The 72,089-nt window shown below is 36.7% G+C and overlaps 3 protein-coding genes and 5 pseudogenes across 3 annotated transcripts; 6 read left to right on the forward strand and 2 right to left on the reverse strand.

The window, feature by feature from the left end:
* Window positions 1–7,089: 7,089 nt before the first annotated feature.
* On the reverse strand, window positions 7,090–8,046 carry LOC120858031 (annotated as a pseudogene).
* Window positions 8,047–21,820: 13,774 nt separating this feature from the next.
* LOC120857362 (olfactory receptor 6C3-like) lies at window positions 21,821–22,759 on the forward strand. Its single transcript, XM_040232809.1, has one exon. The coding sequence runs from the start codon at window positions 21,821–21,823 to the stop codon at window positions 22,757–22,759; it is 939 nt and encodes a 312-aa protein (XP_040088743.1).
* Window positions 22,760–30,674: 7,915 nt separating this feature from the next.
* On the forward strand, window positions 30,675–31,633 carry LOC120857363 (olfactory receptor 6C1). Its single transcript, XM_040232810.1, has one exon. It carries the CDS (start codon window positions 30,692–30,694, stop codon window positions 31,631–31,633), a length of 942 nt encoding a protein of 313 aa, XP_040088744.1. The 5' UTR covers window positions 30,675–30,691.
* A 4,146-nt stretch (window positions 31,634–35,779) lies between these two features.
* LOC120858032 lies at window positions 35,780–40,102 on the forward strand (annotated as a pseudogene).
* Window positions 40,103–54,993: 14,891 nt separating this feature from the next.
* LOC120857364 lies at window positions 54,994–55,923 on the forward strand (annotated as a pseudogene).
* Window positions 55,924–60,458: 4,535 nt separating this feature from the next.
* Window positions 60,459–60,624, forward strand: LOC120858993 (annotated as a pseudogene).
* Window positions 60,625–66,594: 5,970 nt separating this feature from the next.
* On the forward strand, window positions 66,595–67,550 carry LOC120857365 (olfactory receptor 6C1-like). The gene has a single exon (XM_040232811.1). It carries the CDS (start codon window positions 66,612–66,614, stop codon window positions 67,548–67,550), a length of 939 nt encoding a protein of 312 aa, XP_040088745.1. The 5' UTR covers window positions 66,595–66,611.
* Window positions 67,551–71,431: 3,881 nt separating this feature from the next.
* The window catches only part of LOC120857366, a 911-nt pseudogene continuing 253 nt past the window's right edge, over window positions 71,432–72,089 (reverse strand).

Here is a 72,089-nt window from a genome sequence, read left to right on the forward strand (position 1 = left end):
AGGGACTCTCAAGAGTCTTCTCCAACACCACAGTTCAGAAGCATCATTCTTCTGTGCTCAGCTTTCCTTATAGTGCAACTCACACATCTGTATATGACCACTGGAAAAACCATAGCCTTGACTAGACAGACCTTTGTTGGCAAACTAATGTCTCTACTGTTAAATATGCTATCTAGGTTGGTCATAACTTTCCTTCCAAGGAGTAAGCATCTTTTAATCCATGGCTGCAATCACCATCTGTAGTGATTTTGGAGCCCAGAAAAATAAAGTTAGCCACTGTTTCCACTGTTTCCCCATCTATTTGCCATGATGTGATGGGGCCAGATGCCACGATCTTCGTTTTCTGAATGTTGAGCTTTAAGCCAACTTTTTCACTCTCCTGTTTCACTTTCTTCAAGAGGCTCTTTAGTTCCTCTTCACTTTCTGCCATAAGGGTGATATCATCTGCATATCTGAGGTTATTGGTGTTTCTCCTGGCAATCTTGATTGCAGCTTGTGCTTCTTCCATCCCAGCGTTTCTCACGATGCACTCTGCATAGAAGTTAAGTAAGCAGGGTGACAGTATACAGGCTTGATGTACTCCTTTTCCTATTTGGAACCAGTCTGTTGTTCCACGTCCAGTTCTAACTGTTGCTTCCTGACCTGCATACAGATTTCTCAAGAGCCAGGTCAGGTGGTCTGGTATTCCCATCTCTTTCAGAATTTTCCACAGTTTATTGTGATCCACACAGTCAAAGGCTTTGGCATAGTCAATAAAGGAAAAATAGATGTTTTCCTGGAACTCTCTTGCTTTTTTGATGATCCAGCAGATGTTGGCAATTTGATCTCTGATTCCTCTGTCTTTTCTAAAACCAGCTTGAGCATGTGGAAGTTCATGGTTTATGTATTGCTTCACCCTGGCTTGGAGAATTTTAAGCATTACTTTACTAGCGTGTGAGATGAATGCAATTATGCATGAACATTCTCTGGCATTGCCTTTGGGATTTTAATGAAAACTGACCTTTTCCAGTCCTGTGGCCACTGCTGAGTTTTCCAAATGTGCTGGCGTATTGAGTGCAGCAGTTTCACAGCATCATCTTTCACGATTTGAAATAGCTCAGTTGGAATTCCATCACCTCCATTAGCTTTGCTCATAGTGATGCTTTCTAAGGCCCACTTGACTTCACATTCCAGGATGTCTGGCTCTAGATGAGTGATCACACCATCATGATTATTTGTGTCGTGAACATCTTTTTTTGTAGAGTTCTTCTGTGTATTCTTGCCACCTCTTCTTAATATCTTCTGCTTCTGTTAGGTCCATACCATTTCTGTCCTTTATTGAGCCATCTTTGCATGAAATGTTCCCTTGGTATGTCTAATTTTCTTGAAGAGATCTCTAGTCTTTCCCATTCTGTTGTCTTCCTCTATTTCTTTGCATTGATCACTGAGGAAGGCTCTCTTATCTCCACTTGCTGTTCTTTGGAACTCTGCATTCAAATGGAAATATCTTTCCTTTTCTCCTTTGCTCCTCGCTTCTCTTCTTTTCAGAGCTATTTGTAAGGCCTCCTCAGACAGCCATTTTGCTTTTTTGCATTTCTTTTCCATGTGGTTGGTCTAGATCCCTGTCTCCTGTACAGTGTCATGAACCTCCATCCATAGTTCTTCAGGCACTCTGTCTATCAGATCTAGTCCCTTAAATCTATCTCTCACTTCCACTGTATCATAAGGGATTTGATATAGGCCAGACATGAATGGTCTAGTGGTTTTCCCTACTTTCTTCAATTTAAGTCTGAATTTGGCAATAAGGAGTTCATGATCTGAGCCACAGTCCACTCCTGGTCTTGTTTTTGCCGAGAGGATCTACCCCATGCCTGAGGTCAGGGGCGGCAGCTGAGACAAGCTACCCCAAGTCCAAGGAGCGGTGGCTGCATGGCCACAGGAGGGCCAAGAGGAGCTACTTCACATTCAAGGTCAGAAGGGGCGACTTCGTCCGACGTAAGGAGCAGTGGCTGCACTTTGCTGGAGCAGATGTGAACAGATATCCCATGTCCAAGGTAAGAGAAACCCAAGTAAGAGGTAGGTGTTGTGAGAGGGCATCAGAGGGCAGACACACTGAAACCATAATAACAGAAAACTAGCCAATCTGATCACATGGACCACAGCCTTGTCTAACTCAATGAAACTAAGCTGTGCCATGTGGAGCCACCCAACACAGATGGGTCATGGTGGACAGGTCTGACAGAATGTGGTCCACTGGAGAAGGGAATGGCAAACCACTTCAGTATTCTTGCCTTGAGAACCTCATGAACAGTATGAAAAGGCAAAATGATAGGAAACTGAAAGAGGAACTCCCCAGGTCAGTAGGTGCCCAATATGCTACTGAAGATCAGTGGAGAAATAACTCTAGAAAGAATGAAAGGCTGGGGCCAAAGCAAAAACAATACCCAGTTGTGGATGTGACCGGTGATAGAAGCAAGGTTCGATGCTGTAAAGAGCAATATTGCATAGGAACCTGGAATGGCAGGTCCATGAATCAAGGCAAATTGGAAGTGGTCAAACAGGAGATGGCAAGAATGAATGTTAGCATTCTAGGAATCAGCAAACTAAAATGGACTGGAATGGGTGAATTTAACTCAGATGACCATTATATCTACTACTGTGGGCAGGAATCCCTTAGAAGAAATGGAGTAGCCATCATGGTCAACAAAAGAGTTCAAAATGCAGTACTTGGATGCAGTCTCAAAAACGACAGAATGATCTCTGGAGTAACAGGCAAATTTGGCCTTGGAGTATGGAATGAAGCAGGGCAAGGACTAATAGAATTTTGCCAAGAGAACGCACTGGTCATAGCAAACACCCTCTTCCAACAACACAAGGTTATATATTAGAGCCCCATAATTTTTCATCTTATACCTAGAGTTTTATCTCATCTGGAAAAACCTCATTTCACCACCCATTAGTCACTGGCAGTTTTCAATGGGTATGTTTGATTCTGAATCTTCAAAATAAACTTTTCAGGTATCTATCCTCTGTACCTTATGCAGTATGGTAAAGGAGTTGAATATAAAGTTAGAATATAATGCTGTCTATAACAAAATATTTTTTTATTTTTTAATGATACATTAAAAACTGGAAAAATATATAGACATTTCTGTATGTCAGTAAGAAATTTAAATTTGTTTTATACATACACTTGAATATTTTAGAAATGTGGTAATGTTAATGATGAAGAAGTCGATGATAGTAATAAAAATGAAAGTAAGTTTGTTGTCCTGGTAATGGAAGTCTTATATCACAAATTGTCTACATGGTCTGAGGAAAGTAATCTGAGATCAATGGGGTGACTTTTTCAGAGATAAACCAAATCCATATATATGATAAAATATTTATATAATAAAGAACAAGAGAAGCTTTATTTATACATATAAAGATACATTGAAGGCCTTCAGGAAATGAAATCTGTATAAGGATGAAGCTGATAAAGAAATTCTCAGAAAAATAGAACTTCCTCTGGCTAAAATCTAATCTCTCTCTCCAGTCCAATCTGTCTCTCTTTTTTTTTTTTTTTTTCTGTCTTAATCTCTGTTTCTGCGTGTCTTTTTCACCTCTTCTTTCTCTATGCTCTTTTGCCTCAGGGGCATAATCATCACAGTATAAACAAAAGTAATATTGGAGGGTCAATTTTTCTTCTGTAAAGAAATGAGAGAATTACTGTAACTAAAAACTGAAAATATTTATATTGAAATACAATGGATTTACAATATTATATTACTCCATTGTATACAGAATGATAATTTAGTTTTTACAAATTATACTCCTTTAAAAGATGTTACAAGATAACTATAAAACCCTCTGCTGTACAAAATATCCTTGCTGCCTATGTATTTTATACATACTAGTTTGTATCTCTTAATATCCATAATGTAATCATACTTGCCCCTACCCTCTTCCTGCCCCCTACTGATAACCAGTAGTTTGTTTTCTATATCTGTGTTTTGCTATGTACTTTGTATAATTTAATTTTTAGATTCCCTACATAAGTGATATCATACAAGTTTATCTTTCTCTGACTTATTTCACTAAGTATAATAATCTCTAGTCCATTCAATGTTGCTACAAATGATGTATTATGCAACCATGAAAAAAATAGTGAAATTCTGCCATTTGCAGCAACATGGATGGATCTAGAGAATATGTGGAAAAACTTTTTCTATGTCTATTGAGATGAAAATTAGATTTTTATTCTTCAACTTGTAATGTGGTATATCTCACTTTAATGGTAATCTTAATTATCTATTTCTTTTTATTCTGTCTGAAAAACTAAGTTTAATTCTCAAAACGGCTGTAACTGTAGAGTGATACAATCAGGTCAAAGCTATGATTGATCTGATATCTCACACTTCAACTTTCCTATGTGAAACATACTCGTAAGAGGTCTGGTGGAAAATGTAAAGTAAGGAGTCAACCTCAGGATGAAATGACAATGTAGTTCACTGATATGATTTAACTAAGAAAGACTCTTTGATTGGGTTATTGGGAACATGGGTGGAAGAAGTTCTGGGGCATTAGGTATGAGAATGTCAACTTTCTCGTGTTACATTCTCAACAGCGAAGGTTCTGTCTTTTGGAGAGAAACTTCCAATATCTGGGGATAAGACAGCTCTGATTCTCAGCACAATATTAAGAGGCAATAGAGAATAACAGTTATAATTTAGCTTCTGGTTAAAACTATGGCAGTACTCCCAAACAGATAAAATAAAATATTCTTTTCCTTGCTTTGGCTTTTTGAGAGGAAATTTACTGACAGGTCACACACACACACACACACAAATAAAACCACATAAAACCGTAACTTCTGAGGGGAGTAGTGGCTTGTTAGAAAGAGGAGTTGTGGGTGATGGAAAACATGGTAATATATCATTTCCTTACATTATAATTGGATGACTTAATTAACTATTAACAATATTTTTAACAATTAGACCAAAGGCAAACTCCATCTCTACTTAGGGAGGAATATAGAAAACAGGAATTATTACAGTAAAACATCTAAAATATCTTCCAGTCATTTCATCTTCATTCAATTGGGAAATCTGATCTTTCATGGATAAATATGCCTCTTTTTCATAATTTCTGTGTGATTAAAACTTTATGAGATGATTACAAAATGCTTCCTTAAATTTATTCACTATATATTGTCTGAGTGTGGAAATAGGGAATGAACAAGGAGGAATGAACAACACTGCACCATTACCCCCCAAATATTAAGTTTAATAAAATTTCTCATTGTTTTTTCCTAAGTATCTCTGACTGTGTAGAGGCACTGTCATATTTATATGCTAAACTTCAAAACTTTTCTAGAGTTAAGAGAAATATTTCCCTCACTTGCTCCTTTTATCTTAATATTAGTCATATACAACATCATTTTCAAGAGTAACTTCCCCAAAGCAAGAAATTTCAATATTAAAGTTTACATCTTACATGTAATTTCAATGATTCTTTTTTTGGGGGGGAAGGAGATATCAGTTAATGAAAAGCACCTCAAAATGTCCTGAGTGTATATTAATTGAGGTTGTATTGATGGTTTCCTAGGCATAATGACTTGAACTCATTGGGAATAAAAACTTGAAATTATATTATGAGACTACCTAAGTGGTTCTTATATACAACCATTTAAAATTAAATTTGTGGACTGAGATGACCCAGAGGGATGGTATGGGGAGGGAGGGGGGTTCAGGATGGGGAACACATGTATACCTGTGGCAGATTCATGTTGTAGTATGGCAAAACCAGTACAATATTATAAAGTAATTAACCTCTAATTAAAATAAATTTATATTAAAAAATTAAAAAATGAAATTAATTGTTATATCAACTTTCAGTCCAGAATACTATTCCAGCACACAAGACCCTTCATGTTGTTACTATCATTTTTTAAAACATACATCAAATAATAGCTTAAACAGTTTTATTACATTTATTTTTAATTGGAGGATGATTGCTTTACAATATTTTTTTAATTGTTTAAGAAAAATCCTTTTCTTTTACTGAGTGCTAGATATTTCTAATAGTATATATTTACTGAACCATGAGATGTTGGTTACATTACTACTACATTACATGTAGAGAATTAGAGGCATAAAAATACTCTGTGCAGTGTTCCATGTGGTGTATGTGCTGAAGCCTTTATTGAACAGGGTGAATATCTCAAAATGCTGGTCTAAGCATTGCATGTACTAATTCTCTAAATGCATGTGGTTCTCTAACTCTTCTCTGTTATTTGTATATACTTCTGACTCAGTATACTGTCCTTCTATATATGTTTATGACAGCATAATTAGCATAATTTTCACTGTCTCCTGAAATCCCTTCCTGAACTCCAAGATTACTCAGAAGTCACCCAACATGTCCCTTAATACTTTTATCAATATTTGTTGCAACACTAGTTATATACTGGATAGCAATACAGAGCCATTTTGTTTTGTTTTGTTTTATATAATGCAAGCTTCTTAAAGTAAGGATTGAGCCCCTCACAATATTGGGAATAAGACAGATACATGATAAATATATCTTTAATTAATAAATTACACACAGCAAGATACACTTAAACAGTGAAAAAAAAAAAAAGGTGGGTGGGGCGGTTAGTGTTAGTCGCTCAGTGGTGTCTCTCTGTGACCACAAGGACTATAGCCTGCCAGGCTCCTCTGTCCGTGGGATTTCCCAGGCAAGAAAACCTGAATGGACAGCCTTTCCTTCTCCAGGGGATCTTCCCAACCCAGGGGGCGAACCTGCTTCTCCTGCGTTGCAGGCAGGTTCTTTACCATCCGAGTCACTCTCAGAGCCTCACACTTACACAAAGCATATTTTATCCAGTCATGATTTTTAGACACTGGTAAGCCATAAGGAGATGATATTTAAAACTTGAATTACAGACTTGAGAGAGTAAACTATTATAGCAGGATGGAATATTTTCATTAGAAAGAATAAAGTATAAGGGTGAAGCTGAGCTATAAGTTTCTTGAAGAGAATGTCCTCTATGAAGTAAGTTTTGAAGCAGGAAAATGTGACCAGAACAAATGCATGACACATATTTTTGTTGTTGTTGTGATAATATTATGACTTGTGGCCTTTAAATAACTGTTTTGTTGAGAAACACAGGATCTTTTGTAACCTGTCCCAGAAGACTTCTTTCACCTATTGGTTCCTTAGGGTGTAAATGAAGGGATTTAGTAAAGGGGCAACTGAAATGTACAACAAAGCTACACCTTTGGATATAGTTAGCTGTTCTCTTGTAGATGGTTTAGCATACATAAAGATACAGCTTCCATATGTCAGGGAGACAGCAGTCATGTGGGAAGTGCAGGAGGAAAAAGCTTTGGCTCTTGGCTGTGCTGAAGGGAATTTCAGAATGGTCTTAATTATGTAAGTATAAGAAACAGTCACTGATACCAATGTGACCCCAAATGTTACTATAGCTAAGATAAAAGACATCAATTCCAGAGCACGTGTATCTGTGCAGGATATCTGCAGGATAGGGGAAATTTCACACATAAAGTGATCAATTATTTTGGAAGCACAGAAATCCAGCTCGAGTCCCATGATAAATGGAGGAAAGATAATTAGGAATCCAGTTACCCAAGATCTGAGTACAAACTGATAACAAACTTTGCTGTTCATGATGACTGGGTAATGTAGCAGTTTGCAGATGGCAACATAGCAGTCATAGAACATGGCAGCCAGAAAGTAATACTCTGTAATTCACAATAAAAGGAAGAAGAAAAATTGAGCTGCACAATCATTAAATGAAATGTTTTTTTCTTTAGTCACCATGATGACCAGGTATCTGGGAATACATACTGTTGTGAATATGATTTCTAAAAATGAGAAACTACAAAGAAAGAAATCCATTGGACTTTTGAGGTGAATATCCAGCAAGGTGAGGAGGATAATGATTACATTCCCCATCAGGCTCAATGTGTAACTGAAAAAGAGACAGGAAAATCACAATTTGTAATTGTGGGTCAATCCCAAGATAATGAATTCTGTTTCCCTTGACTGGTTCCTCGTCATTCTTCTGTGAAAAGTGGGAGTTGCTCAGTCGTGTCTGAGGTCACTCCTTGTGACCCTATGGACTATACAGTCCATGGAATTCTCCAGGCCAGAATGCTGGGGTTGGTAGCCTTTCTTTTCTCCAGGGAATCTTCCCAACCCAGCGATCGAAACCAAGTCTCCCTCATTGCTAGCAGATTCTTTACCAGCTGAGCCACTAGGGAAGCCCTTACTCTCTGTGAGCCTTGTCAAATCTACATATGAAACAAAAACAAAATAATTGAACTTAAAACATATGAATATAGCAATATAAATTAACTTACAAGTATTAACCATTGTATGTGTAAATATATAACTTTAATATTTATAAATTAACCTAAATGTATATGTATAAAATGAAAATATATTTTAACTAAATATGCACTAGCATATGGTGGTGGTTGTGGTAGTTTAGTCGCTAAGTCATGTCCGACTCTTGCGACCCCATGGACTATAGCCCTCCAGGCTCCGCCCATGGGATTCTCCAGGCAAGAATACTGGAATGGGTTGCCATTTCCTTCTCCAGGGGATCTTCCCAACCCAGGAATCGAACCCAGGTCTCCTGCATTGCAGGTAGACTCTTTATTGACTGAGCTACAAGGGAAGCATTAGCATATATATGCACACATATATTAACCTAAGACAGAGAAAAGTATATATTCTCTAATCTATTCACAGGTTGTATCTTCAGAAATTGCCAATGACACATAATTACATGCCATAGTCAATTCTAAATTCTTTCTCATACATTAGTTCTCTTCATTCTAATATTCCTCACAATATCCCCCTGGAACTTGATTTTTTTGTGTTAATATGCATCTATAGTCATCTTTCCCAAGTGGGCACTATTCTGGATATAGAATTTAATTAAAAGAATATCAGTTATTTTTTTTTTGGTATTATTTCTCTTTATTCTACATGATTAAATTATAAACATTTTAGCACTAGGAATATATTTTATTTTATTTTATTTTTTTTGTTCAATTTAAATTTTATTATGAGAAAAGATCAGTGACCACATGAGACTTGTACACAACTTTAGTTGAAAAACCAGTGCAGAATTACTTAAAGACAGATTTTTTTTTTCATGTTAACTTCTCAAGTGTCTAATAAACTCTAGATTGCCCAAATTACTAGTTAATGGATACCGATATTACAAGTATTGAGCATAGTTAATTGACTGAAAAAGCTAAACTGATGCCAGTATTGTATTTAAATGCAATAGATATAGACAAAGAGACACATACATACATACATATATACATTTGTATACAATACCTTAATATTTGTAGAATAAATGTTTAGAGCAATAAACAGGTTGATCTTATTTTCTCTAACATGCTGCCACATTGTATTTGAGCTGTATTTGAGAAAATTACCTAACATCTTTTGGACCTCCAATCCCTCTTCCACTCTTGGAGATAATAATGCCTGACTTATTATATACCTGGAAGATGAAATGAGGCCACCTATGTAAACGTCTCAGCATATTATCAAACACGCTGCATGTCTGATATGTGAAGGTAAGTACAATGTTTAGAGGGAGATCCTCTATTCTCTAGGTTTCCTTGTGAAGGGAATTCAGTCAGAAAATCTGAATTTTCTTCTTATCCCTCACCCTACTTGTTAAGAGTGAATGAAGAAACTCAGCTTTGCCTCTGCCTTTTCTAGGCATTCTTTCTTTTGAATTGATCTGCTTAATGTTTGGGGGGTTGCAGGGGAGTATAAGCAGAATATCAGTTATTTTAAATGCATTTTCCTTTCTTATTTATTTAATCTGTGCAAATGCACTGAGTTGGTTTGTCTTTGAAGTATGAGTATTAGGATGATTTTTCAAAACTGGATTTTAGAGTTGCAGTATGATCCCTGTGATGGTCAGTGACTATGGCAGGACTGATTTCTAGTACTTGAAGATCCTGCTTACAGTTCTTTTGCATTTCCTTTGCCCTGAAAGTATACCATTATTGCTATCAATTTTCTTGACTGGCTTTGCTATACTCAAAAGTTGTTATTAGTATATGTGGTAAATAAACAAATGAAAACATGACAAAAACAAACATCTTAAAGAAAAATATTGTGTCACCTTACTTCAATTAATCTTTTCTTTTTCTGGTCACAACACAGCCCATGGGATCTTAGTTTCCTGATAAGGAATGGAAAAGGTGCCAATGGAAGTGGAAGCATGGAGTTCTAACTACTGGACCACCAGGGAATTCCCTCAATCTTTTAAAATGTATTCTTATATATGTTTGTATAAGTTCAGACACAATGTTTTCTTACATCCTCCAATTTCTTTATAAAACTATTGACTACTCCAGATTATATTTTCCTATCTTGGGGTCGCAAAGAGTCGGACACGACTGAGTGACTGAACTGAACTGAACTGAACTACCTATAAGAATTTTACTTACTTCCATGTTGTACTGACCCCTTTATGTTAATCATATGAGTCCTTCAATATATGCATTGCCCAGGGACTTGGTTTTCTTTCTTTTTCTTTTTTTTTTTTTTCCTGAGCATTTAAAAACAAAATTTTTTCCTGGTTGTTATTCTCTCCCTCTCTTTTTTTTTCTTTCTGTATTGAAGTATAGCCAATTAACAAACAATGTTGTGATAGATTCAGGTGAACAGTGAAGGGACTCAGTCAGACATACATGTATCAATTCTCCCCCAAACTCTCATCCATGCTGCCACATAACATTGAATAAAGTTCCATGTAGACTTTTAAGAGAGATGAGTTACTCAAGCATACTTTGCTGACTTTATTCTTTTGCATTTGTCTTGCTAATATTCCTGTCTGATCTGTTTATTACTTTTTTCCTATTTGAAAAAATAAAATAAGATTTTAGTGCTTAAGGTGATTTTCCAAAGCAGATATTAGTAAAGAGCCTTACTGTCTTTAATGGCAATTGAAGACTTATAGTCTTCACCTACTAGGAGGTTGTAAGCTTTTATTACCAAAATGTATAGTTTTGTCCTTACTATGACACCTATAGTTGCTCTACCTCTGATTTGAAAAACTATATTTTAGGATTTAGTCATAAGACTTCTCTTACCATGTGGGTCTAACAGACTGTTCTAGAATTATATTTTCTCAAGTTTCAGAAAAAAAAAATTGCCATAATTTCTTCATGTCTCCTTACCTAGTTTAGTTCAGTTCAGTTCAGTTCAGTCACTCAGTCGTGTCCGACTCTTTGCGACCCCATGAATTGCAGCATGCCAGGCCTCCCTGCCCATCACCAACTCCCCGAGTTCACTCAGATTCACGTCCATTGAGTCAGTGATGCCATCCAGCCATCTCATCCTCGGTCGTCCCCTTCTCCTCCTGCCCCCAATCCCTCCCAGCATCAGAGTCTTTTCCAATGAGTCAACTCTTCGCATGAGGTGGCCAAAGTATTGGAGTTTCAGCTTTAGCATCATTCCTTCCAAAGAAATCCCAGGGCTAATCTCCTTCAGAATGGACTGGTTGGATATCGTTGCAGTCCAAGGGACTCTCAAGAGTCTTTTCCAACACCACAGTTCAAAAGCATCAATTCTTCGGTGCTCAGCTTTCTTCACAGTCCAACTCTCACATCCATACATGACCACTGCAAAAACCACAGCCTTGACTAGACTGACCTTAGTCGGCAAACTAATGTCTCTGCTTTTCAACATGCTATCTAGGTTGGTCATAACTTTTCTTCCAAAGAGTAAGTGTCTTTTAATTTCATGGCTGCAATCACCATCTGCAGTGATTTTGGAGCCCCGCCCCGAAAAAAAAAGTCTGACACTGTTTCCACTGTTTCCCCATCTATTTCCCAAGAAGTGATGGGACCAGATGCCATGATCTTCGTTTTCTGAATGTTGAGCTTTAAGCCAACTTTTTCACTCTCCTCTTTCACTTTCATGAAGAGGCTTTTTAGTTCCTCTTTCACTTGCTGCCATAAGACTGGTGTCATCTGCATATCTGAGGTTATTGCTATTTCTCCCAATATTTAATTCATAAAGAGAATCAAAGAAAGTGAAACTTGCATGTAACTGATTAAAATAGAATACATCAACTATGAATATATAAAACATAAATGACTCTATCATTAAAATCTTTTTAAACATAAAAGTTCTGTAGTCAAGTTTAACTCCCTAAATTTGATTCACTGTATATTTGACTTAATTTCTGATTCTGAAGTTTTTAAAATTATAGTTGACTTCAGTTCATTTCAGTTCATTTCAGTCACTCAGTCGTGTCCAACTCTTTGCGACCCTATGAATTGCAGCACACCAGGCTTCCATGTCTATCACCAACTCCTGGAGTTCACTCTGATTCACGTCCATCGACTTACCTTCTTGCATCTCTTGTATCTATTATTCCCTTCTATAGCATAGAAGAGATTTATGCTAACATAACTAATAATGATTTTAGGCTCTTACAATAATAGTTTATTATCTAAACTGGATGTTGATTATCTAGGTGATTTTTGTGTAAAGGAAAAAATATGTACATATTATGTTTCTGTAAAGATTTGCTACATTCCCTTAAATTCATACCCACTTTACAATTCAGAACTCAGGTATCAATAACTTTAATAGACTTCCATCATCTAATCCAGATAAGCTGCATTATATGAAAGTTTGTTCTTACATTTGCTGTCATTCACAACCTCAAAATAGTTATTCCTCAAAGTAAATTGAACTAAAATAAAAGAGGACAAGTGACAAAAATCTCAGGGCATCATCTAATCAGAGATAAATAACTGTTCCAAGAAAGAGATTCCACATTTCTTTCTGTCCACTTGTAATATTCCACCATTTTATCATTTTTTACTTACCACACTCTCAAAGGATCTGTTGAAGTAAAAGACACAAAAAAATCTCTTCTCTGAGGATCGAAATTCCAAAACAACTAATTACTGACAATGAAACACAACACTGTAATGTACTTTAAACACAAATTGAAGTGAAAGTAACCCAAAGGAGTATCCAAGTGATTTAGGGAAATTAATGAAATATCTAACAAGGTCATGGCAGTTCTCTGTCTTGGCATGACATTCAAAAATCCCAATCTGGCTTACACCAACACAATGTGTCATCTTGCTTCCAATTAGCAACAGAAGCAATTTTACACTTTATTGCAAACTATTTTACAATCCGGCACCTAGTGGTGTATGCATGACTTTTTAAAGTAATAATTAATGAGCATATATTAATATATTTACAATATGAGGAACTTGGGGTGGATTTTGAGGAAATTATTATTTTTTCTTTCAAGTAAACTAAATTTATCTATGAATGCATTTTGTGTTACTGCCCATTCCTGGAAAAATCCAATGTCTGTCAGCTGGTGAAAGGTTCAGAAAAGTGTAGTATACACATCAAAGGAATAGACTAATGATATATTAAAAAGCACAACTGAATATTAGAAAGATTATGCTAGGCATAAGAAGCCAGATACAATATCTACATATGCTGTGATTCCATTATTATAATGCTGTATGCATGTGTGTTCAGTCGTTTCAATTGTGTCTGACTCTTTGTGACCCTATGGACTGTAGCCTGCTAGGTTCCTCTGTCCATGGGATTCTCCAGGCAAGTATAGTGGAGTGGATTGCCATACTCTCATTCAGGGGATCTTCCCAACTGAGGGATGCATCTCTGCATTGCAGGTGTTCCCTGCATTGCAGGTCGATTCTTTATCACTGAGCCATTGGAGAATCTCTTCATAATTCTAGAAAACACTAAAAATTAGAGACCAAAATCTAATGAATACTGTTATAAGCTGAGGGTGAGAAGTATTGACTACAAAAGTGTTTTAAGGGAACTTTTCATAGAGTGATGTGAACATTTGGTATGTTGTTTGTAGTGGTGGTTGCATGACTATAATTTTTCTCAATATTCACTAACTACATCCCCCCAAAAGTTCAAATTATTTTGAAGTTAAATTATTTCTCAATAATCCATCTGGAGGTAGCTTCTTTTTTTTTAGGCTATTGATAAGATTACATAGATCCCCATTATCCAATGATGATAGCCTAAATCAATCCCTTATGATTATAAAAGTGGAAATGAGAAATCAATTTAAGGGACTAGATCTGAAAAACAGAGTGCCTGATGAACTATGGATGGAGGTTCGTGACATTGTACAGGAGACAGGGATCAAGACCATCCCCATGGAAAAGAAATGCAAAAAAGCAAAATGGCTGCCTGAGGAGGCCTTACAAATAGCTGTGAAAAGAAGAGAAGTGAAATAAAAGGAGAAAAGGAAAGATATAAGCATTTGAATGCAGAGTTCCAGAGAACAGCAAGGAGAAATAAGAAAGCCTTCCTCAGCGATCAATGCAAAGAAATAGAGGAAAACAACAGAATGGGAAAGACTAGAGATCTCTTCAAGAAAATTAGACATACCAAGGGAACATTTCATGCAAAGATGGGCTTGATAAAGGACAGAAATGGTATGGACCTAACAGAAGCAGAAGATATTAAGAAGAGGTGGCAAGAATATACAGAAGAACTGTACAAAAAAGATTTTCACGACCCAGATAATCAAACTGGTGTGATCACACACCTAGAGCCAGACAACTTGTAATGTGAAGTCAAGTGGGCCTTAGAAAGCATCACCACAAACAAAGCTAGTGGAGGTGATGGATTTCCAGTTGAGCTATTTCAAAATCCTGAAAGCGATGCTGTGAAAGTGCTGCACTCAATATGCCAGCACATTTGGAAAACTCAGCAGTGGTCATAGGAATGGAAAAGGTCAGTTTTCATTCCAATCCAAAGAAAGGCAATGCCAAAGAATGCTCAAACTACCTCACAATTGCACTCATCTCACATGCTAGTAAAGTAATGCTCAAAATTCTCAAAGCCAGGCTTCAGCAATATGTGAACCATGAACTCCCTGATGTTCAAGCTGGTTTTAGAAAAGGCAGAAGAAGCAGAGATCAAATTGCCAACATCTGGTGGATCATGGAAAAAGCAAGATAGTTCCAGAAACACATCTATTTCTACTGCATGGATCACAATAAACTATGGAAAATTCTGAAAGAGATGGGAATATCAGACCACCTGACCTGCCTCTTGAGAAATCTGTATGCAGGTCAGGAAGCAACAGTTAGAACTGGACATGGAACAACAGACTGGTTCCAAATAGGAAAAGGAGTACATCAAGGCTGTATATTGTCACCCTGCTTATTTAACTTATATGCAGAGTACATCATGAGAAACGCTGGACTGGAAGAAACACAAGCTGGAATTAAGATTGCCAGGAGAAATATCAATAACCTCAGATATGCAGATGACACCACTCTTATGGCACAAAGTGAAGAGGAGCTAAAAAGCCTCTTGATGAAAGTGAAAGAGGAGAGTGAAAAAGTTGGCTTAAAGCTCAGCATTCAGAAAACGAAGACCATGGCATCTGGTCCCATCACTTCATGGGAAATTGATGGGGAAACAGTGGAAACAATGTCAGACTTTATTTTGGGGGGCTCCAAAATCACTGCAGATGGTGATTGCAGCCATGAAATTAAAAGATGCTTACTCCTTGGAAGAAAAGTTATGACCAACCTAGAGAGTATATTCAAAAGCAGAGACATTACTTTGCTGACCAAGGTCCATCTAGTCAAGGCTATGGTTTTTCCTGTGGTCATGTATGGATGTGAGAGTTGGACTGTGAAGAAGGCTGAGCGCTGAAGAATTGATGCTTTTGAACTGTGGTGTTGGAGAAGACTCTTGAGAGTCCCTTGGACTGCAAGGAGATCCAACCAGTCCATTCTGAAGGAGATCAGCCCTGGGATTTCTTTGGAAGGAATGATGCTAAAGCTGAAGCTCCAGTACTTTGGCCACCTCATGTAAAGAGTTGACTCATTGGAGAAGACTCTGAGGCTGGGAGGGATTGGGGGCAGCAGGAGAAGGGGACGACTGAGGATGAGATGGCTTGATGGCATCATGGACTTGATGGACGTGTGTCTGAGTGAACTCTGGGAGATGGTGATGGACAGGGAGGCCTGGCGTGCTGCGATTCATGGGGTCGCAAGGAATTGGACACGACTGAGCGACTGAACTGAACTGAACTGAATTGCAATAGAGTAAAATAAGTGTACAAAATTTTAAGAGAGCAAAGAACAGAGGGCACCTAATCCTGGTTTTGCAAACCAGGGAAGATTTCAAGGAATAAATGACATTCAGGTAAAACTTCAAAGAAAAATACGTGCATGTATTTGTGTATGTCTGTGTGTGTGTGTGTATGTGTGTGTGTGAGAGAGAGAGAATGACTAGGAATTATAAGAAATGATGAGAAATTTGATAAGTTCAGAGCAGAGGTCACACAGCCCTTGGTTCCAGAAAGATGCCATGCCTTACACAATATTTCAAGAGTAATGGAAAGAGAAATAACTGTCCAATAAAACTATTTGCATTAATGGGAATGCTCCGTGTTAGGTAAAAGATGACCAGGTACACCAAAAGAATGTCTAACAGGCTTTAATGGTGAAGCGCTCCCAGGCGGGGTTCCCGGACCTGAACGGGGCAGGTCGAGGAAGTCTGTGCGCCCAGTCCGCGTTAGAAGTTTGTTTATATAAGCATGCTGCAAGGGATGGCTGGGTTTAGTGGATGGGGGTTTGGATAGGTTGCCAGTTTGCTGCATTGCGAGCTGATAGGTTTTTCTATGCGGCTGGGGCGGGGCAGCTTATGCAGCTGGGGTGGGGCAGCTTATGCAGCTGAGGTGGGGCAGCTTTAGCTGGCGGAGTGTGCTGTCATTGGTCCCGGGATCTGGAAGGATCCTTCCATTAGGGACCTTCTTGCCAGCGGGAGGGGGAGGAGGGGTGGCCCGTCATGGCCCCCGGGGTCCGACCTTACATTCTGTAATCTGTGCTGTTCAATATATTAGCCATTAGCCACATTTGGCTTTGGAGTACATGAAATGAAATTAATGTAACTGAGGATTTGAGTTTGTAGGGTTTTTTTAATATAAATTTATTTATTTTAATTGGAGGTTAATTACTTTACAATACTGTATTGGTTTTGCCATACATCAACATGAATCCACCAAATATATACACGTGTTCCCCATCCTGAACACCCCCTCTCTTCTCCCTCCCCTACCATCCCTCTGGGTCGTCTCAGTGCAACTAATTCATATTTTTATTTAAATAGCCGCACATGTGACTTATCACTTATACCGTGAAACTTACAGTCTAGTGAGAATGAGACCATGTTAGCAATTAAAATGTAATCATTACTGCAAAGATGAAGTAAAAGGTATCATAGAAACATGTAAGAGTTTGGGAAAATCAAACATTCAGGGAATACTGCCATAAAGAATAAAGTAGATTTATCGGATGACTAGAAGAGAATTGAAGTTCCAAAGAAACCACTTCCAAGAGGCAGATCATCAGACTGTTGAAACAAACAAAAAACACAAGTATGCTCCAATGAAAAAGTGAAGGTGGATGTAGGTCTGAATGGAAGGAGGGGATCCAATCTTACAGGACTTTGACTCTGTTAAAATTAGACTTTTTATATTGAAGTCAAAGAAACCTCCGTTTTTTGGAATATGAGAATTATGGTTTCTCATAGGCAAGGCAATATTTCAGTTGAGTCAGTTATTTTCTCAGCTGAAAGATGACATACAAATCTTGCTAATGAGAACAATGAGCTAGACAGAATCTGTTAATGGGATAACAGGACATTGATGCTTTTAGTAACTCACTGTCTAAACTCTCATATTGTCTCTAGTTCATTGATGTCAGGGCAAGTAAGTTACGCATTTAAAAAGCAAAAAAAAAAAAAAAATCCATATCTGATATAATAATAAATTCTGGATGGACCAAAGACAAAAATATAGAAAGCAAAGTCATAGAAGTGTTGAATATAAGCAGATATTTATAGAATTTTTAAACACATGGAAGGATGTACCGAGAAGAATAGGTCACCAAGAATTCATGACAGACTGTACAACTTTCATGGAGTTGAACCACTCCATTAAAAGTTAAAAAGGAAGGCTCATCTCTGAAAACATCCTGCCACAGATATGATTGCGGGTTACTATTCATAACAGATATATCCTACTAATAAAAAGACAACAAAGCCAAGGAAAAGTGAACACAAGTTAAAACAGACCATTAATAGATAGGAAATAGAAATAAAAATGTTTGATCTATTAATTGCAGAATATGAAATTTAAAGTAAGATTGACGTTTATACACTACTAGAGCTTCCCTGGCAGCTCAGTTGGTAAAGAATCTGCCTACAAAGCAGAAGAACCTGGTTTGATTCTTGGGTCAGAAAGACCTGCTGGATAATGGATAGGCTACCCTATCATATCCATTGAATACCACTGGAGGCTACCACTTCAGTATTCTTGGGCTTCCCTGATGGCTCAGCTGGTAAAGCTTCTCCCTGCAATGTGGGAGACCTGGGTTCGATCCCTGAGTTGGGACTATTCTGCTAATTTATACATTATCATTTTAATCTTTATAGTACACTATGAATGAGGACTGTTAGGATTCTCATTTTATGGGCAGAGCAATCTCAGAAAGGTTAAATCAAGTTGGAAAGTTTACAGAGAGCGTGGCTCTCTTTAACCTCAAAACCTAGTCACCTAGGCACCATGATGTGGTCTTTATGATATTTTTATTAAATTAATTGTGGCATCATTTTCATCCTTCTATAAAATTTGTGAATGAATCCAGTACTGATTAGCATGCACTGAAAGAGTTCATTCTTGTCTGAAGGAGAGAAATTTTGAAGTATCTATCAAAATTTAGTATATATGTTACATCAATACTACATATGCAAAAAATGCATAAAAATAGACAATATTGTAACCAATGATGTGAAATTGGTAGCAGACTAATTCCCTAAATCTCAATCAACATTGAAATTACCAAATTATATATGTCTCCTCTGGTATTCTATGCAATCATTATAATGAGTTCCATCTAGATAATTTGACAACGAATAATATCCATTACATATTATTAACTGAAAAGAAAGGAAAATTGCCAAATATTTTCTGTAATAAAGTTGCATTAATGTAAGAAGAAAAAAATGTATCTCTGAGTATGAATGTGGCTATGTTTAGAGCTGAATATATAGAAAAATATGTAGCAGAACACAGTACAAAAATGTAATACCATATAATTTTAAGCTTTGAGGGCAAACAAAAATTCATTTGGAAACATAAGGGTCATCCCATAAGTCACAATGTGCTGATTTGATACTGGTTCTCTCATACTTGATTCTCATAACATTAAGTATATGTAACTATTAGAATGAAAAATAGTAATGTTTCAAGTACTCTTCTTATTTTTAAGGATATTAAAATGCTTTCTTTATTCATGCATTCTGCTTTGTGCTGGTGGAGATGTGAAAATGAATGAAACATAGGTACTACCCTTAGTGATGGGTCCACTGTGGTGTAGCTCAGCCCTGTATTCAATTCACCCCAAAGGAACTGAGGATAAATTACCTCCCAAGTGTGGACTGAGTGCAATGTGCTTATTAGAGAAATTTAAGTTCAACCAAAGGAAAACCAACTGGTTGGCACACTTTTGCTTTTATCCTGCTCTATTCATTAGCTTCTGGAAAAGTGTATGTCATGACATCACTACATCTCTTAATTATCTCTTCTTACACCCTTTATATCATCCCTCTGGTTTCAGAGATTTAAGCAGTGACCAAAGAAGGTAAAATCATTTAATCTTTTGGTAATAGTCAATCTTCATCTTATCCAGGGAGCTTGGATATGTTTTACCTTCCAGTCATTAAGCAGTGTTTCTTGAACTTTTCCTCAAGAGCTCTCAGGATTACAAGAGTAATTTCTTAAAGTTTCAGTCAGGACAATGTTTATTTACCTTTATATGGCAAGATGAAAGAAATGAAAAACAAATTTTTGTAGCAGAGTTTATAGAAAATATCCATGAAATCAAGCCTGTGTTTTCTCTATGTAAGATACTTTTATATGATGGAGACAAGGATGAGATAATGACCAAAAAGTCTCCTAAAGTATAATACAAATGCATTACATCTCATATTTTAAGTAAATAAAGAAAATCTGGGATTATATTTCTGACTGGAATCATTAGATGTATCAGAAAGTATGAATGTTCCCAGTTTTTAAATGTGTATTTCACCTTTTTTCCATCCAAAAGTTAATTTTGTCAGAATAAATTGCTTTAATACATTTACTATTACTTGTTTTGTATTTTAATATTTCAATGATTGTTCAAAACACAGCAATAGTTTCTGCCTTTTGATCTGCCAATTTTGCTAATATGTATAACAAAATATGCTTATTCTTAAAGGAAGAAAATGCTGATTGTTAGGAAGGACTTAAAGAGCAAATGAAGACACTATACAAGCTTTGATACTTACCACCTGTTGACTGTTTTAGTTCATGCTATAAAAAGAAAATAAATATTCATAAGAGCTTACACACATACAATTCTGGTAGCTAAGAATAAAGAGCGATCAGGACGAATAAAAATTTTATAATTACTTTTGAACAATTTTGGTTACTAAACAGTAAATCTTAAATAGAACTTTATTTATTCTAATGACTTAGCCTCCTAGAAAGAAGTTAATGGGATATTTTGGCATCAGAAGTCTCCCTCTTGTGTTCTGTCCTGTCCTCAGATACATAAGGGTAAAAAGACAGAGTAAATATAGCAAAATTTAAAAAATGAGATGACTGTAAATTTATTTTTATTTATTTATTTTTAATATAAATTTATTTAATTGGAAGTTAATTACTTTACAATATTGTATTGGTTTTTGCCATACATGGATCAGTATGTCGTAGAAATGCAATATTCATATAGCTCTATGTGGTATTAGTCAATATCTCTAATTTCTTATTTCTTTCTTTTTATTTAGAACTTTGTTCTTATTTATAAGCAAGGCAATTCTGCTGCTGCTGCTGCTAAGTCACTTCAGTCGTGTCCGACTCTGTGCGACCCCATAGACGGCAGCCCACCAGGCTCCCCCATCCCTGGGATTCTCTAGGCAAGAATACTGGAGTGGGTTGCCATTTCCTTCTCCAATGCATGAAAGTGAAAAGTGAAAGTCATGTCACTCAGTCGTGTCCAACTCTTAGCGACCCCATGGACTGCAGCCTACCAGGCTCCTCTATCCATGGGATTTTCCAGGCAAGAGTACTGGAGCAGGGTGCCATTGCCTTCTCCAGGGCAATTCTAGTTCCATGTATATGTGATTGTAAACACATTTATTTATTTTGGGCATATTGAAGAAATATATAGTAAGAAAGAAAAAATCATAGCTATTATTAAGCTCAGGAATTGTCATTGGGTCATCAGTTGCCACTGAAACCTCCTAAGCCAATACAGTTTGTACATAGTATCAGAACCATAACTCAAAATTAGATATTTCAGTCCTATAAGCACAGCATCCTGGAAACTAGAAACTAATGTCTTAATATCTAAACTACAGATTTGGCTAGTAAATATGGCTGTAGAAAATGTAATTAAAAGATATTTGCTCACATAGAAAATTTAGTCCTATGTAGAAGTTTTATGTCAAATCTCTAATGTGGGGACTTTTAACATAGACCTGTAAATACACTTTTTCTCTTTAATAGACAATGTGAAAAGTATTTTGCTTTAGTAGAAATGAGTGGATATTGCAAAAATTCTTACAGGAAAAAAGGTCCAGTGCTTCCTTTAATGAGAACTCATAATTCCAATATCTAAATCTTCAATTCCTTTACTATTCACTTATTCTTTGTTCTGTTTTATACCAACAGATTTGGCTTAAAGACAATAAAATCAGTATGAGAAACCACACAATGCTTACAGAATTCATCCTCTTGGGCATATCAGACAACTCAGAGCTTCGGGTTGTCATTTTTATCTTTTTATTTCTGGCTTATGTATTGAGTGTTGCTGGAAACCTAACCATCATCATCCTCACCTTAACAGACTGTCATCTAAAGACTCCAATGTATTATTTCCTCCGGAATTTCTCCTTCTTAGAGATTACCTTCACCAGTGTCTCTATCCACAGGTTTTTGGGGGCAATCATTACTAAAGTCAAGACTATTTCCTATAACAATTGCTTGGCTCAGTTATTTTTCTTCATCTTCATGGGTGTGTCTGAGTTTTTCCTTCTCACTGCCATGTCTTATGATCGGTATGTTGCCATCTGCAAGCCTCTCCACTACACCACCATCATGAACAAGAAAATCTGCACTTTGCTGGTCTTTAGTTCATGGCTAGGGGGGTTTCTTACCATTTTCCCACCACTCATGCTTATCCTTCGGCTAGATTTCTGTGCTTCCAACATAATTGATCACTTCTCCTGTGATTACTTCCCCATTTTGCAACTCTCGTGCTCAGATACGTGGCTTTTAGAGATGATTGGCTTTTACTTTGCTTTTGTGACTCTGCTCTTCACATTGGCATTAGTGATTCTATCCTACATGTGCATTATTAGCACCATTTTGAGAATACCATCGGCTACTCAGAGGAAAAAGGCTTTCTCCACATGTTCCTCTCACATGATTGTCATTTCCATTTCTTATGGAAGCTGTATATTCATGTATGTGAAGGCTTCAGCAAAAGAAAGAGCTTCATTGACCAAAGGAGTAGCTATTCTCAACACTTCAATTGCCCCCATGTTAAATCCTTTTATTTATACCTTGAGGAATGAGCAAGTAAAACAAGCTTTGAAAAACTTGGTTCATAAAGTGATATTTTCTAGAAATGAATGAAAGTGTGTATTAACATGAATGAATGCAATTTAACTTCTACAGTGTCCACCTAGCTCCATCTCACAGATATCACCTGCACGGCTGAGCTCATTAGCTCACACTTCCTTTTCAATGAAACTGACTATGCTGTGTCTTCCTTTCAAACTATCTATAGCTTCCATATAATCACTGACTTACAATTCCAAATAGAAAACCAGTAGCTTTAGAACATAAATTATTTTATCCTTTATTCTGAATAATAAATAATCTCATATTGAATAAAAATATTTAATATGGTAATTTCTAAAGGGGTAAACATTTTAATATTTTAATAAGCTTACTCTTAAATATTATCTTTTGGTACTAATATAGCAATTTCTTAAAGTTGTGGAATATGAAATAAATAATCAACAACTATATTTTTTGCACACTAACTGCTGTATCTGTCCAGTTCTTTCCACTCATCTGATGGACTTGGATATTTATTTTCCTACTTTCAGATAACTAGAAGTTCATAATATCTCATAATTCTTAGGCTGAAGGCATGTGTTATGTTTATTTCATATACTCTCCTTATGTATCTACATTATTTTTATAAATACATAAAAAGGAATAGTTAGCTACCATGACTCTAATGCCACCTGAAAATTTAACAGGAATTTCTTGAATAATATTTCTTCTACAGAGAGCGTTTATTGCATTATGTATGCTGAATTAAGTATGTTCTGTTTCATATCTTATGTCATCTTACAGGTATATGGCAAATTGCACGTGTGCTCAGTGTCTGACTTTTTTCAACCCATGGACTGTAGCCCACCAGGCTCCTCTGTCCCTGGGATTTCCCAGGCAAGAATACAGGAGTGGGTTGCCATTTCCTCCTCCAGGGGACCTTCCTGACCCAGGGATCGAGCTCGAGTCTCCTGCATCTCCTTACTGGCAGGCGGATTCTTTACCACTGAGCCATCTGATAGGCTGTATAACAAATTAGGCATGATTATCTCATACACAAATGTGTAAATAGATGCTCAGAAAATTTGAGTGATTTGTCTGAGTGATTTGCCTAATTAGTCAATGCTGCTGCAGCTCTTTAGTCATGTCTGACTCTTTGTAACCCCATAGACTATAGCCCCCCCCAGGCTCTTCTATCAATGAGGTTTCCCAGACAAGAATACTGGAGTGAGTTGCCCTCGCCTTCTCCAATATAACCAATATGAGAGCTCAATTTGAAAAAGCAAACAAAAACTGTTTATATGTTTGACGGTATATTTATTTGAAACTCTGTAAGGACCTGCAAATTTCTCACAGTGTTTACTAAGGACCTGAATGATTCTATTGCCTTTCATCCCCATCATTTCACTTGTGTGTATTTATATTAATATAATTATAGTCTATTTACCAAGGTACTAACTCCTAAAGTTATGCTTGGCATACAGATTAATGCATTAATCAAAACAAGATACCTCTTCAATTTCTGTTGTGCTGAGCAACAGAAGGAATAGGGGAAAAGTATAAACTATTATACTTTTAATGTATATCAGTATAATGGTAACAAAATTTTTACTGGAAGACAGATTAAAAATAAAAGAGTTAATGAATGTAGTTAGTTAAATGTGGTAGATTACCAGTTTTAAAAAAAAATGACATGGAATATTGGGTAGAAATCTGTACTAGGAATTAAGATAATTGGTTGCTAATATCTGTCTAAAAATGATGTGAAGGGAAAAGGCTTCACACTTAGTGTTGTTTTTTTTTGTTTGTTTGTTTTGGTCTCATTGGATACTGTTCTCAAGCTTTCTTTTCTAATTCCCATACTAATGTGTTTTATGTTTTATATTCCTTTGTGTTTTGTGCACATTTCTGTTCTGGCAACTTTGATTCGCTGAATTAGTTCCCTTGAGCCTGTATGAGAGAGAATAGATAAAACATTAAGTAGCTTGCTACTTAAAATCTATACAAAACGATTCCAGAGGGTTTTTAAACACCTGATATTTTTTATCTTGCATATATTTACTTTTTCACATTCTCTGTTGTCAAATAAACATATCCTCTCTCAATAAAAGAGAAATTTAAGACAAAAACATTGACAATAGGAAGCAAATTTGTGCAATGAGAATTGTTTTTTGCAGAAATGGATTACAACCATGGTAGTTGCTAATATATTTATATTGCAGCCACTCGAATGTTAGCGAACTTGTACAAAAATCAGAGGTAAGTTTGGCAAATAGATAGGAGTGAAAGTCTCTCAAATTTTATCAGTGATTTGCTACTTATCAACTCAACAAATTAAATAGGATAAGAGCTTGTTATACAGTGCAGGCGACTGTACTCTGTAATACCTGTATGAAAAAAGAATCTAAAAAAGAGTGGATGTATGCATATGTATAACTGATACACTGTGCTGTGGAAGTGGTAGTGTTAGTCACTCAGTTATGTCCAACTCTTTGTGACCCTGAGGACTATATAGCCCACTCTGTCCATAGAATTCCCAGGTAAGAATATTGGGGTGGGTTTCCATTTCTTTCTCCAGGGATTCTTCCCAACCCGGGGATCGAACCAGTGTCTCCTGAATTGGCAGGCAGATACTTTACCACTGAGCCACCAGGGAAGCCCTAGCTATTAAATAAAGGCAGGTAATTATTATTTCTGTTGTTTATTTCTAACTGAATATAGGCTTTGCAGTAATTTGTTTAAGAGAATAGACTTTAATTTCTGGTATATTCTTTGCTAGCTATATAAAACATCTAAGGTACAGAACCTAACTTAGCCTAATTATTTATTTGGGAATAAAGATTAAAAGTTCATAGGTATGTTATAAGAGTTAAATGAAATAAAAATACAAAAGTTATTATTTCATTGAAATAAGTAATAAATTTTCTAAAACACAATTGTTATCCAGATTTGAGAATTAATTATAATCAAAAGAAAATTAAAGTAAATAAAAATAAAGAAAATTAGTCTTCTTAACATATATTAAGTGCCACATGATTTTAGAATAATTTCCTTTATGATATTGCAATTATTTCTAAGAAATACTTTTGAAATTTCAACTCCATTTTAAATACATAAAACTGAAGCTTAAAAAATTAAATAGCTCATCCAGAATCATAGATCCATAAATGGCCCATTTGTATTTTAATTTATTTTTTAAATATAAATTTATTTATTTTAATTGGAGGCTAATTACTTTACAATATTTTTAATTACAATATTTTTAATTTCTTACCTCAATGCCCATGTATTTTGTGTGATAATAATTTACCCTAGAATGCTGTAACAAAGGAATTAATAGCATGTTAATAATTTTAACATAATAATAATAATTTTTGTTGATTTACTTTCCCTTCATGTTTAAATTATAGATCACTAACAAATGAACTGAAAGTGTGGGGTTATGAATTGATATTCACCACAAACTTCCAAAGATATAAATGTTACTATTTCTGGACTTCTTATTAAATGTGAATTATTATCTTTTTCTCCTTGTGTTGTCTCTAAGAACACTGGTATATATATTGAGAATTGAACCTGCCTATCCCTATTGAAATAAAGAAATATAAGTTAATCACATTTCCTCAAAGAAATAGTCCTCTATAATAATTGTGGGGAAAAAAGTATCTAATGAAACAATCCTTCCAACCATTTGACTGGTTCTCCTGAGGAGTTTTTGCTTCATTCAAGATGAGAAAAATTCTTACAGGATCCCAGTGTCATGGCCCAAAGTTCAGAATGATTGAGCAGTGTCCAAGATAATATGAAGCCAAACTAAATACACACGACATGTAATTAAACAACTTCCCTTTACTTAGTGCATTAACCTAAACCCTAAAACACCCTTTAAACTCACAAAGTACAAAGAAATAATGATGCAATGAATGAAGCACATTGCTTTTCTGGTATGATTTGTCAAAGTTTCCTAACGACCTGTAATGAAGTTTAACTGCAGAAGAGAGAAGTAGTAGATACAGTAAAAGTTGTACCAACTATACCTTCAAAGTCATTGCATTACTAAGAGGATTTTCCTCCCAGTGTACAAAAACATTTTTAGAAACAACAATAGCAAAACACACCAGAAATAAAATGGAACCAATCAAAGATGCCTATCTCAGTCTCTCAAAGGAATATATTTTATTCCTTTAAAAAGAATGTATTTGTTAATATGAAGTCTCTTTTCCAACTTGGGTATCAAATCATAAATTTATCTACAGTTTCATTGTCAATGTTAACATGATAATAGGGGTTTAGGAAGGGCAGGACATAGGAATATTTTCAGAATGACGTTTTGAAGATGATTTGCAGTCATCTTATTAACAAATTAGAAATAATATTGCTAATTTTAATTTTGAATAGCTCAAAGAATCTGTCTCAAGGATTCTCAGAAAGAAAAGTAAGAATTGATTTTTATGAAATGAGTGGAAGGAAATACAAAGCTTAGTAACCTAAACCACATTCTTCCAGGGGGAAATATGGACTTGCATTCAGAAATAAACGTCAAAAGCATGAGTTAAATGCTTGGAGATATTCTTCATATTCTGCGTGAATACATCCTTGGGGTGGTTTAAATCTCTTGGAATCTTATATACCCTGTTAAACACTGAAATATGTTTCTTTCAAAGTGCTGATGAATGAAGGAATGAATGCTGATGATTTTTTATCGTGCTTACTTGATGTTAGATGAATAAAATCCATTGCATTTTCATAATTTTTTACATACAAAGTCTCATATACCACTCCCAATTTCATGATACTAAATCGTCTCTTGCTGGAATTTGCTTCAGCCTGTTTTCTCTGGCCCTAGAAGCCTGGCTATGTTAGTGTCCATTACCAGTAATGCTCATATGAATTCTTCTAATGTCTGTTAATATCTTTCTTCACAGCTCTTCATACATTCTGTCACAAGTTTAGTCAGCAGCAAAAAGTGTAAATCCTGATATTATAATTCATCAAATAATTAAAATTATGAGGAAACTGAAGAGGAAATGAATATGTAATGAGGTTGAAATAGGCTTAAAAATACAGTGCAGTGACACATAGTTCATCATATAATAATAACATAATTAAAAAGAAACCTGACTCCCCAATGCCTGTAGGTTATTGCAGAAATTTCAATCTTGAGATTGAAACCAAAGTTTGTCAGTTTATGAGAATGTATTTTGTGAGTGCAAAGTGTTATGAAAAACTAGTGCTTTCAATGAAAGGCAAATCCTGATGAAGGAAGAGTGATGTTACTGAGCAGGAGTAGAGTTCATTAAAAGAATGAATTGGCTATTTGTTCGATGCATGATACTGGATGCTTGGGGCTGGTGCACTGAGATGACCCAGAGGGATGCTATGGGGAAGGAGGAGGGAGGGGGGTTCAGGATGGGGAACACGTGTATACCTGTGGTGGATTCATGTTGATGTATGGCAAAACCAATACAATATTGTTAAGTAATTAATCTCCAATTAAAATAAATAAATTTATATTTTAAAAAAGAATGAATTGTAAAGAAATTAAGGATGTTAATTTTGAAATAATATTTTACAATTTTTTAAGTTATATATCAAAAATTTAGCTTTCTTTACATGTTCTTTGTGATATATGTACTCAATGCAGGGTATTTAACTTAAGCAGATAATGCATCCTGAAAAGTAGGTAAAGTAGGAAAATACATCTTATAAATCAAGATAGAACTGACATGAAATATAGTCTAGAATTTGGCTTAAAATGAAGAGTTGCACTTAGTGGCAGTATGAAATACAACAACAAACTCAGAATTAATTACTTACATAGATAAGTGTTTATCTTAAATCTACTCTCACTATACTAGGCTCTGGATCATGTTGCCATAGCTTTGAAGGTAAGACTTTGTGCTACACCGACTAGAGAGGAGTTCACAGGAGATTCTGTAGTATGTAAGGTGGGTTTGAAAGGAGGAATATAAATTCCTACAGAACTCGTACCATGAGTATTACATCTGTTCGGGAATAAGGAAGAAGGTGATTTGAAAATCATTCAAATATTCTACCCTCTATGCTAGTTACATACATATATTTTGTTAATACAAGCTTCACAGTCTTTCTCAGAAAGGTTACTAATATTAATGAGGAGAAGAGAAATGAAGCGGCTATTGGTAGCAATGTTGAAGTCCTGGCAAATATCTAACATGCCTCAAATGTGGTGATCAAATCCTAGCTGAAGATGAGAGAAGTGGATTGTTTGTGGAAAGTAGGGGGGCAATGATGGGTAGAGAAGGCAGATACACTGTGTTGGGAGAAGTGATCATGTACCCAAAGTGGAAGAGTGAGGATAAGATTCACTTTCCCAGAATGCCTGTTAGGTACTCTAGAGTCACGTGGTTCTACTCTATTTCATTGCATGTTGTTATTGTTCTTATGTGACTCTCTTGGTGCTAAATTTATGCACTATTGCTTATCTTAGATATAAGTTTTTACATAGCACAACATCTAAATCCCAAATGTTTTCAGCTCAGTGGTTAGGGAATGTTTTCTCCATTGAACAAAGCCTTTTAGGGGTTTTATTAAATGATAAACATTTTTCAAAATGCTTCACATGTATTTGCTCATTTAATGATCAAAATAATTTTATGAGAGAGACTTGTATTAGTGTGTATTTATAGATGGGGTATGAAGGGACTGAGTGACTTTCAGACCTAGTAAGTGAATTGAATTAAAACCTACATATCCTCGGTCTTCTGTAATATCATTTAAATTTTACACCCCAAGAAAGAAAAATTAAAACTCATTATTTCCAAAACATATACACATAAACATATTAACATTTGCTTTCTTGAAGGACAATTATCTTATTTATTAACCATCATCATAATCATAATATATAAGTAATATTTTAAATATAAAGGGAAATAGGTTGTATGAGAATAAAGTCCATAATGATGACACATAGTTATGCTGTAATATTATAAATTGTCTCCAGGGATTAAGATGATATTGACCTTAAGCTTACATGATTGTCTATCTCATTTTCCCCTGTGTCTCTAAAACCTGCATGTGCCAGTGGCAGTGGCTTGAGCATTTCTGACTTCCAGTGAGGTAGTAAGAGCTGAAAAACCTGAAACTTCCCTGGTGGTCCAGTGGTTAAGACTTTGCCTTCCAATGAAGGGGGTGCTGGTTGGATTCCTGATAGGGAAACTAGGATCCCACATGCATCATGGACAAAAAAACCAACAGAAAAAAAAAATTCTAACAAATTGAATAAAGGTTTTAAAAATGGATCACATATAAAAATCTTAAGGAAAAAACTGGATGTTAACAAAACTTGATTTGCTGTTTTGTTGTTGTTTAGTCACTAAGTTGTGTTCAACTCTTTTGCAACCCTGTGGACTGAGCATTCTGGGCTCCCCTGTCCTTTCCCAGGCAAGAATCCTGAAGTGGGTTGCCATTTCCTTCTGCAGGGATCTTTCCAACCCTGGGATCAAACCTGCTTCTCCTGCATCACAGGCAGATACTTTACCTCTGAGCCACCACAGAAGTCAAGGACAAAATAGTCATTTTTTAATTTAAAAATTGCAATATCTTTTCCATTTTAAAGATTTTCAATATAATTAAGCTTTTAAGTTACAAAGGAGGAAAACTGTAGGCACTGAAATATTAGCACAAAGATAATTCTCATGAAACCTGGTGGGTATGTTTCTGAAAGGTAGTATTTGGTGTCAGAAAAAGTGTAGGAACATATTCTTGCTCTACAAGATTTGTGATATTTACAATTTAAACTTCCCTTAGTCAAAGGGTGTTTTACTTATTAAACAGAAGAAACTTAAGGATCAATGTCATGATCAATTCGCTTTAAATTTCCCCTGAAGGTGAAATGACATACTAATTTCATCAAATTCTAGGTCTACACTAGGGTATTTGGTAATCCTCTCTTCTAGTGTATTCCTTGTGCTTTCTGTTGTAGGTCTCCTGGAAGGAGAAAAACAAACAAGCAACTGAAGAATGAGAAACCATACAGAAACAATAGAGTTTATCCTCCTGGGACTGTCAGATGACCCACAAATTCAGGTTGTGATCTTTGTCTTTCTGCTCATCACCTACATGCTCAGCATCACTGGGAACCTGACCATTATCACCCTGACCCTGCTGGATGCCCACCTCCAAACCCCCATGTATTTCTTCCTCAGAAATTTCTCCATCTTAGAAGTATCATTCACAACTGTCAGTATACCCAAGTTCCTGGCCACCATTATTACAGGAGATAAAACCATTTCTTTTAATGACTGCATTGCTCAGTTATTTTTTTTCATTCTCTTGGGAGTCACGGAGTTTTACCTTCTGGCTGCCATGTCCTATGACCGTTACATTGCCATCTGCAAACCGCTGCATTATATGACCATCATGAATCACAGAGTCTGCACGCTGCTTGTCTTCTCTTCCTGGCTAGTTTCATTCTTAATCATATTCCCTGCACTCATGTTGCTCTTAAACCTTGATTATTGTAGGTCTAATATTATTGACCATTTTACCTGTGATTATTTTCCTTTGCTTCAACTGTCTTGTTCAGACACAAACTTTCTCGAAATGATGGGCTTTTCCTGTGCTGTGTTTACTCTAATGTTCACTTTGGCATTAATAATTCTGTCCTATACATACATCATCAGAACAATTTTAAGAATTCCTTCTACTAGTCAGAGGACAAAGGCCTTTTCCACATGTTCTTCCCATATGATTGTCATCTCCATCTCTTATGGCAGCTGCATTTTTATGTACATTAAACCCTCAGCACAGGATAGGGTGTCTTTGAGCAAGGGGGTGGCTGTGCTAAACACCTCAGTAGCCCCCATGCTGAACCCCTTCATTTACAGCCTACGGAATGAGCAAGTCAAACAAGCCTTCATGGACATGGCAAGAAAGACTATTTTTCAGAAGCAAATGAAATGATGTGCTATAATAAATTAGAGACATTTTGCAGGGCAACTTTAAAAAATATATAATCAAGAATTTTAATAACTTATTCAAATCACAATGGCTTCCCTGTCAACCTTGTTTATTCTTTTTATTCCTAGGAGTTGAAAATCATATTTGTTTATACATTTCTCATTCAATTTGAATAACTTTTCTTATGTCTTTCTGACTCCCATTCTTCTGAACATTTTGTTAGTTGCAACTTCTTAAATTAAAAATTATTTGATATAAATTCCTGTTTTGAGTTTGGATGTGATATTTAGTTTACTCAACTCAGGAAATATAATCTTGTGAATTTCATTTACAGTATATTTGACAGAAACTCCTTTTTACCACTTTATAATTTTTAAAAAATTTATCTGTTTATTATTTATTTTTTGACTGAATCTTCATTGCTTCTCGTGGGCTTTCCCTCGTTGAGGCAAGATGGAGCTACTCTTTGTTGCAGTGCATGGGTTTCTTATTGCAGTGGCTTCTCTTGTTGTGGAGCAAGGGCTCTAGGCATGCAGACTTCCATAATTGTGGTGCATGGCATCAGTAGTTGTAGCTGGTAGCTCTAGAGTACTGGCTCAGTAGTTGTGGCAGAGGGACCTAGCTGCTCCATGGTATATGGGATTTTCCTGTCCCAGGGATTGTACTTGTGTCTCCTGATTGGCAGATGGATTCTTAGCCACTAGAGCCTCAGGGAAGTCCCTTCACTATTTATCTGGGGAAATGATTTTAAATGCTGTATAGTTTATTAAAAAATGTAAATATTTTCATTTAAAAACAGAAAGATTATTTATGGCACACTTTATAAGGTATGTCCTAATAATTTCTTCACCACCCTTATGGCAGAAAGCGAAGAGGAACTAAAGAGCCTCTTGATGCAAGTGAAAGAAGAGAGTGAAAAAGTTGGCTTAAAGCTCAACATTCAGAAAGCTAAGATCATGGCATCTAGTCCTATCACTTCATGGCAAATAGACGGGGAAACAGTGGAAACAGTGAGAAACTTTATTTTTCTGGGCTCCAAAATCACTGCAGATAGTGACTGCAGCCATGAAATTAAAAGACGCTTACTCCTTGGAAGAAAAGTTATGACCAACCTAGATGGCATATTCAAAAGCAGAGACATTACTTTGCCAACAGAGGTCCATCTAGTCAAGCTGATGGTTTTTCCAGCTGTCATGTATGGATGTGAAAGTTGAACCAAAAAGAAAGCTAAGCCCCGAAGAATTGATGCTTTTGAACTGTGGTGTTGGAGAAGACTCTTGAGAGTCCCTTGGACTACAAGGAGATCCAGCCAGTCCATCCTAAAGGAAATCAGTCCTGAATGTTCATTGGAAGGAGTGATGCTGAAGCTGAAACTCCAATACTTTGGCCACCTGATGCAAGGAGCTGACTCATTTGAAAAGACCCTGATCCTGGGAAAGATTGAAGGAGAGAGGAGAAGGGGATGACAGAGGATGAGATGGTTGGATGGCATCACTGACTCAGTGGACATGAGTTTGAGTAATCTCTGCAAGCTGGTGATGGACAGAGAGGCCTGGGGTGCTGTGGTTCATGGGGTCTCAAAGAGTCGGACACAACTGAGTGATTGAACTGAAATGAAATGAATTGAATAATCTCTTCATTAATTAAAAACATAGACTTTTAACAATATGTACTTTTGTAAATATAGTGGTAGATAGATCACTGCTGCTGCAGCTAAGTTACTTCAGTCGTGTCCGACTCTGTGCGACCCCATAGATGGCAGCCCACCAGGCTCATCCATCCTAGATAGAAGTCAGTACACATACATATGTACTAGAATACGGTGAAGAAATAACCATTTTAGATATGTAGGATTAAGTTCACTTTCTCCAATTCCACAAAAAGTAAGCTCTATTGTCTGATCTAGCTGAAATATATACACAGCTCCTTCCCAAATTCAGGACTAGTTTGAAACAGAGTGTATATCTAAATCATTTATTCCCTAAAATATTTATTTGTTTATTTATACCTTAAACTATTTTATAACAAAATCACTTAAGTTTTGTAGAGGCTAAAATCTTGATAACAAAGCAAAATCTCCACTTTTTATAGAAAAGTAGGATTTCATGTGCTAAATTTCTCTTCCACTTGTTAAGGCCTTAATAGATGCCTAAAGTATTTGGAAAGGTGGGTATATGTGTGTAGATGAAGTGATTACAGATACCAATATAATCCTCATTTATGTAAACCACATTTTAGTAATAGAAAATACAAATCTAATTAGTGGTGCAACATTCTGAATAATCATTAAGAGATAAACACACTTGAGAGATATAAGTTTTCTTTTTTAAAAAAAGGGAGGGGTGAGGATGGGAGTGATGGAAAATTGAAGGGGATTCAAATGTTAAAGGGAAGTTAAGAGTGGGTTCTCCATTTCTTTCTATCCTATCTCAAATACAATTTGTATATTAAATAAGGTGAATATCTGACAAACTTAAGGTTTCTATAACCTCTAAGTAAATATTTTCCCATCAGTAAGTCAGGTGTAAGTTCAGGTAAGCCAGGTATATATAACTTACTATAGAAATGAAAATGAATTAGTAAAGCATATAACATAGTTCAGTTCAGTTCATTTCAGTCGATCAGTCGTGTCCGACTCTTTGCAACCCCATGAATCGCAGCACGCCAGGCCTCCCTGTCCATCACCAATTCCCAGAGTTCACTCAGACTCACGTCCATCGAGTCAGGGATGCCATCCAGCCATCTCATCCTCTGTCATCCCCTTCTCCTTCTGCCCCCAATCCCTCCCAGCATCAGAGTCTTCTCCAATGAGTCAACTCTTAGCATGAGGTGGCCAAAGTACTGGACTTTCAGCTTTAGCATCATTCCTTCCAAAGAAATCCCAGGGCTGATCTCCGTCAGAATGGACTGGTTGGATCTCCTTGCAGTCCAAGGGACTCTCAAGAGTCTTTTCCAACACCACAGTTCAAAAGCATCAATTCTTCGGTGCTCAGCCTTCTTCACAGTCCAACTCTCACATCCATACATGACCACTGGAAAAACCATAGCCTTGACTAGACGGACCTTAGCCGGCAAAGTAATGTCTCTGCTTTTGAATATGCTATCTAGGTTGGTCATAACTTTTCTTCCAAAAAGTAAGTGTCTTTTAATTTCATGGCTGCAATCACAATCTGCAGTGATTTTGGAGCCCCCCAAAATAAAGTCTGACACTGTTTCTACTGTTTCCCCATCGATTTGCCATGAAGTGTTGGGACCGGATGCCATGATCTTCGTTTTCTGAATGTTGAGCTTTAAGCCAACTTTTTTCGCTCTCCTCTTTCACTTTCATCAAGAGGCTTTTTAGTTCCTCTTCACTTTCTGCCATAAGGGTGGTGTCATCTGCATATCTGAAGTTATTGATATTTCTCCTGGCAATCTTGTTTCTAGCTTGTGTTTCTTCCAGCCCAGCATTTCTCATGATGTACTCTGCATATAAGTTAAATAAGCAGGGTGACAATATACAGCCTTAGCTATCAATAAATTATAATAATGATTATTAACATTATCTTGCATATCTAACCATTAGAGATATATACACACTATACTTTTGAGGTGATAAGAACTTTTAATGTGAGATTTATCCACTTAAAAATTTAAAGACACAATACAGTGCTGTTGACTAAAAAAACTTTATGTCAATTGATTAGCAATATCCACATTTCCCTCTCCCTCTACCCCTGGCAACCATCATTCCACTATCTGAATCTATGAGTTTGAGAATTTTAGGTTTATCATCTAAGTGAATTCGTGCAGTTTTTAACATTTTATGGCTGGCTTATTATACTTAGCATAAGGCCCTCACGCTTCATTCATGCTGTTCTATATATTGAGATATTTTTCCTTTTTTAAGGCTGAATAATAGTCCAGTACTATCCCATTAAATGCATTTACTGTATTTTCTGTATCCATTCATCCTTCTCTAGACATTTGGGTTCCTTTCCATATCTTAACAATTGTGAATACTGCTGCAGTGAAGATGACAATGCTATCACTTAGATACCCTGATTTCAATTATTTTAGATACATATCTGGAAATGGGTTTGCTAGATAACATGGAAGTTCTATGTTTAATTTTTGAAGGAAATCTGTACAGCTTCTCATAGCTGGACAATGTGCATTCCCACCGACAATGTATTAGGATTCTAAATTCTCCACACTGTCTTCAACACTTGTCTTTTATCATCTTGATAACAGCCATCCTGACAGGTGTAAGGTGACTTAATATTGTCCTTTTGATCTTCTTTTCTCCGAACATTAGTGGCATTAAGCATCTAGCATATATCTGTTAGCCATTTATCTGCTTATATTTGTGTGTCTTCTTTGGGAAAATGTATACATGAGTCTTCAGTCCTTTTATTAATTAAGTTATTAGGCTTGGGGGTTTGTCCTGGTTTTGTTCTATTGAGTTGTAACAGTTTCGTACATATTTTAGACATTAATCCCTTATTGGATACAGTGTTTGTAATATTCTCTTCTGTTCTACAGGTTGTCTCTTCACTCTGCTGTTTGTCCACTCTTTCTTTGGTGGTGAAAGTGCTTTCTATTTTGATGTAATCCCACTGTTCTATCTACTTTTGTTGCCTATGCTTCTGGGGTCATATCCATTATATCATTGTCCAGTCCAATATCATGCAGCTTTTCCCCTACTATTTCTTCTGGTGGTTGAGTCACTAAGTTGTGTCTGACTCTTGCAAACCCATAGACTGTAGTCCACCAGGCGTCTCTGTCCATGGGATTCTCCAGGCAGGAATACTGGAGTGGGTTGCCATGCTCTTCACCAGGGTATCTTCCCCACCCAAGAATCGAACCCGGGTCTCCTGCATTGCAGGCAGTTTCTTAACCGACTGAGCTATAAGCTGCTGATGCGCATGATTTCTTCTAAAGAGTTTTAAAACTTTATGTCTTTAGTTTAAGCTTTAATCTGTTTTGAGTTGATTTTGTGTACAGTGTAAAGTAAGGGTAGAATTTCCTTCTTTTACATGTAGATGCTCAGTTTTCCCATAACCGCTCTTTGTTTTCAATAATTAGCTTAACATTGAGCTTCTTTATGTACATTCACACTTTTATATAAAGCAGTCATATTTTCAATACTTTTCTGCAAGTCTTTTCATATTTGAAAAACTTTTCTCTTTTCTGCAAATACTACTGTGAAATGTTTACTTGTAATTTCTTTAAAAGTTGCTTTTGTTTGAAACTATTAGTCTTTGGTTTTCAGTGTCCCTCTTTGAAAAGACTGTCTTTTCCCCTCCATGGGTTTTTGGCATCATTTTCAAAGATCATTTGACTGTATGTACCTGAGTGTTTTCTGGGCTCCTCATGATGTGTAATTGGTTAAGATGGCTATTGTTATGCTAGTACTCTATAAATTTAATTATCATAGCTTTCAATATATTTTGAAATCTGGAAGCCAGCTTTAGTTTTTATTTTCAAGATTTATTTGGCTAGTCATGGTCTTTTGTGATTCCTTATAAATTTTAGGATTTTTTTCTGTTTCTGTAAAAAAATAATGCCACTGGTATTTGACAGGACTGCACTGAATCTGTTGATTTTGTTGGGGAGCAGGACATATACATAAGTTTCCTCATCCATGAGCACTGAATGTTTTCCCATGTGTTTATGTCTTTAGTTTCATCAAAGTTTTGCATTTTTCAGTGTATGTATCTTCTACCTCTTTAGTTGTTTATTCCAAAGTATCTTATACCTTTTGGTACTATTGCAACTTTCATTTTTTACTTAATTTCTTTTTTAGAAAGCTTATTAATAGTATAAAAATGCAACTTACATTTATAATGTTGATTCTATGTTCTGCAACTTTAAAACATTTTTACAAAGTGTGTTCAGTTCAGTTCAGTCGCTGAGTCGTGTCAGACTCTGCAACCCCATGAATCCAGCATGCCAGGCCTCCCTGTCCATCACCAACTCCCAGAGTCCACTCAGACTCACGTCCATTGAGTCAGTGATGCCATCCAGCCATCTCATCCTCTGTTGTCCCCTTCTCCTCCTGCCCCCAATCCCTCCCAGCATCAGAGTCTTTTCCAATGAGTCAACTCTTCGCATGAGGTGGCCAAAGTACTGGAGTTTCAGCCTTAGCATCATTCCTTCCAAAGAAATCCCAAGGCTGATCTCCTTCAAAATGGACTGGTTGGATCTCCTTGCAGTCCAAGGGACTCTCAAGAGTCTTCTCCACACCACAGTTCAAAAGCATCAATTCTTCAGTGTTTAGCCTTCTTCACAGTCCAACTCTCACATCCATACATAACCACTGGGAAAACCATAGCCTTGACTAGACGGACCTTAGTTGACAAAGTAATGCCTCTGCTTTTGAATATGCTATCTAGGTTGGTCATAACTTTTGTAGAGTTTTCTATTATAAATCATGTCACCTGCAATAGAGATGACTGGTTTATTGATTGATCAATTTTGTCCAATTATTCTGACTAGTACTTTTTGAACTATATTGAATATAATGGCCTCCTTGCTTGTTTCTAATTTTAGAAAAAAAAAGTTTTTGGTTCTTAATTTGAGTATAATGTTTCATGTACTGGCAATTGTCTAACCCGTTTCATCTCTGCCCAGGTCAATAAGCTACAACATACAGTGCCAGTTCAACAAAGATATAAAACTACAGCTGACCACGGAAAATATCACACACCCTTAGATGGACACCGCTATAAGGACTCTGAGGCTTGAGACTAACAAGAGGGGGAGGCCCAATACCCTTTGCTGTCCCAGTTCAGCAGGAAGTAGCCAGAAAGACCTCGACACCCCTATTCCCAAAGAACTGGGCCTCCCATCTCTTGAGGGGGGAATGTTAGGTAGGTAGAATAGGGAAAAGGAGTCCAAAATGGCGGTGGCTAAAACACAACGAAGGGAAAAGCCCGTGAAAATAGAACAAAAGAAGGTCCAAGGACCGGAGTGAGGACCTCATGTAAAACAATACTCCTGAGGAAGTTTACATATAGGACAGGCCCAGGGAGAGATAAACATATAAAAGGAGGAGCCAAAGCGCTTTCTCTCTCTCTTTCTCTCCTGCATGCATGCACTCTTTCTCTCTCTCTCCCTCTCTCACTCACTCTCTCTCACCCGCACTCTGGGACGCTCTCCTCCTTGTGTCTTTGGATTGACATGCCCTCATGCCTCGAAGATGGATTTTCTTACTGTCTTCTAAACAAAATAGAGCTGTAACACTGATTTGTCTAAGAGCTATAACATGGTCCATTCGAGACCTGAGAGCTAATACACGGTCTGTCCAAGACTTGAGAGCTGTGACATGCCAAGGGGGCTTTAATGTCCGTCACTCCAAATCTTTGTTGTGACGAGACAAAGAACCAAAGAACATACACTCGCGTGACATATGTAAAAGAAGAAGAAGAAAATAATAATAATAAACAGAAAAAAATAAACCATACAGTGATCACAGATTTTGTCCTCCTAGGCCTTTGTGATGATCATGACCTTCAGATTGTGATTTTCCTTTTTTTTATTTATCACATATGTAAAAGTGTCACTGGAAACCTGACTACACCACCCTAACCTGGATGGACTCCCATCTCCAGATGCCCATGTATTTCTTCCTCCAAAATTTCTCTTTCTCAGAAATCTCCTTTACTGCTGTGTGCATTCCTAGATTTCTGGGGGCAATTATCACCAGGGACAAGACTATTTCTTACAATTGTGCGGCCCAACTATTTCTCTCTATTTTCATGGTGGGGGGAGGGGTCGGGGGTGACTGAATTTTACATTCTAACTGCCATTGTCCTATGTTGCCATCTGCAACCTGCAGCCTGCTTGTGCTGTGTGCATGGCTGGGCGGGTTTCTGACCATTTTCTCGCCCCTTTTGCTTCTCCTCCAGCTGGATTAGTGTGCTTGCAATGTCTTTGATCACTTTTTGAGTGACTATTTCCCTCCTTTTACAATTGTCTTGTTCAGCTACATGGCTTCTAGAAGTAATGGGTTTTTACTTTGCTTTGGTTAGTTTGCTATTCACCTTGGCATTAGTGATTTTGTCCTATACATACATTATCAGGATATTTTGAGAATCCCATCTGCCAGTCAGAGAAAAAAGGCCTTCTCTACTTGTTCTTCTCACATGATTGTCATCTCCATCTCTGATGGAAGCTGCATATTCATGTATGGTAATCCCTCCTCAAAGAAAAGAGATCATTGACAAAAGCTATTCTCAATATCTTTGCGGCCCTCCTTGCTGAACCCCTTCATCTACACCCTGAGAAACCAGCAAGTGAAACAAGCCTTCAAAGACTTGGTCTATAAGGCAGGCTTTTCTGCCAATAATATATATATATATTTTTTTTGGTCAAAAATAAACCACACTTTAAAGAACAATCAGATTATATCCTGAAATTCCTAACCATATATTCATTAATAACTACCTTTGCTCTTTATAGGTTGTTAACCTGCCACATGACAGTTAATATATTTCCCAATCTGTTACTTTCACTTCCAAGCAACATTTCAAAATATATAAAGTTATTCCTCCTACAGAATTTTTGTAGATTGAAATGTATTTCTTAAAGACAAAGCACATTGTGAAAAGATCATTTTAATTCTGTTAATCAATCCCTGAAAGGACCCTATGAAGTACCAGACTGTACTTCAAATGTAGCGTTTCAAAATGAGTGTGTAATTTCCTATGTATTTTCAAGGTGAACACTGATCGTTTCCTATGGTGTAAAGAAGCTATATATTCTGTGTAATAGTACATGAAATTCAGTCCAAAGAGATAATATGTAGTCGTGCATTGTACTTTTAAAATAGAGGTTTTTATTTCATGAAATTCAATATATATATAGAAGGTAAACATTGATCATGATATGTATTTTTATAGAATTTATATATGAATCCCATAAAAATAAATAGTAAATTATATTTATAATCAAGTAATTAAAAATAAATGTAATATAACTAAAACACTGCCACTTTCCAGAATTTAATACTCATGTCTATGACAATTATTTTGAATTCTTTGTCAAGTGTTCATAAATCTATACTTATTTAGGGTCTATTTTTTGAGATTTATTTTATTTGCATCATTTTCTCTTCTTTATGTCCCTTGTAAATTAATGTTCTTATGTACACATTTGATAAAACAGCCACCTCTCCCAGTCTTTTAAAGCTGGATTTGTTCAGGGGAAAAGATCACTACTCAATCCGCCTAGAGACTCTGGGGGTCTCTCCAATCTTTTCTGAGGATATCTATCCTTAGATTTGTGTTTGGAGATTCCTCAGCAAGCTGAGTAAGGGTGGGTTCATATCTATTTTGATTCTATTGTATCTACAGTGTCCTATAGTATTGAAGACAGCAGGTTCTCAATGTTTGTTGAAAATAAAAGTGATTGCGTCAACAGATGTGGAGATCTTTTTTTGTCATTTCTAAAATTAGATTAAAGAAATCTGAATTGTAAATTTTTGCAGATTTCCTAGGTTTTATGCTACAGTCCATCGGGTCGCAAAGAGTAAGGCATGACTGAGCGACTACACTTCACTTCACTCCACTTCATGCTTTCATTAATTACCAGAACCCAGCCCACCAATCAAATGAAAAGAGGCCTCTGCATAGTAGATACTTTTCAACAATTAGCACCATTATTAAGGGAAAATGACCTGTGAAAATTCTTGGAACGTATTGAAGACTTTAAAATTTATTTAATCTAACTTTTCTCATGCTTTCTATGGGAATTCATTGAGCATGATATCGTATCTCATTCTTCTTTTCATTGTTCTTTATTTAATCTTTTGAATAATTTATTTTATACTTAATAGCTTAGTGAGCCACTTAATGGGGACATTTTATTACACAAGAAAGGAAATGTAGTGTTTACACATAAGATTCATTCATCCCAATATTTCAGTCAGCAAGGTCAAGAAATGTCTATACTTTAGAGAAATCCTGATGTATCAAATGCAGAAAACCTCTTCCAAGAATTTTGCAAATATTCCATATGTTTCTGCCCTACTTCTCATGTTTTTCTATCTCTTTGGACATAGTCCACTAAGTTTTCTAATTCAATATTGGTACAACCTCATGAACTGCAGCCCACCAGGCTCCTCTATCCATGGGATTCACCAGGCAAGAATACTGGAGTGCGTTGCCATTTCCTTCTCCAGGGGATCTTCCCGACCAAGGGATCGAACCCAGGTCTCCCACATTGTAGGTAGACGCTTTACCGTCTGAGCCACCAGGCAAGTCCACTACAAATATTAATAACATATGTATAATACTTAGAGTATTTTCCTCTTGGCTCTGTTGGCACATTTGATTCACTGGAGTGCTTCCCATGAGCCATGGGCATATGTTGTGATAAAACTGCTTGTGGCTTATGCAGGTTAAAAATCCATATAAAAATCATGTCCATAAAGAACCACAGTAATGATGTCTTGCTACCCTTCCCCATTTTTGCTCCCATGGCTACAAAGCAAAATACATCAAAGAAAAATAGCTATAGAAAGAAGATAATTGCAAGTGTATTGAGAAAGAATATTTTTACAAATGCTAAATATCTTAACCTAAACTTGAAATAGTTACCAATATTTTTTAATAGTTTCTGCCCCTTAATGTGATGGATGCATTTGTAGAAATAGAGGTAAGATTATAACGTAAAAGCCAATGCAAACTTTCCTTTCCTTAGCACTGATTTATTAATTCTTAGCTTAGCATTTCATCAGGTGAAATAAATAATGAATAATTTGGGGTTGCCATTCCTTCCTGTATATATCAAGGATTCTGAAGAATGAGTCTGTTTATGTTTCCTGTTTGTTATACTCATTGAATATATGTCTAATAAGTATCACATGCTTCAGTTTCAGGAGGAAATAGTATAGAATTCCATTTGACCTTTAACTAGCTCTATGCTTTTGTTTATAATTAATCTCTCATTGTCAGTTTCTTCAAAGCTAACATAAGGTTACTGCAATGAATCAATGAGATCAATGAGATAAGAATATAAACAGCACTGTCTCTCAAATAAGTTTCCTCCAAAATGGTTACAATTGTTTTATAGTGAGACCAGACCACCTGACCTGCCTCTTGAGAAACCTATATGCAGGTCAGGAAGAAACAGTCAGAACTGGACATGGAACAACATACTGGTTCCAAATAGGAAAAGGAGTACGTGAAGGCTGTATAATGATCTTCTTCAAACATAATAATTGATTTTATTTGGATGAATAATAAAGAGAACAGTATTTACTGTGTAAGGATACATGCTTTAAAATTTTATATAATTTAATTTTACTTCTAATCAAGTTCAGTTCAGTTTAGTCACTCAGTCATATCTGCCTCTTTGTGACTTCATGAATCTCAGCACGCCAGGCCTCCCTGTCCATCACCAACTTCCAGAGTTCACTCAAACTCACGTCCATCGAGTCAGTGATGCCATCCAGCCATCTCATCTTCTATCGACCCCTTCTCCTCCTGCCCCCAATCCCTTCCAGCATCAGAGTCTTTTCCAGTGAGTCAACTCTTCGCATGAGGTGGCCAAAGTATTGGAGTTTCAGCTTTAGCATCATTCCTTCCGAAGAAATCCCAGGGCTGATCTCCTTCAGAATGGACTGGTCGGATCTCCTTGCAGTCCAAGGGACTCTCAAGAGTCTTCTCCAACACCACAGTTCAAAAGCATCAATTCTTTGGCACTCAGCTTTCTTCACAGTTCAACTCTCACATCCATACATGACCATTGGAAAAACCATAGCCTTGACTAGACAGACCCTTGTTGGCAAAGTAATGTCTCTGCTTTTCAATATGCTATCTAGGTTGGTAGCCATCACAATAATTGTATGAAATATTATCCTTATTTTCACAGTGGGGAATAAAAAAATATATAACTCAGAGAGAGTTGTATTTTTAATCCAGATCTCTTGGAATGGAAATCCCCAATAATCCCACACAAAATAATTAAAATTAAGACCTGATGCTATATTTTTATAAGAATTTATTTTCCTTTTTAGGTTAAAAATTATTTTCAAATATAGATACTAGTTGACAAACAGACATTTAGGGAGAAATAGAATATCTCCGGAGAAGGAAATGGCACCCCACTCCAGTACTCTTGCCTGGAAAATCCCTGGATGGAGGAGCCTGGTAGGCTGCCATCTATGGGACTGCACAGAGTCAGACACGATTGAAGTGACTTAATAGCAGCAGCAGCAGCAGAATATCTCTATGGAAACCCACAAATCCTAAGAGTGATTTAGGTGATTACATTTTTTTCCTTCATTATTCTTAATCATACGGGTTTGTGTGTTGATCTGACTGATTTGATTTGACTCCCCTTTTCCATTATTCCAAAGGGCTTCCCTAGTGGTGCAGAGGTTAAAGCGTCTGTCTGCAATGTGGGAGACATGGGTTCGATCCGTGGGTGGGGAAGATCTCCTGGAGAAGAAAATGGCGGCAACCCACTCCATTATTCATGCCTGGAGAATCTCATGGATGGAGCAGGTTGGTGGGCTACAGTCCACGGACACGAATGAGCGACTTCACTTTCGCTTTTCCATTAATAAAAAGTAAGTTGCCTTTTTTCGGAGGAATCAGAGAAACAGAATTCTGAGCTAACTGTAGGACTATTCAAAAATGCTCTTTTGCTGTCTCACATACAGGGTTATCGTTACCATCTTTCTAAATTCCATATGTATGCGTTTGTATACTGTATTGGTGTTTTTCTTGTATGCGAGACAGCAAAAGAGACACAGATTTATAGAACAGTCTTTTGGACTCTGTGGGAGAGGGTGAGGGTGGGATGACTTGGGAGAATGGCATTGAAACATGTATAATATCATATATGAAATGAATAGCCAGTTCAGGTTTGATGCATGATACAGGATGCTTGGGGCTGGTGCACGGAGACGACCCAGATGGATGATACGAGGAGGGAGGTGGGAGGGGGATTCAGGATGGGGAACACGTGTATACCTGTGGCGCATACATGTTGATGTATGGCAAAACAAATACAATATTGTAAAGTAATTAACCTCCAATTAAAATAAATAATTTTATATTAAAAAAAAGAAAAATGTAATTACATTTTCTTGAGAAATCAAAAAACTTTTCCCATTATCGAGTTTGACATTTTCTGTGCTGTTGTTCAGTTGCTCAGTCATGCCCAACTCTTTGCGACCCCATGGACTTCAGACTCCCTGGCTGTAGAAGACTGCAGCCAGGCTTCCCTGTTCCTTACTATCTTCTGGAATTTGTTCAAACTCATGTCCATTGAATCTATGATGCCATTCAAACATCACTATATTATTCTTCAATTCAAAAAATTATTATAATGAATAGTTGCTTAGGGAAAATTATGATACAGACCCTGCTTTGGGAGAATTCCAATATTAACATATATACAATAACAATTCTTTTAAAAAGCCTGAAGAAACTGGCATTTTAAAAAATCTGAGAGCTGTGTGTTAAGAAGTTTTTAGGTGGGCAATATGAGCAACCCAGGAGACAGTGCCGCAAATAACTCTGAGAAACTTGGGAAACTGTTCCAAAGAGGTACGGGGGAAGGATAGTATATATGTGATTTTGATATGCAATTAAGCACATATTTATTTTAGAATTTCTGCTGGTCTTATGAAGTTTCTGCCAGTCATGAGAAACAATTTGCACCATGAAGAATTTTAGTACTTTTCTAGATATGAGGAGATATAAGAATTGGGCTCATAAAATCAGCTCCTGAGTGTATCTAACTATCTGAAGACCTGTCCTGGCAGTTTTCCTGGAGCAGAGAGTGCCTCATTTCTTCTGTCTACCCTCACTCCTTCAGGGAGGGTTGAGGGTCAGCAGTTGCAGCAGCACATGATTTAACCCTTGTAGAGATTATATGACAAGTACCCATGCCCATTGCCAATTTGTAGTTACTGGATACCAACTATGACTACATATGCTACGGTCAGTTGTATATTTAAATAAATGCTTGATGTTAAACTGGTCTTTTGATAATAACTAAGTTTTTTTTTAAATAACTTTCTCATATCTGTGGCTATTTTGAGATAATACCTTATACATACAATTCTTTTAATTGCCTCTTTAAGTGATATGCGTAATCAGTAGTAGAGAAACTAACAGTAGCAAAGTTTTATTATACACAAAATTGAGATTTTCTTGTTAAAAATGCTTATTTTAAACATTAGAGTATGACATCATATGGAAAATGTACTGATTAGAATTTATATGAACAATTGTACAAGATCATACAGTTCTGGCTCTGAACATTTTTTTTTTCTGTTTTCCATGAAGTCAAAAACTGAAATAATAATGGAGAGTGCTGAATAATAATGGATGAGTGCTCACTCTCATCCTACACTTTTAAACTATTATAGAAAAGCTGTAATCATAATTCATTGAACTAAGTTCTGATTTTCACATACTATACTCAGTTGAGAGTCTTAGATACATCATTTGCTGAAACACAAAGAAAATAACTTATAAACCATACTGAGGAGATTTCGACACTGTAGGGAAATTGTGCAGTTACTTTTTCTTCCCCTCATGCTGGACATTTATAATTTCTAAGCTTAATTGGAAACATATGAAAATGCTGAAGTTAGACTTAATTGATAACTGTGACTTCTTAATGACTCAAAAAATATATACCATAGACTGTAGATAGGTATAGTTCTGGTAATTAAAAGAACTGTAAAATTATTGCAAAAGATATGAGAGAGTTTATGTTGATATTATCAGATAATACAGCTCTCTACCCAACACTATGCAAATTCTTTAGTGGTTATTACAAATGTTTGCAATCTGTGTGAGCATTTTGATTATTAATATCACCAGTCAAGACACACTTTTTCTATAAAAGGGTCATATATTAATAATTTAGAATTTGTAGACCATAAGTCCTTGAAGTAACTAACTCTCCCCCTCTGTAGTGTGGATGCAGCTATGAACAACATGTAAATGAAAGGGCTAAGGCATGTCTAATAAAGCTTTTAATAAAAATAGTTCATGAGCCAAATTTGCCCAATAGGCTGTAGATAGTCTTTCCCCACTTGCTGTCTTAAAATTTCCCATAAACTTTGACCAATTGGGCAATAATCTTATAAAATATTTCCAGAGAAAAAGATAAGATAAATATTTCTGCAAGAGAATAACAATTACAGATACCTCATAAAATTGTTGACAGGATTCAAAGAGGCAATATGTAGAAAACAATTAGACTAGGTCTGCTGCTGCTGCTGCTGCTGCTAATTCGCTTCAGTCATGTCCGACTCTGTGCGACCCCATAGAAGGCAGCCCACCAGGCTCCCCCATGGGATTTAGGTCTGGACTATAGTAATTGACGAAAAAATTTACCTCTACCTTCCTCTTTCTTTTCCTTCTCATTGTTATCAGAAGTACTATTAATAATGTAAAGAATTTATATATATATATGAGTTTCTAATCTTTTTATTTTAAGCTCAGTAAACATTGTAATGGTCTGTGACATTTTATTGATTATTTACTTAGTTTTTTACATGCTTAAAGGACTTTATAGTGTAGAATAATTTTCTATAGTGATCTTAAAATACTTTGCAGAATCTCATTCTTGAGTACCATAAAGCTACATTTCTTTTTAAAAATTTCATAGCATATATACTTTTTTGAAGTATAGTTGACTTAAAGTGTTTCAGGTACAGTTCAGTTCAGTTCAGTTCAGTCGCTCAGTTGTGTCCGACTCTGCGATCCCATGAATCGCAGCACGCCAGGCCTTCCTGTCTATCACCAACTCCCGGAGTTCACTCAGACTCGCTTCCATCGAGTCAGTGATGCCATCCAGCCATCTCATCCTCTGTCGTCCCTTTCTTCTCCTGCCCCCAATCCCTCCCAGCATCAAAATCTTTTCCAATGAGTCAACTCTTCGCATGAGGTGGCCAAAGTACTGGAGTTTCAGCTTTAGCATCATTCCTTCCAAAGAAATCCCAGGGTTGATCTCCTTCAGAATGGACTGGTTGGATCTTGTTGCAGTTTCAGGTACATAGTCAGGTAATTCAGTTACACATATACACATATATTATTTTTCAAATTATTTTCCATTATACGTATTATACCATTATAGGTATAAACATGATTTTGTTTATATTTCCCTTTGTGATACAATAAAACATTGTTGCTTATTGTATATCTATTTTTATAATTAGAAATATAGCATTTTATTAATACTAAGTCAAACAAGTTGAGTCAAATTGCAAATTTTTTATTTAGGAAAAAATTGATAAATTTTCTAAGATACATATATATATACACACTCTACAAATACTATATATATATATGTATATGAAAACTGTTCTACTATACTTGATAAATGAAGAAAGCAATGGCACCCCACTCCAGTACTCCTGCCTGGAAAATCCTATGGACGGAGGATCCTGGAAAGCTGCAGTCCATGGGGTTGCTAGGAGTCGGACAAGACTGAGCGACTTCACTTTCACTTTTCACTTTCATGCACTGGAAAAGAAAATGGCAACCCACTCCGGTGTTCTTGCCTGGAGAATCCCACGGACGGGGGAGCCTGGTGGGCTGCCGTCTATGGGGTCGCACAGAGTCAGACACGACTGTAGTGACTTAGCAGCAGTAGCATGCTTGATAAAGGCTTGAGAAAGGACATAAAAAAAAAAAAAAAACATAGAAGAGATGAAGAAATCTGAAAACAAAAGCTAAATGAGATGGGAGTACTGAATATGAAATAGAAAATTGAAACCAACTAGATAAAAGTAAAAGATCATCCTATGGTCCAGTTCTTCTTAAACATGGCTGCTCCTTAGAAACATATCTGGAGCTTTGGAGGAAAAGCAATACCTGGGCATTTGTATTTTTCAAAAAATTCCAAGATATTTCAGATATGCATCTTTATTTTAAAATGTGGTTATAGGTTTTCCTATTAAATGTTACTGCTGATGATATAGAATTCTATTGTTGCCCAATCATGATACAATGATATTAAGGAGTAATAGTTACATAATCACAATACTAAAATATGTTTATCAGTTTTTGCAATCATTAGCCAGAGAAAATTTAAAGATCCCTGCAATTGCAAGCTATAATGGGAACATGAATAATCTAATAATATAAAATAATTCCATACAATTTGGGAGGTTAAGCAGAGTGATATAGTAATTGGAAGTACGTACATGCACGTGTTTTCATCCACCCAGTCAGTCTATGTCTTCTGGTTGGTGCATTTGACTCATTTACATTTAAGGTAATTATCAATATGTATCATCCTATTATCATTTTCTTAATTGTTTTGGGTTTGTTTTTTGTAGGTCTTTTCCTTGTCTTATTCCCTGCTTAGAGAAGTTCCTTTAGCATTTGTTGTAAAACTGGTTTGGTGGTGCTGAATTCTCTCAATTTTTGCTTATCTGGAAAGCTTTTGATTTCTCCATCAAATCTGAATGAGAGGCTTGCTGGGTAGAGTATTCTTGGTTGTAGGTTCTTCTATTTTCATCAGTTTAAATATATATTGCCATTCCTTTCTGGCTTGTAGAGTTTCTGTTAAAAAGTCAGGAGATAACCTGATGGAAGTTCCCTTGTATGTTATTTTTCCCTTGTTACTTTTAATATTTAATAAAGTTCTTATATAACTTAGAATTATTAAAGAACCTTGAAGCTGCAACAATAATGAAGGCTAAGAATAAGTAATGAAGTGCATATGTAGAAAACTTTTATATGTCAAGAATATGACTAAAACTAAAGTAGATTGAGTGCTATTTTTGTAAGATTTCACATCTATTTTATTACTCAAAAATATTAAATAATTGTGATTAATGAAAATGATTATTTTCTAGAAGTCCTCATTGAACTCTTCTGTGGGATGAACATAAACATTCCCAAGAGAGATTCACTATAGAGGAGAGTCAGGAGGCTCTGAGAACACCAATGGCAGCTTCCAGAAATCCCCGATGTTCCACCTTATAGCACAGCTGTCGCCTGGACTTTGTTCCCAGGAGATCAACACGTCTCTCTTCATAGGTCACAACAGCTAAACTTGAATATTTGAGCATTTAGTGCAACTAAATGCCAGATCCTAGTTTAAGAATCTACACTCGTAATACCCCACTTTGCCATTTCACTTGCAGTTCTCACTTTAAATTGGGCCTAGAGGAGCTATCCCACGTTGAAGGTCAGGAAGGGCGGAGGTGAAGAGATACCCGTCGAGGTAAGGAGCAGTGGCTGTACTTTGCTGGAGCAGCTGTGAAGATACCCCATGCCCAAGGTAAGAGAAACCCAAGTAAGATGGTAGGTGTTGCAAGAGGGCATCAGAGGACAGACACACTGAAACCATACTCACAGAAAACTAGTCAATCTAATCACACTAGGACCACAGCCTTGTCTAACTCAATGAAACTAAGCCATGCCTGTGGGGCAACCCAAGACGGGCGGGTCATGGTGGAGGGGCCTGACAGAATGTGGTCCACTGGAGAAGGGAATGGCAAACCACTTCAGTATTCTTGCCTTGAGATCCCCATGAACAGTATTAAAAGGCAAAATGATAGGATACTGAAAGAGGAACTCCTCAGGTCAGTAGGTGCCCAATATGCTACTGGAGATCACTGGAGAAATACCTCCAGAAAGAATGAAGGGATGGAGCCAAAGCAAAAGCAATACCCAGCTGTGGATGTGACTGGTGATCGAAGCAAGGTCTGATGCTGTAAAGAGCAATATTGCATAGGAACCTAGAATGTCAGGTCCATGAATCAAAGCAAATTGGAAGTGGTCAAACAAGAGATTGCAAGAGTGAACGTCGACCTTCTAGGAATCAGTGAACTGAATTGGACTGGAATGGCTGAATTTAACTCAGATGACCATTATATCTACTACTGCAGGCAGGAATCCCTTAGAAGAAATGGACTAGCCATCATGGTCAACAAAAGAGTTCAAAATGCAGTGCTTGGATGCAATCTCAAAAACGACAGAATGATCTCTGTTCGTTTCCAAGGCAAACCATTCAATATCACGGTAATCCAAGTCTATGCCCCAACCAGTAACACTGAAGAAGCTGAAGTTGAACAGTTCTATGAAGACCTACAAGACCTTTTAGAACTAACACCCAAAGAAGATGTCCTTTTCATTATAGGGGACTGGAATGCAAAAGTAGGAAGTCAACAGACACCTGGAGTAACAGGCAAATTTGGCCTTGGACTACGGAATGAAGCAGGGTAAAGACTAATAGAGTTTTGCAAGAAAATGCACTGGTGATGGCAAACACCCTCTTCCAACAACACAACAGAAGACTCTACACATGGACATCACAGGATGGTCAACACCAACATCAGATTGATTATATTCTTTGCAGCCAAAGATGGAGAAGCTCTATACAGTCAACAAAAACAAGACCAGGAGCTGACTGTGGCTCAGATCATGACTCCTTATTACCAAATTCAGACTTAAATTGAAGAAAGTAGGGAAAACTGCTAGACCATTCAGTTCAGTCACTCAGTTGTGTCCAACTCTTTGCGACCCCATGAACCGCAGCACGCCAGGCCTCCCTGTCCATCACCAACTCCTGGAGTTCACTCAGACTCACGTCCATCGAGTCAATGATGCCATTCTGACATCTCATCCTCTGTTGTCCCCTTCTCCTCCTGCCCCCAATCCCTTCCAGCATCAAAGTCTTTTCCAGTGAGTCAACCCTACACATGAGGTGGCCAAAGTACTGGAGTTTCAGCTTTAGCAGCTTTCTCTCCAAAGAAGTCCGAGGGCTGATCTCCTTCAGAATGGACAGGTTGGATCTCCTTGCAGTCCAACGGACTCTCAAGAGTCTTCTCCAACATGACAGTTCAAAAGCATCAATTCTTCGGCATTTAGCCTTCTTCACATTCTAACTCTCACATCCATACATGAGTACTGGAAAAACCATAGCCTTGGCTAGACGGACCTTAGTTTGCAAAGTAATGTCTCTGCTTTTGAATATGCTATCTAGGTTGGTCATAACTTTTCTTCCAAGGAGTAAGCGTCTTTTAATTTCACGGCTGCAATCACCATCTGCAGTGATTTTGGAGTCCCCAAAAATAAAGTCTGACAGTGTTTCCCACTGTTTCCTCATCTATTTGCCATGAACTGGTGGGACCAGATGCAATGATCTTCGTTTTCTGAATGTTGAGCCTTAAGCCAACTTTTTCACTCTCCACTTTCACTTTCATCAAGAGGCTTTTTAGCTCCTCTTCACTTTCTGTCATAAGGGTGGTGTCATCTGTATATCTGAGGTTATTGATATTTCTCCAGGCAATCTTGATTCCAGCTTGTGCTTCTTCCAGTCCAGCATTTCTCATGATGTACTCTGCATATAAGTTAAATAAGCAGGGTGACAATATACAGCCTTGACGTACTCCTTTGTCTATTTGGAACCAGTTTGTTCCATGTCCAGTTCTAACTGTCCAGTTCTAAGCCATTTTGCTTTTTTGCATTTCTTTTCCATGGGGATGGTCTTGATCCCCGTCTCCTGTACAACGTCATGAACTTCATTCCATAGTTCATCAGGCACTCTATCTATCAGATATAGGCCCTTAAATCTATTTCTAACTTTCACTGTATAATCATAAGGGATTTGAATTAGGTCATACCTAAAGATGATGCTGTGAAAGTGCTGCACTCAATATGCCATCACATTTGGAAAACTCAGCAGTGGCCACAGGACTGGAAAAGTCAGTTCTCATTCTAATCCCAAAAAAATGCAATGCCAAAGAAGGCACAAACTATCGCACAATTGCACTCATCTCACATGCTAGTAAAGTAATGCTCAAAATTCTCCAAGCCAGGCTTCAGCAATACGTGAACCATGAACTTCCTGATGTTCAAGCTGGTTTTAGAAAAGGCAGAGGAACCAGAGATCAAATAGCCAACATCCACTGGATCATTGAAAAAGCAAGAGAGTTCCAGAAAAACATCTATTTCTGCTTTATTGACTATGCCAAAGCATAGTGGACCACAATAAACTGTGGAAAATTCTGAAAGAGATGGGAATACTAGAACACCTGACCCGCCTCTTGAGAAATCTGAATGCAGGTCAGGAAGCAACAGTTAGAACTGGACAGGGAACAACAGACTTGTTCCAAACAGGAAAAGGAGTATATCAAGGCTGTATATTGTCACCGTGCTTATTTAACTTATATGCATAGTACATCATGAGAAATGCTGGACTGGAAGAAAAACAAACTAGAATCAAGATTGCCTGGAGAAATATCAATAATCTCAGATATGCAGATGACACCACCCTTATGGCAGAAAGTGAAGAAGAACTAAACAGCCTCTTGATGAAAGTGAAAGTGGAGAGTGAAAAAGTTGGCTTAAAGCTCAACATTCAGAAAATGAAGATCATGGCATCCAGTCCCATCACTTCATGGGAAATAGATGGGGAAACAGTGGAAACACTCAGACTTTATTTTTTTGGTCTCCAAAATCACTGCAGATGGTGACTGCAGCCATGAAATTAAAAGACGCTTACTCCTTGGAAGAAAAGTTATGATCAACCTAGATAGCATATTCAAAAGCAGAGACATTACTTTGCAAACTAAGGTCCATCTAGCCAAGGCTATGGTTTTTCCAGTAGTCATGTATGGATGTGAGAGTTGGACTGTGAAGAAGGCTGAGCGCCGAAGAATTGATGCTTTTGAACTGTCGTGTTGGAGAAGACTCTAGAGATTCCCTTGGACTGCAAGGAGATCCAACCAGTCCATTCTGAAGGAGATCAGCCCTGGGATTTCTTTGGAGGGAATGATGCTAAAGCTGAAACTCTAGTACTTTGGCCATCTCATGCGAAGAGTTGACTCATTGGAAAAGACTGTGATGCTGAGAGGGATTGGGGGCAGGAGGAGAAGGGGACGACAGAGGATGAGATGGCTGGATGGCATCACGGACTCGATGGACCTAAGTCTGAGTGAACTCTGGGAGTAGTAATGGACAAGGAGGCCTGGCGTACTGTGATTCATGGTCTCGTATAGAGTCGGACACGACTGAGCGACTGAACTGAACTGAAACTTCTAGACCAACGTTATTGAAGAGGATGATAGAAGTTCCACATCTTCTTAAGGTTTTCATATTCTGTTTTTATTTTTCATGAATCATCATAAAATAGAGAAAAAATAATCAAATTTGATTCATGTGATGTTTACTAGTGTCTGGCAGAGTAGCAATGACTTATCTTCTGTTATTCACAGCAGAAATGTGAATATCTAAAAAAAGATAAGGGAACTATCATGATTTTAGCAAACCAGATACGCAGAATGATAGATGCTTCCAGTGGAGCTGGGAATCAGCTGAATGGTTTGGGATTAATAGGAGAAGTTTTCCTCTACATTTCTGGAATACCCTTTTGTATTAGTCACCTCATGCAAAAGATAAATGTGGGGTAGAACTCCAAGGGAATAAAGCAGTTTTTCATAAAGTTCAATAGCTGCTAAGCAAGGATGTTCAAATGCAAAGTGTACTGGGCTAAAGTCTGGGTAACATAGCTGCTACTCTCTGAGGCAAGTAGTTACTTTTCAGTTTGTGCTTCAATGCAAAATTAAAAATTGATAAATACTGCATATCCTTTTAAGCTCAAAAATATACACAGTTTTCTATACATATAAAGTTTCTATACATATACTCATAGAAAATCTTAGAGAATGTCAAATATTAATGATGTCAAAGGAATTATCAGACAAGCCATTAAGTGAATGTTGTTTAATATATAAAATAATTAGGCTATTTATTTTATTTTCTTGTAAATAATATCTAATACCTATAGTATATTTTCATTTTGCTAATTACATTCATAAATACTAATATAAAAATAAAGCTGGTAATTAAATTATCTAATCATTAAACATTTTAAAGTTTATTTGCTAAGAAAATAATGAATTGATTTCTTGTTTCACAAAAGGTGTTGTTACTTTATTCTTCTAAGTTTTATTTATATCTTATGATGGAAGTAAGATCATCCACATCTCTTTTAGATGGCAGTGTCTTCTGATACCTACATGACAAAAATTGATGTATGTTTTATAGGATTATCCCAACAAAACTGCAATGACTTGCATAAATTAGACAAATCAAAAATTATCAAATGCATTTATTAATTCTGAATAATATAACTTATATAAAGATTTCCTGGCTTCTCCTGTTAGATTTAGAATAAGAGAACTATTATATAAAACATGACTCACAAATACATTTTAAGAAAAATTGTAAATAAGGTATTAAAAGAAAACAATATGGGCATGAATTAGAGAGAATGATTTAGAGTTGATTATATTGATCATAATGAATTATATTTTCATCTCTTCCTTTTAATACACTTTCTATCTAAATATATTTAAAAGAGAAAAAAGGAGGAAAAAAGAGAAAGAAATGAACCACACAGTGATCGTAGAGTTTGTCCTAGGCCTTTCTGATGATCCTGAGCTTCAGATTGTGATTCTCCTCTTATTTATCACATATGTATTAAGTGTCACTGGAAACCTGACTATCATCACCCTAACCTGGGTGGACTCCCATCTCCAGATGCCAATGTATTTCTTCCTCCGAAACTTCTCTTTCTAAGAAATCTCCTTTACTACTGTGTGTAACCCAAGATTTCTGGGGGCAATTATTACCAAAGACAAGACTATTTCTTACAACAATTGTGCAGCCCAACTATTTTTCTTTATTTTCATGGGGGTGACTGAATTTTACATTCTAACCGCCATGTCCTATGACCGCTATGTTGCCATCTGCAAGCCCCTGCATTACACAACCATCATGAGCAGGAAACTCTGCAGCCTGCCTGTGCTCTGTGCTTGGCTGGGTGGGTTTCTAACCATTTTCCCGCCCCTTATGCTTCTCCTCCAGCTGGATTACTGTGCTTCCAATGTCATTGATCACTTTGCATGTGACTATTTCCCCCTTTTACAATTGTCTTGTTCAGATACATGGTTCCTAGAAATAATTGGTTTTTACTTTGCTTTGGTTACCTTGCTATTCACTTTGGCCTTAGTGATTTTGTCATATATATACATTATCAGGACTATTCTGAGAATCCCATCTGCCAGTCAGAGAAAAAAGGCCTTCTCCACTTGTTCCTCTCACATGATTGTCATCTCCATCTCCTATGGAAGCTGTATATTCATGTATGCTAATCCCTCGGCCAAAGAAAAGGCATCATTGACAAAAGGAGTGGCTATTCTCAGTACCTCTGTGGTCCCCATGCTGAACCCCTTCATCTACACCCTGAGAAACCAGCAAGTGAAACAAGCCTTCAAAGACATGGTCTATAAAGCAGTCTTTTCTGCCAATAAATGAATTTTTTGTCAACTTTAAAGGGGAGTTTGGTTAATTCCTGAAGTTCCTTAAAGTCTGTGTACTGTGGCTGGTCTGTGTAGTCTCTACACAGGCCACCTGACAGTTACTTTATTATTTCCCCAGTCTGCTGCTTCTACTTCTCTTCCTGTTTCTCCAGAGTATTGTTTTTTGACATGTAAAGTAATAATAAAGGTTATTTCTCATGCAGAACTTTTGTAAAAATGAAATGTATTTCTTTAAGACAGAGCACAATGTGAAAGATACTTTTAATTCTCTTAATCAGTCCCTGAAAAGATCCTATGATACCACCTTGTACTCCAAATATAGAGTTTCAAAATGAGTGTGTAATTTCCTGTGTATTTTCAAGATGAACATTAACATTTCCTGTGGTTTAAAGAATCTATATATTCTGTGTGATATTACATGTGAAATGAAAATATCTCCTGCCATATCAACAAACAAGAAACGTCACAGCCGTCAGCAATTTCTGGTCTCCAAATGTGAATGAGAGCTCCCAAAACTGAGATCCAGCAGAGTCTCATTCCCTCCTGGTGATTGCTGAGTACCTGGGGGTGATGCAAGAAGTAGCCACTTGCAATTCTTTAAGGTGAACAAGGGACCAATGGCACCCTACTTCAGTACTCTTGCCTGGAAAATCCCGTGAATGGAGGAGCCTGGTGGGCTGCAGTCCATGGGGTCGCTGAGGGTCGGACACGACTGAGCAACTTCACTTTCACTTTTCACTTTCATGCATTGGAGAAGGAAATGGCAACCCACTCCAGTGTTCTTGCCTGGAGAATCCCAGGGACGGTGGAGCCTGATGGGCTGCCATCTATGGGGTCGCACAGAGTCGGACACGACTGAAGCGACTTAGCAGCAGCAACAGCAGCAGCTGAGGTGTTTATGAAAGGAATTAATTCAGTGAACCTAGAGGCTTGCATCTTCCCATGCCTAGAATGTTAAATTAATTTGATTTATTAATTTGATCCCTGATCTTTGGTGTTCAGATTGCCTGCTCTCTTTGTTGCACACTTGTATATAGTCTGACTCCCTCTCCTGTCTTCTTGACGCAGTTTTCTCAGAGCTACTGAGATGCTGTTTCCTGCGCTCAGATTCCTAAACATTTCCATCAAATAAGATAGCTCTCTTCTTCCAGGTTGTGACTATATTTTTTTGTTGACATACACTAAATCCAATCCAAAGAGATATGTACCCTTAATGTCAAGATATTTATTTTGTGAAATTCAGTACATATTTTGAAGGTAAATATTGATCATGATATCATGTATTTTGTATATAATTCACATGTTCTCTATTATTTTGGAAAAAAAAGTTTATTCAAATAATTCAGAATAAATTCAAGAAAACTAAAACACTGCCACTTTCCTGAATTTAGTGATCATATTTATGACAGTTATTTTGATGTCTTTGTCAAGTGTTCAAAAACCTCCTTTTCTTTAGGACAAAATTTTTGAGGTTGATTTGATTTGATTTTCTGTTTCTTCTTTTCACTTGTAACTTGGTGTTTTTTACCTACACCAAGTGACAGTTCAACTGCCACTCCAGGATTTTGGAGTTGGATTTATTCAGGACTTCATCATCATCAAGTCCAGCAAGAGGTTTGGAGGCATCTCACATATATTATGAGGATGACTTTGGGATGTTTCAAAGGGCCCCTGAGACATTCCAAAAAGCTATTAAACTACCTGGGTTCATTAGCTATGTTAAGTTACATGGGAAGTATTGTTGAAGGGATGATAAATCTTCTCAGGTCATACTATATGGTTGATTTACATATATATATATATTCTAAAATTATGTGGAATTCAAATAGATCTAATATGCCCTGATAAAAAATGTGGTCAATTATAATTCTAGTTATCATATTAGTGTTACATATCACAGCAGTGGCCAGGCTACTTTGTCAATTGCAATTTAATCAGATTTTTAACATGCCTTCTATGGTTTCACTGTGATGCTTTTGCAAGAATATGGCTATTTCAAGATTTATGGAAAAGACTTTTCTAAGATTATCCAATAAAATATTTTGTTTGTTAGTTATCTTGTATACTGGTAACAGGCTGGAATTTAGCCCAATATCTATGTTAAGAGAACAAAGTTTTGTTAGAATGAAGCTTTCAATAACAGATTATGAATTTCTTTGCTTTTAAGTATTTTATTTCTTTTTAAAATCTTTTGTTACTTTGGTACAGTAAATAAGAATTATTAAAGATTATGGTACATGTAAAAGCTCATTCTGCTTCTACTACAAAAAATAACCCTTTACTCTTAGACTTTTGCTATTCTGATGTCCTTAAAACATGACAATAGTGTACTCATAAATCAGAGAATTAAAAATGGGTTAACAATAGCTGTATATCAAAGAGTCAGGGCTATGGGAAATCTAAGATGGCTGCTTGGTTTTTTCAGACTCCCTGACAAACCTCATTTTTATTTGATAGGTTAAAGCCTTCCCTGGCTACAGGGTTAATGCCCTCACAATGACTATATATTTCACTTAATATTAAGTTCTAGTTTTGTTAATTAAGGTCTGTGTTTACTATGACTCACTTCTGAGATAGTTCCTTGCTGTTAGGTTATATTGCTACAAGGTTTAATTAAGCTATCTAAAAGGACACTCTAAGTTTGTTTCTAAAGCTTATCTCAAATACCAACCTTTTGATGTACAACCAGGAGAGTCATACCTGCCTATAGTCATTTAACCAAGTCAGATGACCTGGGGTATTCTGGACTATACCTAATGAAGTTCTTGACTTAAATTCTTTATTTCTTTTTAATTTTTTAAAATATAAATTTATTTATTTTAATTGTGACCTTATTAACAGCTGCTAGCTGTACTATTTTCTATGTCTCTTGTTTCAGAATATTGCTTCTTATGTTAATAAATGTGTGACTGAGCCTGTGATAAAATGCTTAAAAACAGTTCCATGAGATCAATGATTATAATAATGTAACTCTAGATATGGGAAGAGGCAACAAGAGGGAATATTTTCCTGGACCAAGATGATAGTAAGACAGGTATGGTCCAGAGACTTTTGCTGCTCACAAGACCTGGTCCAATAACAGCACACTGAGTGGCCTATCAATAGAATCTTCCCTGGACCTGGAATGAGCCTTCCCAGCACTGCGGGGCACAATGGGCATGAAACGCACCCAAAGCATGGTCAAATATGTGGATGGTCAAATATGTGGATGGTGAAATATGTGTACCCTGCTGACTGGGAGTTGGCACTTGCCAGCTACCTCTACAAAGATTACATCATGACCACTGCAAGCTGCTGACCTTCAACACCCCTTGAAAGGAGCTCAGTATGGAGATCAGAAACAAGGCACTCTGTGCTCTGGGAAAAGCCCAGAAGAACTGGCCTTCATATAGTCAGAGGCTTTCAGGTAAAGATTTTACAAGCCCAAATTCTTGCATCTTCTTGTACCTAGAAAAACACTAATGTCACGAACCAATGTCTGGCCCTGGTTCTCCTGGCTAGCCCCTGAGCAACTTTTCTACTTCTTTTAATCTTTGGGCCATGTACCTTTAAATTTTTTGTTAAGTTTGTTTCTTCTAGAATACAATAAATCTCCAAGTGGTAGTACAAGAATATCCTCTGACCAACCCAAAGACAATGCTGAAACAAATCACCTTATCATTCCATGGACTCTCATCTCCCTCCATAAATGCACTCTGACAAAGAAGCAGGCAAAGGGAACCCAGAGCCCCATGACACCCCTGTACAGCCTGAAGAAGCCAGACTGGTCATCACTCCTCTTCTCCTGAGACTTGGTTCCCAAATGCTTAAGAAGGGAAATAGGTAGATAATAAGACATGAACAGGCATCAACAGGGCCCAAAGAATTGGCCCTAAAAATAAAGGAAGGGAGGAATGTGGTGACCCAAGGACTAAAAAGCAGATAAAACCAATGAGGGTCTTGTAATGCAGGAAGGGAAAAACCAGACACATATGGTTCTTCCCTCCCCCATGTCATAACTATTAACAGATTTCAGGTCCTCCTGAGCATTATAACCTGTCTCCCCTCCTACCCCACATAAGGAAGGTATTTGCCTTACTCATCCCCACCCAGTATAGGTGCCTCATCCAATCAGCAAATGACCCGCAAGACACCTATCTCATTTTTGTACTCGTACCCTGGGTATAAAAGTGTCTAAGGACTGTTCAACGTCGGTTCTCCCTTGAGCTGGCCCACTGTTCTAACAGCGTCTCCCATTCTTTTCTTTTTTAAATGTATTTATTCTTTTATTGAAGGGTAATTGCTTTACAGAATTTTGCTATTTTCTGTCAAAGCTCAACATGAATCAGCCATAGGTATACATATATCCCCTCCCTTTTGCATTCCCTCCTAACTCCATCCCAGTACCACCCCTTTTGATGCAGAGCCCCTGATCCATACAGCAAATTCCCCTTGGCTATATATTTTACATATGGTAATGTAAGTTTCCATGTTACTCTTTCCATACATCTCACCCTCTCCTCCCCTCTCCCCATGTGCCTAAGTAAGTCTATTGCTTCTCAGGCTTTTGGCTAAGATCAAATGTAGTATCTCTTCTTATCAGCATCTCTCACTCTAATAAACTTTATTTCCCTCTCATTCTATATGTCTGGAAATTCTTTTCCAACGTGTGCATGGACCACCACAAATATCTTCTATATTTGTGTTTGGAGATTCCTTGGTAGGATGCTTAAAGTTTGGGTCATATCTATTTTGATTCTGTAGTGTCCCTAGTGCTTCTATATTATCCAAAGATAGAAGAATCTCAATAAATGTTTGTTGAATGAATAACAGTGATTGAGTCAATAGATGAGGTTTATTTAATTTTCTGTCCTTTCTAAAATTAGATTAAAAGGAATCTGAGTTGTAAATTCTTGTAAAATTCCTAGATTTATGCTTTCAGTAATTACTGGAACACTGACAACCTGTTTTCAATCAGATGAAAACAGGATCTCTGAGATCCTTCTCAACAATTAGTACCATTATTATGGAAAAATAACCTGAAAAATTTTTTGGAAGAGTTTGAACTCTTTAAAGTGTATTTAAGCCAAAATTTATCATAAATTTCATTGGAATTCACTGAGTATGATATTTTGTCTCATTCTTGTTTTTATTGTGCTCTATTTGATTTAAAATTTTTTATATTTAATAGCACAGAGTGCAACTTTATAGACACATTTTATCACATAAGAAAGGAAAATATAACATTTACTCATAAGACTCATTCATCACAGTATTTTAGTCAGCAAGGGAAAAGGTCTATTCTTCAGAGAAATGGTGATTTAGGATATTCAAGAAATCCCTTCCAAAATCCTGTACATTTAGATTTTTTCACATAGATAGTAAGCAAAATAATCCATATGCTTCTGCCCTAGTTCTCATGCTTTTCTATCTGTTTGGATATTATCTGCCAAGTTTTCTGTTTCAGTAGGGGTATATATGTTGATAACATGTTTATAATCCTTAGTGTATTTTCCTCTTGGCCCTGTTGTCACATTTGATTCACTGGACTATTTCCCATGAGCCTTGGCCATATGGTGGATAAAGCAACATTTGCCTCATGCAGGTTAAAATTCATATAGAAATCACATCCAGAAAGGACCACAGTAACTCCATATCTTGCTTCCCTTCACTGTGTTTGCTCCAATGGCTTCCATGTAAAATGTATCAAGGAAATTTATCTATAGAAATAAGGTAATTCCAAATCTGTTGAGATAGAGTATTCTCAGAAATGCTCGATATCTTATCCTAAAATTGAAACAGTTACCAAGTTTTTAAAATAGCTTCAGTCACCTGAAGTGATGCATTTGTACAAAACGAGGTAAGACTGAAAAGTAAAAGCCAATGACAACTTTTTCTTAGCATTGATTTATACATTCTTAGCTTAACTTTTCATTACATTCAGGTGAATAATTTGGAATTGCCTTTCCTTTCTGTAAATATCAAGGGTTATGAAGATTGAGCACATTAATACTTTCTGTTTGTCTTACTAATTATTTATTCATTGTTAGAAAATTACTCTTTGAGTTTGGTCCTCCTCATTGAATATATGTTTGATAAATAAAACATGCTTCAGTTCAAGCAGAAAGAATTTAGAATACCAATTTGACCTTTTACTAGCTATATGATTTTAATATTTAGCCTCTCATTGTTAGCTTATTCAAACATTACACAAAACTATTGTAATGAGTCTGTTAGATAACTACATAAATCTTAGCATTGTCTCTCAAATGAGTTTCCTCAAAAATGGTTATTTTTTTTTATTTTGGTTTCATCTTCCTCAAAGGTAATAATTGATTTTATTTTTAGGAATAATAATAAAAATAGCATTTACTCTGGCAATACATGCTTTAAAGTTTTTATATAATTTCACTTTTCTTTTAATTAAATTAGCCTTCATAATAATTCCATGAAATATTATAGTCATGTTCATAGTGGAAAAGAAACCTATAACTCAGAGAGTTGTAGTTTTAATCATTTCTCTTGGAATGCAAAACCCTAATAGTCTCACACATTATTAACCAAAATTAAGTCCTGATGCCATATTTTTATAAGAATTTATTTCCTTTTTAAGTTAAAAATTATCTTCAGACATAGCTAATAGTTAAAACTGAGACAATTAGGAGAGAAGCAACATTTCTAGGAAAATATACAGATTTTGAGAGTGACTTAGGTCTTTACAGTTTTTCCTCCATTATTCCTAGTCATACTATTGGTGCTTTGATTTGATTTCCCTTTTCTGTTAAGAAAGAAATAAGGATTTTTTTTTTCCTGAAAAAATTAGAGGACTGAGAGAAACAGGATTCTGAACTAACTGTAGGACTAGTCAAAGGCAGTCATAAAGTAATAGTCTGAAAATAATCCAAATTGACTCTTATGAGTTTTTTTTTTTTTCCCCCCATACAGTCATGATGATGTTCTTCCATGGTGTTAGATGTCAGCAAACACAGTCAGGGGTGGAACGAATCATTCTAGAAAAAGATTAGGGTTGTTTTAAAACCAAGCTATTACCCAAGATATCAAATTTAATAAATATTCTGTTCTCTTCTGTGACAAATTATTCTAGCTTATAAACCTAAGAAAAAGATCCTCAAGTGAAAGGAAAAGATAAGGAAGTGGAATACTGTGTAGTACGCAAAGGGTGCAAACTGCCTTGAGGATATATGTGTTCATAGAATTACTTACGATTTCCTTAGGAGTCTTAAAGTTATGAAGAGAAAATTCAGTGCACATAGAGAATGTGAGAAGCTAATTTGTTTCCAATTATATTGTGGAATTTAAAGAGCTTCCCACTCGTGTCTCACAATTTATATAAAATAAGGAATGCAATCTTTAATAGACATTTAAATATTGTCAGTTTTTAAAATTGATGAATTTGGGGAATGCTAGTGGTCTTTTCTCAAAGAAGCCATGCTTACAATTTATTATGGAATAGCATATACGTCCTGAAAATCACTTCCAGTTATCTTATTTAACACAATGGCCAGCATTTGTTTATCACATAGGTTAATTTTCACTTTCAATGAGCCACATGCCTGTTGTGACAATGAGATCCAAGACGCTGCTGCTAAGTCACTTCAGTCATGTATTGACTCTTTGAGACCCTATGGACGGTAGCCTGCCAGGCTCCTTTGTACATGGGAATTCTCCAGGCTGAATACCGGGGTGTGTTGCCATGCCCTTCTCCAGGGGATCTTCCCAACCTAGAGATGGAACCCACATCTCTTATGTCTCCTGAATTGGCAGGCATGTACTTTACCACCAATGCCACCTGGGAAGCCCTTATCCAAGACAGGAGAATTCATTTAATAGAAAGGGACAGAAAGGAATATGTAACTTGTTATCCTAAGATCCATGGGACTAAGGGGGAAAAAAGCATGAATGAGTAGTAAGGAAAAAAACTCTGAAATGATGTCTTATAAATGTGGATATATTCTTCATTACTTTACCAAAAGCATCCCAGGAATGGTTAACACCTCACATTCCAGAAATGGTTTATAGATCAGAGTCATCAGTTCAGTTCAGTTCAGTCGCTCAGTCATGTCTGACTCTTATACAGTTGTTAATTATAGATGATTTTTGTTAACTGAGAACAATGACTTTTATATTTGTAAATATGTATCTAATTCTGGGTTGCCTGAATTTATTGAGGGAGCTCAGCTTCTTTTTAACATAAATGCCTTATTATTACTGTTAATTGGAATGACAAAATAAAGGTTTTCATTGCTATTTCATGTTTATACTAATACAGTGACAAAATAGAGATTCTATTAAGGGAATATTAATGTAGATGCTTCCCAGGTGGTACAGTTGGTAAATAATCTGTTTGCCAATGCAAGATTTGCAAGAGACTTGGGTCCAATACTTGGATGGGGAAGATCCCCTGAAGTAGAACATGGCACTCCCATCCCATTGCTCTTGCCTGGAAAATTCTATGGACAGAGGAGCCTGGTGGGCTACAGTCAAAGGGGCTGCAAAGTATTGGACACGGCTAGAAACAGAAATGGAGAGAATACTAGTAACATTTAGATGGCAGAAATTTTGAAGAAAAAATATTCTCTGGAAGGTAATGTTTGTTTTCAGATATTTATACACTTTGGTTGAGAGCTTAGCTGAAGAGCCAATGGAGCGAAGATACCATCTGTGGGATTATGACTGAACACCTCTAAGTCAGAATACTGCCCATGCAGAATGACACAGCAGCATCACAGGAGCCTTGATTGGCCTGGGATAGCTGGTCCCCCAACATCCCTGCTGGCAGGCCTCCACTGGGGTCCCTAAGGGAGCGCCACCCTGTGCTTTGGGACCAGGGTCAGGTGCAAAGAGCCCTTCTTCCTGGGACACTGGGTGCAGCCAGAAAGATAGTCACCCCTTCACCCATCATGGCATCCCAATATGTAGGGAACCTGGTGCTAAACCATTCATAGACGACCTAATTCTGGTCTGTCTAGTTAAGGCTATGGTTTTTCCAGTAGTCATATATGGATGTCAGAGTTGGACTGTGAAGAAAGCTGAGCACCAAAGAATTGATGCTTTTGAACTGTGGTGTTGGAGAAGATTCTTGAGAGTACCTTGGACTGCAAGGAGATCCAACCAGTCCATTCTAAAGGAGATCAGCCCTGGGTGTTCTTTGGAAGGAATGATGCTAAAGCTGAAACTCCAGTACTTTGGCCACTTCATGCGAAGGGTTGACTCATTGGAAAAGACTCTGATGCTGGGAGGGATTAGGGGCAGGAGGAGAAAGGGACGACCGAGGATGAGATGGCTGGATGGCATCCCTGACTCGATGGATGTGAGTTTGAGTGAACTCCAGGAGTGGTGATGGACAGGGAGGCCTGGCTTGCTGCAATTCATGGGGTTGCAAAGATTCGGACGTGACTGAGCGACTGAACTTAACTGAACTGACTGTTGTAGCAGAGCAGCTCCGTTTCTGCTATCTACTGAAAGCTTCAATAATTTGGCCAGTTGATGCCAACAGCTGACTCATTGGAAAGGAGTATGATCCTGGGAAAGATTGAGGGCAGAAGGAGAAGAGGACGTCAGAGGCATGACATCACCATGACATGATGGCATGGATGGCATCACCAATGCAATAGACACGAACTTGAGCAAACTCTGGGAGATGGTGAGGGACAGGGAAGCCTGGCGTGCTGCAGTCCATGGGGTCACAACGAATCGGACACAGCTTGGCGAATGAACAACACAGTTTGGTTTCCTTAACTCATAACATAGATCCAATCTACTAAACGTTCACTCTGCCTCCTCTCTTCACTAATATCTGAGAAGACTGCTGAAGCAAATCCATTATCTGGATTCCATTATTCCATTATCTGGGGCCTCAGAAGAGAAGTATGAGGTTGGGAGGTTAATCTGAGTCTGAGTGGAAACTTAGAAATCTGTCATTGTTAAAGATTTCATTCCAATGACTTATTTTGGAGACATATCCACTGGGTGACTTTTTCCTGACACCTTTAGATTTTCTATATTACAGTAAAGAATAACAGTTCAAGGAACCAGCTGACACAAACTAGGATAGGGTGATTTTATGGGGCTTGAAAAAAGACAAAGTCTTTCCCAACAGGAGGGAACCCTCTAAGAGTGGGGGGTGGGGCATTTTACAAGTCAACAGGTAGCATTTATTTTACTATATTTCCTAAGTTTCAGAAAGATCTAGGTTATAATCCCTGCTTTTTCAATTCAGGTATGTGATTTGGATAAGATTTTTAAAAATTGTTTCTACTCTGATTTCAACCTGTAAAACAGGGATTTTATAAAGATATTCTATGTGAAACACACATACTGGCATATGGTAAAAGCTTACTTTAGACTGTTCTATACATCGGTGTCTCTTTTGCTGTCTCTATGGGGAGAGAGGTGGGTGGGGTGTTCAGGATAGGCAATATGTGTACACCCGTAGCAGATCTATGTTAATGTATGGCAAAACCAATACAATGTAAAGTAAAATTAAATTAAATTAAATTTTAAAAAAACTTACTTTAAAGTAAGTTACCTATTTTTATTAACTTGTTTTTAAAAATCTCCTGAATTATGTTAGCATGGCATAGTAAGTTTACTTTCAGAGACAAATCTGTGTTATACATGGATAATCCCCTTTTTCTGTCTTCCCTTTCTGTTTTCTCCTGAATGTTACTTAAAAGAAGAAAAATGAGAAACTATACAAAAATAACAGAATTTATCCTCCTGGGACTCTCAGATGACCCACAACTTCAGGTTGTGACCTTTGTCTTTCTGCTCATCACCTACATGCTCAGCATCACTGGGAACCTGACCATTATCACACTGACCCTGCTGGATGTCCACCTCCAGACCCCCATGTATTTCTTCCTCAGGAGTTTCTCCATATTGGAAGTTTCATTCACAACTGTCACTATTCCCAAATTCTTGGCCACCATTATTACGGGAGATAAAAGCATCTCTTTTAATGATTGTATGACTCAGTTATTTTTTTTCATTTTCTTGGGAGTTACGGAGTTTTACCTTCTGGTTGCCATGTCCTATGACCGCTACATTGCCATCTGCAAACCGCTGCATTACATGACCATCATGAATCACAGAGTCTGCACGCTGCTTGTCTTGGCCTCTTGGCTGACGTCATTCTTAATTATATTTCCATTACTCATGTTCTTCCTACAGCTTGATTACTGTAAGTCCAATGTTATCAACCATTTTACTTGTGATTATTTCCCTTTATTATACCTTTCTTGTTCAGACACCAAATTCCTAGAGATACTGGGGTTTTCCTGTGCTGTGTTTATTCTATTGTTCACTTTAGCATTAATAATTCTGTCCTACACATATGTCATCAGAACAATTTTGAGGATCCCTTCTATCACTCAGAGGACAAAGGCCTTTTCCACGTGTTCGTCCCACATGATTGTCATCTCCATCTCTTATGGCAGCTGCATTTTCATGTATGTGAATCCATCTGCAAAAGACAGGGTCTCTTTGAGCAAGGGAGTAGCTGTGCTAAATACCTCAGTAGCACCCATGCTGAATCCCTTTATCTACACTCTTAGGAATCAGCAAGTTAAGAGAGCTTTCATGGACATGGCAAGGAAGACTATGTTTTTCTCAAGGAAATGAAAATATAAAAATCCTGTTTCGTGAATCAGAGGCATATGAACGAAGAACAATTAAATTAAAATCCAGGTTTTTCAAAATTTATTAATATCCACACAGCCTCCCTAAATTCATCATTTATATGTTAATTGTCAGCTGTTTACTAAGGATATTTGCATATGTGTATTTTATTTTTGTCATTTAAATTCGAACACTTCATATATGTACATATATATACATATACCTTTTTGTCCATTCAGATTGCAAACCTTCTCTCATGCACTTTTCTTCTGGTGAAATTTCAAAATGCAAGACAGATAGCATTTAGTGATTTCACCAGAATTACTCTTTTCAGTAATTGAGTAAATATTGTATCATGTTTAACTTTATTTTTTATTACCACACAAGGACAATAAACAAAATCTGACAGTCTCATTAGAATTTTGCATATACTCTCCTTTCCATACTGTGGCCAACTTAGTAACTAGGTGAAAAAGAGTACTACTTAAAAGAACAATGTAATTACATTTTATTGGGAAATCAAATAACTTTCTCATTACTGAGTTTAACATTTTCTGTGCTGTGTAATTTATCAACTCAAAGACTATTATAATGAAGAAAACTATGAAAGCTGTTAGGGAAAACTATGAAATAGCCTCCACTTCTTAGGGAACTCCAAAATTAACACATGTATCATAACAATTCTTTTCAAATGCCTGAAGAAATTATCAATTTAAAAAATACACAACATGAGAGTGGCACATTAAATTTTATTTGGGGCAATATGAGGATTGCAATCTGGGAGACAGACCTCAGATATCTGTGAGAACCAGATCTAAAGAGGTATAGGGGAAGGACAGTATATATGTGATTTGGTAAAAGCGGAGTACATGTATTCAAGCACATTTTTTTTTGTAGAAAGTTTCTGCTTGTCTCATGAAACGTCTGCTAGTTATGAGAAACAGTTGTCTCCATGAAGAATTTTAGTGTTTTTCTGATATGAGGAGAATTAAGAATTGGGCTCATAAAATCAGCTCCTGAGACTATTTAACTATCTGAAGACCTGTCCTGCCAGCTTTCCCAGAACACATACTGTCTCACTCTCGCTCTCCACACTGAACTCCTTCAGGCCGTGTTGAACATCAGCAGCTGCACAGCACATAATTTAATCCTTGTAGAGGCAGATGGCAAGCACTCATGGCAAGTGCCAATTTGTAGCTGACAAAATAAATATTACTGGATACCAAATATGACTACATTTACTGTGGTCAGTTGTATATTTAAATAAAAGCTTGATGTTAAGCTGATCTTTTCATAATCAGTAGCTAAGGGAGAAAGCAATGGCACCCCACTCCAGTACTCTTGCCTGGAAAATCCCATGGACGGAGGAGCCTGGTAGGCTGCAATCCATGGGGTCGCTAAGAGTCGGACACGACTGAGTGACTTCACTTTCACGCATTGGAGAAGGAAATGGCAACCCACTCCAGTGTTCTTCCCTGGGGAATCCCAGGGACGGGGGAGCCTGATGGGCTGCTGTCTATGGGGTCGCACTTAGTCGGACACGACTGAAGTGATGCAGCGGCCGCAGCAGCAGCAGCAGCAGCAGCTAAGGGGTATTATAACTTTCTCATATTTGTGACTATTCTGAGATAATAGATTGTACATACAATTCATTTAATTGCCTCTTTAAGTGATATGCCTACTCAATAGGAGTAAAGAAGGTAACAAGAACAAAGTTTTACCATAAATAAACTTGAGGGTTTTTGTTAAAAATGCTTATTTTAAGCATTATCATATTGTAAAATGTACTGATTAGAATTTATATGAATAATCATGCAAGATCATGCAATTCTGGCCCTGAACACTTTTTTCTTTTCTGTTTTCCATGAATTCAAAAATTTATATAATGATGAAAGGTACTCAAACTCATCCCTCATTTTTAAACCATTATTATACAAAGACTGTAACTATAACTCACAGGCACGTTTTTCCTGATATTCACATACTATCCTCAATTGAGAGTCTTAGATCCATCATTTGATGAAACACAGGAAAAACAAGTTATAAAAAAATACTGAGATTTCCACTTTGCAGGAAAGTCATGCCATTACTTTTTCCTTCCCTCATGCTGAAACATTTATAATTTCTAAGATTGAATGGAAGCATGTGAAAATACTGAAGTTTAGACTTGATTGAGGATTGTGAGTTCTTATTCACTCAATAAAAATATACCATAAACAATAGATAGGTTAGTTCTGGGAATTAAAAGAACTGTAAAAATGTTACAAACTACATGAAGGAGTCTACACTGATATTGTCAGATAATGCAGCTCTCTACATCATTCTATACAAACTCTTCAGTGGTTAGTTTAAATATTTGCTATCAGTATAATTATTTCGACTATCAATAGCAGGGGTCAACACAGACTTTTTCTGTAAAAGGGTAATATATTAATAATTTAGAATTTGCAGGCATAGTGTCCTTGATGCAATTACTCAGTTCTTCCTGTCTTTATTTTGGATGCAGCTATGAACAACACATAAATAAAAGGGCTCAGTAGTGTTCAATAAAACTTTTAATAAAAATAGGTGGTGGGCCAAATTTTCCCAGTGGGCTATGGATCGTCCACCGACCTCCTGTCTTAAAATTTTCCTAAAGATTGACCCATATATTATTTCTTATTTAAAATAAGGTAGTATGGCTAATAGGTCCATCTAGTCAAAGCTATGTTTTTGCCAGTAGTCATGTATGGACTATAAAGAAAGCTGAGTGCTGAAGAGTTGATGCTTTTGAACTGTTGTGTTGGAGAATATTCTTGAGAGTTCCTTGGACAGCAAAGAGATCCAAACAGTCCATCCTAAAGGAAATCAGTCCTGAATCTTCATTGGAAGGACTGATGTTGAAGCTGAAGCGCCAATACTTTGGCCACCTGATGTGAAGAACGGACTCATTTGAAGAAACTCTGATGCTCAGAAAGAAGGAAGGTGGGAGAAGAAGGGGACGACAGAAGATGCGATGGTTGGATGGCATCACTGACTCATAGGACATGAGTTTGAGTAAACTCTGGGAGTTGGTGATGGATAGGGAGGCCTGGCGTGCTGCAGTCCATGGTGTTGCAAAGAGTCAGACATGACTGAGTGAACTGTTTATGACTAAAATGAGGAAATTCTTAACAGAGGTAAGATTTTAAAATTTAATTCCAACATATTTCACATGCATATGAATGATGATAATCTTATAAGATATTTCCAGAGGAAAAGATAAAGTAATATTTCTGAAGAGAATAACAATTACAGGTACCTCAGAATGTTGTTGGCAGGATTCAGTGAGCCAATAGGAAGAAATTGCTTTCTTCTAGAAAATAATTCTCTAGAATAAGTTTGAAATATAGTAATTGTTAAACATAATTATCTCTGCCCTCTTCTTTCTTGCCCTTCTCTTCATTATTATCAAAATTATTAATTGTAGTATAAAGATTTTGAATATGTATGTTTATAATCTTTCAAAATATTTAAATAAATATTTATATTTAATTTACAACCTGCAAGTGTTTGTGGTTATTTGATTTCATGAAAATGCCAATAGAATCAAAATTTTCTAATACTATCCATTTTTGTTATCTTGTATGAGTGAAAATTTCAGAAATCCACATTATTCCTGAGATTCTTTTTCTTAAACAAAATGGCTTACATTGTAACATTTCATACTTCATCAAATACATACGCATAAAAAACAATTTACAGAAAATTCTAAAGCAATATTCAGCTTTATCCAATTTACTTGGTTCAATGTGTGGGGAAGTTTAGAACAGGAATGAATAAAAAGGAACCATATAACTGTAGTGAAATAGTTTTGAGAGAATATGAATGAAGAAATCATTGACCAGAACTTTTATTTTTCAATGCTACAGATACTTGCATTTACTTGAGGAAAAGATAACCTTTTGGATGATATCTTAAAGGCTTGCTTCACTTGCTGGTTAGGAGCAACAGAAGTATTCAGAATTGCTACTCCTTTCATCAAGGATGCCTCTTCTTTTGCTGATGGGTTGGCATACATGAATATGCAACTTCCATAAGAGATGGAAATGGAAATGATGTGAGAGGAGCATGTAGAAAATGCCTTTTTTCTCTGACTGTCAGAAGGTAGTCTCAGAATTGTCTTGATGATGAACATATAGGATAGAATTATTAATGCCAAAGTAAAAAGCAGAATCTCTATTGCAGAGTAAAAACTTCTAGGAGCCACGTGTCTGAGCAGGATAGTTGCAAGAGGGGGAAATAATCACAAGTAAAGTGATCAATGATATTGGAACCACAGTAATCTAACTGGAGAAAAAGAATAACAGGTGGGAAGATGTTTAAGAACCCTGCCAGCCAAGCACAAAAGACAAGCAATACGCAGACTCTGTTGTTCATGATGGTTGTGTAATGCAGGGGTTTGCAGATAGCTACATAGCGATCATAGGACATGGCAGTTAGAAGATAAAACTCAGTGATACCCAAGAAAATGAAGAAAAACAGCTGAGCAACAATCATTGTATGAAATCGTTTTGTCCCTGG

Source organism: Oryx dammah, unplaced genomic scaffold (assembly GCF_014754425.2).
Source record: "Oryx dammah isolate SB20612 unplaced genomic scaffold, SCBI_Odam_1.1 HiC_scaffold_29, whole genome shotgun sequence".
NCBI classification, from domain to species: domain Eukaryota; kingdom Metazoa; phylum Chordata; class Mammalia; order Artiodactyla; family Bovidae; genus Oryx; species Oryx dammah.

Bases quoted from the DNA above. Each gene is read 5' to 3' on its own strand.
- LOC120857362 (XM_040232809.1), top strand. From the start codon at position 21,821: ATGAGAAACCACACAATGCTTACAGAATTCATCCTCTTGGGCATATCA.
- LOC120857363 (XM_040232810.1), top strand. From the start codon at position 30,692: ATGAGAAACCATACAGAAACAATAGAGTTTATCCTCCTGGGACTGTCA.
- LOC120857365 (XM_040232811.1), top strand. From the start codon at position 66,612: ATGAGAAACTATACAAAAATAACAGAATTTATCCTCCTGGGACTCTCA.